We start from the raw sequence: 72089 nt of genomic DNA on the forward strand, positions 1-72089 counted from the left end.
ACGAGAATTCCGTCTTTGCCGAGAGCAGCGGTTACCTCTACCCTACTACAGAATCGTTACTTCCGTTGATAAAGTAGCACATCCCTCTACTTCACCCTTCTAACAAGCATTAGCTAACCGTTTCTCCAGAATTAAGACACATAGTTGGAGACCCAATGCTCCTGAGAAATAAGACCAGAGTTTCACAATTAACCTGAATGCTATTTCATTCATGCACTTTCACACAAGAAAAAGTAGTACATTCACACAGAATCCTGTCTTTCCCGAAAACAGCGAACAGTCTGTCCTACTACAGAATTATGACATACGTTAACAAAGCAGCGCTTACCTCTCCTTTGTCCTTCTGACAAGCTCAGAGAGTACCTATTACCTTTCCAGTGATAAGCGTTATCGGAATGCCAGTTGGATCCCTGGTACCTAAGACCAGAATTTCACAGGTAACCTTTGCTATCATACACACTTCTCTCACACAGAAAATGTCTCTAATGGCAACACAAGGCGATGTCACTGAATCGAACCCAGACAATGCGTCGTGCAACTTCAACCATTATACGTTTTCTCCTGTGTTCCTACAGGATAACAACAATTCCGTCTTTCCCGAGAACAGCGCTTACCTCTGCTCTACTACGGAACCGTTACAAACTTCCGACTTCCTACATCCCAGAAGCTGTGCAAACAACATAAAACTCAACGCAACTCAACATAGAGTGTTAGTACATAAACCAATATCAATAACCAATAATCAATAAGCTATTTACACGCAATAATCACCAACCAAAACAATAAAAACCCTCGTCTTGCTACCAGAAAAACTGATGCAGCGTAGAACATCAAATTCCCCCTTTGTCACAGACCAACTACTTCAACATCAAATTCACTCATATACATGCAGTGGTGGGGACCATAACACCAATACTTACACTCAGTTGATCTGTTTTCCTAGGGAAATAAGCTTCCAAACGCTGACATGAAAGGAATACCTTTACCTTATCCTAAAACACATTGACTTCAAACCTAAGATATCCCTCTCATAAGGAGATGGATCATTTAGTTGTTTGTAGGTTTAGCTTCAAAATCATTTATCTAGTCCTTAAATCCCACTAAATTCTCTTCTTAAAATAATCGACACAACACATTTGTCAATTAATCAAATATTCTTTATCTAAGAAATATTGCAAGAAAAGTTAGAAATCATCATCAGCATTTCAGAGTATCATATTTACCTATTCTGGCTAAAGTCGTCCTCTAAGTCAGTCAGTCAAGAAGAATTTTATTCAGCAAAGTTAGGCCGCAATTCAGTTTCTCAAAGATTCAGGATAACAGCTGTCCAGCAGTGTCACCGTCCTCTCTTTCAGCATAACGTCAGGAAATCGAGTTCGTCAAAGAAGAGCAAGACCCAATAGTTCAATTCCCTACTTTCTTTAATAATGAAAATAATGTCAAAAAGTATCAAGATCGGGGTTCAGAAAGTCCTGATTGGTCAACTTGGGGTCGCGAGGTACAGTTCTCACATAGTCCGCAAAATGAAGTCATCGCACTTGCTGGTTCCGGTTTTTAAATCAAGCATTGTCTTTGGTATTGGCTAGGTTCACGGAGCGTCCTTGAAGGGTACATGTTCTCCCAGGGTCAGGTCCAGGCCACTGCTGCTGGCGGTGACGCCTGCGCACTTCACCCAGAACCTCGTGTTGTCAGGGCAGTCACGTTTAACGTCTCGTTCAGCCATCTTGTTTAGGCCGAAATGGTCAACTTAAGCAAAAGAAACACAAAAACGTAATTAAAACATAGAAATGACTAATAAAATGTTATCCCCTTGCTAATACCCATATGTGTGTGTATTTATCTAGCAGAAGCGGTTCATACTCACTGAATAAAGCACAAATCACAAATACATCACCAACATATAACATGCAATATTCTAATTGTCTACTATTAATATGCGTACTCAAGTTAGTTTACAATTAATATAGCCATGCAAGGTGCAATTCCCAAGTGTAATTCTTTCGTTAGTATGATTGATTAATGTTTTCACTGCAAACCAATTAATATGATTACTATTAGTTAATTATTCAGATTAATATAAACATGCAGAATGGGGGGGTATACAAAATGTTGTACTACCCGCTCCAGCCCTACAACATAGAGGAGAATTCCTTCCAAGCTGACACTGGGGCCTGCATGCTGAATCTTCAACACACAGCGGTCTGACATCCCTTGCGGGGTGTCATCCTCGATGCAGAGATTGGGTCCTTCATTCTCAACCGTCAGGTGAGATGGCTGGTTCATCCCTAGGGGTTTCTTGGCTACAGATACACATAGCTATACACACATACACCTACACACCCAGGCTAGGCTAGGTACATTTATGCAAAGTACTTAGGGTGCGCATTTTAGGCATATGCAAGTGCTACCGTTTCTATCTGAATAGCTTATGTTCATCTTATTAGCCCTGTGGTAAAAAATGTGTCTACTATTTACTATATTGGTACTAGAAATCTCTTTCATATGCTTCTGTCTCCTGATTGTCGCAGCACGTATGTTTTACACAAGACTGTCACTGGACCAATAAATACTTATTGAAACATCCTAATCGCCATCCTTTGTATTTTCTGAGAGAAAGCAAGCACGACGGTGTGAGCGAAACATACTGTACTGTTTTCCACGATCCCTGAGGAATAAGAGTTGTCATGTTCAGTGGTTGCCAGAGACTACCTACCCCACTGTAGAATACAAGGGTGGCGGTAGTGGCAGTGTAGAGCTAGCTGGTCTAACGGCTGCTATATCCTGAAGGGATGTTTGGAAGTGGTTGGTACGCCAAGCCCTCAGTTTAGGTCATTCAAAACGCGCAGGCCGTGGGGGACTCCTAGGAACTACAGGACATGGCGCTGCCAACGATGGTTTGGTTCTTATATTAACAGTGAAAATCTGAATAGTTCGGTCATGCTTTCTCAGAAAGCCCAACTCACCCCTTTTCAGAGACGTCTGAAGTGGGAAGGGGAATCCGCCTTAGCTGAGCAGATATACTCTGTGTATTGGCTGAAGGTTTAGCAAGCTTGAAAGGATAAAGGGTTCCCTACATTGTGCAAAACCCTACCTCTTAACTTACTATTATCTTCTAAAATGACTGACCCTGTGAGTAGCTCGGGGGAAGAAGAAATGGCTAACACTCTTAACATCACAGCGAACTGCAGACATGCAGTAACTATGAAATTGTTAGAATACAGCGTAACCCCAACAGGTGGCTGTGTTACCTTAGTGATTGAGGCACACGAGGTGTTTAGATCAGAGGTATTCTATTCCTGGGTTCAGTTCCCACCTGTAGATCCGGTGACTAATTTGTTTCACACATACATTGTAGTTGAACCACGGGAATAATACATTCCCTACGAAGGCATGTACCAGTAGCACAGAAACTAGTTTAAAGGTGCCCTCCCACACACAACATCTGTCATGAGACTCGGTCCGCTCAGTATAGAAGGAGCGACCTGGCCGGTGTTAGCGACATATACTCAGCATCCCAAGATAGATATACAACCAATGGATGAAGTCCGCGCAATATACAAAGACATAGTCAGGCTATACAGACACATTGCCTAGCTTGGAATGCAAACATTGACAGTTCAAACCTGCGAGAAATGCTCCAGCTGGTCCACATCAGACCACAGCCACCATTAACTCACAGACACTGAAATCAGTAATAAGGACAATTCCTTCTAAACGGGAGCAAATTCAGTTCTGGATGGCAAAAAAAACAGAGCTGGAAGCAGTATTTCCCCATACGGGTCCGCAGGAAAAACATAGAATGCTAATAATTTGCTTGCCAATGAATATGGTTCCCTCGATTGAAGATTGTACCTCTTGGGGAATAATCTTTACTGCCGTTTATGTCAGAGTACACGATACCTCTTCCTTAGCAGTCGTTCCAGAAGTATTGAAACAGATGCAGAATAAGTACGGGGCAGTAACTGCCCTGGACTCGGAAATTAAACGGATGGGTAATTTTCATGCCCGGGCAGAGCTGGCGTAGTTGCACTATGCGTAGTTCCACAGAGTTGGGCAAAAACTTAGTGGAACTCTGCTCTGCGCTTCTACGCCCCCAATAAATATTTTTTAAAATATAAATATAAGATTTAAAAAAAATACACTTATCTTTATACGAGGCATCGCCGGACTGTCCTCCTCCTCCTCGCCGTGGTCTCTGCAAACCCCTATGTCATACGAACGTCAGAGGAGGACTGTGCACAGTTCAAAATGCACACAGTGCCGCATTTATGAATAACATTGTGCGGAAGAAATATATATCTTGAACGGATTCTTCTGCCAGAATATAGCTCCAGAAAGCAGATACTTAACAGCATTTTCTGCGCTCGTCACACAGCAAACTTTTTATCCTTTGCCTCAAGGGTATAAGAACAGCCCGGGGCTATTCTCGGCAAGAGTGTCAGGAATAATCCAAACTTGCGATGAGGCGGTTGTGTCCTATGTATATGACATCTATCTGATGGACGATTAATTACTTGAGCAGGGTGAACAACATAATTGTGGGATTCGCCAACTTGGGCTACAAATTTAATTTCAAGAAATCTAAAATTGCTAATATCAATGTCCTGTTTTTGGGATATGATCTTTCAATTGAAGGCAAAAGCCTGGCAGGAAACTTTTTAGAAAAGTGTGCACTGCTCCAACCTCCAAAGATTCCAAAGGGTGTGCAATCAATTTTAGGATTTCTACATTTTGGCAGAACATATATTCTAGATTACGCAGAAAAAGTAAAACCTTTCTACAACTTAATCAGACCTGATTTTACAACACATCAGTGGACACAACAACATACAGATACTCCACGTTCAATTCAGGCTGACATGATAGCATCTAAACATTTACACACACGTGTGGATACCACTACCTTGGTGATCCGGGTCGGCCTGGGTTTATCAGGGTATATTTACATCACTTTCAATGAAGGTGAGACAGTTCCAATAGCATACAAATCATATTTGTACACAATTGCTGAAATTCGATTTGCAGCAACTGAACAAATATTGACAGCAGTACAGACTGCTATAGTGAGAGAAAGAACATTAGCACAGGTGAAATGCATAATTGTTTTAACCCCAGTACCAACTTTAGAAGCTGTTGCCAAACCGAGCATTCCAAATGCAAAAGCACTACATCCACAATAGATACAATGGGCTACTTCTCTCACTGCAAAAGATGTAGATTACAGATACAATTCTACATTACAAAACGCAAGCATTCCTGCAGTACAAACAAGAATATCCTCTTTCGAATGAAATCTTTCCTCTAGAGAAATATGAACACCTAATTTACACTGATGGATCTACTCAGCCTGCCATAGTAAGTAAACAACTGTATAGCGCTGCATGTGCTAAAGTGAAGGGTCGTATGCAGGATGGCAAGTTCTATCCCAGTAATACCACTACTCAATCTCAAGGAGATTGTACAGCGCAGTTGGCAGAGCTGAAAGCCCTGATATTAGCATACAGTATATGGATCAGGAATTCCCCATACATATAGTCTGCGATTCGTTCTACTGTGTGCAGTCTTACAATGAATATCTTCATTACTGGTGCCAGAATGGGTTTAGAGATTCCAAGGGTTGCACAATTAAACATAAATTGTAATGGGAACAAGTGGCAAAGCTGAAAGCATGCCTGCCACAGGCTCAAGTTATTCACACCTTGAGTCACAAGCATGTTGGCATACACGTTGAAGGGAATTCTCTGGCTGATGAAGCCGCCAAGGCGACAGTGAGAACTGCTGCCGTTGCTGCAATCATTCGTTCTAGCACGAGGATAGACAGAGACATATTGATAGCTGTCAACGCCTCAAAGAACGGCTCTGCCGTTCCAAAGAGATTTCCACTCAAATATTCCTATAAATTAGATGTGCAAAACATACCGTATGCTCAAATTACGAGAGAGGGAGATAGAGTTGTACCAAACACAGATCGCAGATTAGGTTTAATTCTAGGTACACACGAGGGCCTGGCCTCTGCACATGCAGGAGTCACCGCTACAGTTTCGTTACTGAAGCGGCAGTTCTGGTGGCCAAGTTTGTCTAAACAAACAAAGGCTTATATCTTAAAGTGCCACATCTGCCAACAGATGAAAGGTTCCACTGTAGCACGGCCACCACAAACACCATTACTCATTTCAGACAGACATCTCACATGTGTCTATTTGGACAACTGCGGCCCCTTAAATTCAGACGGGGCTTACAAGTACATCTTGGTGGCAGTAGATTCATGCTCTAGATTTCTATGGGTATGGCCTCAGTGCTCGGCTGATGCTCAAACTGTTATAAAGGATTTGCGAGTCTTTATCGGGACATACACAATTGACACGTTACATTCTGTCCATGGCCCTGCGTTTGGCTCTCAGGCTTATAAAGAAGCCATGGAAAGTATGGGCGTGGCCTTGCGGTACTCCTCCCCTACCCATCCCGAGGGAAATTCGGCGGTGGAGAGGAAAAACCAGGACCTAAAGCAATCGTTAACAGCTAGGGTATTAGGTGCGGGTGGTAGTTGGGTCAATCCCCTATATGGGGTCCAGAGGGCACTAAATAATATGCCAAGAAAATCCTTGGGAGGACGTACCCTCTATGAGATCCTGTTTGGGACAAGAATGTGGGAACCTGACCTCGATTGTGCCAGCACAGTGTAAAACCATTTGAATTGAATGATCGTTTGGCTGTTTTACAGGAACTCAATGAATTACGGGCTTTACAAAGCAATGTCCAAGTAAAACGCACTGCCACTGGGGAAGTTAAACCAGTCTCGGCAAGACCTGTCTGGGTCCCAAAGTTTGGGGACCTGGTCAGAGAAAATATCTTGGACAAGAAGGAGTTTGAGCCATCTTACAGAAAACCTGTACCTGTCCTGGCGGTTCAAGGAACAAAAACAGTACTACTTCTGCCTCTTGCTGGCCGAAAAGAAAAAAGATTTGTCTCCATTGATCTGATCAAACCACACTATGTGGCCAATTCTCAACAGCAGGCCACATGGAGTCCTGAGTAGCTGCAGATCTCCTCTTGCTACTATACAGGAACTTCAGAAGGAAAGACTAATAACGTTTCACGACTCCTCTGCGCAAGATGCCGGAGTAGCCAATGGAGTACGAATTACACCTTTTGAAACTGAACAACATCCAAATACAACTGAAACGCAACTTGCAATTCGGCCTAACAATGAACTTTACATTAACACACCTTCACAAGAAGCAACTGCCAGTTCTACAAACACTGCTGAGCTCCCAAAGATAGATCGAACTGCGTCTGGCAACTTCATTAACTTTGATTACTTTTCTTCAGATCCAAGTGAACCTGAGCAAACACCACCCATTTCCAAAAAAAAAAACTTCAATAATTCTATCTCTGGCTGAGAAAGACTTACTTGATGTCCCCTTGGTTGCATCTTTGGTTTGCATTAGGGATCCTGTTCCTATTAATTTGGATTGTATTGTAAATGTATTTTTCCTACTACTGAATGGACATTACCACCCACAATGCTCTGCAGTACAACCTGTGAACTTGGTCTTGAAACCATATATGTCATCACACCGTGAATAAAGTGACTTGTCCCTAGTGAACGTTACAGCAGTTCCAGTACCAGACGGTATCGTTTGGGATCGGGTTTCATATGATGTATTTAGTCCTACAAAAAATCTGAAAATTCCACATCTGTTCAAAATTTCAATTAATGATTTCCTTACCCCGAGTACACTCTCTGATGATTGGGACATTGAGACTGTAAATACAATGCTTTCAGATTTAGAACAATCTGCTGCATGTTCTTACAGGGAATTGTATGAAGACACACTATGGTCATCACTTTTTGCACAGAGCTAGTGTCGCACGCACTGTAAACTCTTACCATCAATGGGAACATTGCCTGACACCACCAAAAGGTAGTTCTGCCACATTTGCAGAGAAATTTGCATATTTGTCACGGTTTAATACATCAGACCCAATGTCATAATACTATAAGTTAGTGCAGACTAATGCAACTGCGAAGAAAATGATACTGACAAATACCAAGCTCATATATTCAGTACCTTTCATCTCCCAACTGTCTATACAAGGTTTTAACTATTGGAAGAACACAATAGATGCAAAATCCATCTGGGGGACAAATGATTGGCAGGTTCAGGAAACAGAGGCCTTATTTAGAGCTTGTCTCACACCGTTACAGATAATATTCCCGAACAGAACAGTGCAACAGACTACCTGCTACGGGTTTGCAAAAATAAAAGACCTAAAAACACCACGCATCCCCTTGCCCATACCTATTAAAGGGATATCGAATTATCGAATGACACACTGATCAGTGGGGAGGTACTGGGAACAATGACACAGAATGGTACATGCAAATCCTCAACTCCCAATTGGAAGGGATGGTTGTTTTGGCCTATCGACAAAAATAGGTGTCAATCAAGATTCAGGGGACCACCAGAGGGTTTAGTATCCATAGGCCCGATCCACGCTATGGACACGTAGATGACACAGGGGTAGTGACTTCGTATAGTGTTGGGAAGTTGCGCCTAGAGCGGCTAAAAACCTCAACACTACAACAGGTGAAACAACACGCCCCCTTCTAGCAGACTGAATGGATCTTAGAGATTTCTTGTTAGGTCCCAAGAAACCGGGTAAGAAATTCTTCTTATGTGCCATCTACAATGAACTATGGAAAGGCTCCCAACAGGATGCTGCTGAGAGATTACATGAAATTGATAGAATTAACCTAGAAAAGGCCCTGGGTGTGGTAGACAATGGTATGAACACACTGTCTTCACCTATTTATTCACTGGACAACATTATGTTCTCAGCAATTGACATAATTGATCAAGATTTGTCTATTCTACAACATGGGCAATCTCAATTGCACTCCATTATGCTTTTAAGCTGGACTCTGCAATCATTGCATTCAATCCACGTGCCATGGTGATACATTGACAGCACAAGTTTGTTCTCGGTTTACAATCTGACCAGACACGGGCGCGATAATTGAAAATATATGCCTCGCAGTGGCGCGCGCACCACTCGCGGGCGTTTTTTTTTTACATTTCACTGCCGCTTGTTTTCTTAGCATGTGCTGCTTCGTATTATGGTACCTGCAGCTCTCTGTATTTGCAATTGGAAACTAAAATTACGTAATAAAAGGCGAAAGCACAGAGTCGCTCTGAGTGAAAGTTTCAAACTGGACACAGGACTCTGGCCATGTTTTTATTTTGTAGCGGAGAAAGCCCAGCTGCCTGTCTTTACTTAAAGTTTTGTATACCGAGGGGCAGCCCTGGTCTGCAGAGAATGTTCCAGAGCTATGTAAGACGAGAGCTCTTCTCTCCACCTTCCCCCTCGGGAGTTACTATGAGCGATGTAGCGGTCGACAGACATCACTTTGTCTTATTACTGACAGATCTGTATTGCAATAGGTTACTCTGCATCTGCCCGGGTTATCAGCACAGTGCTTCACATACTTTACAAGACCCGAGGCGCTTCTTTGTGATAGGGTAAGGTTTGTGCATGCTTACATTACTGAGTTTGGTAGAACTGCAGATACAACAGTGCAGGAAAACGGATGGCTATTTGTGGTGTCTCATTTACAACTGGGGGCTAACACGAGCATTTTTAATATTGAGTGTGCTTTATGATCTTGTAAACTCAAGCGGAGTACTTTTTAATGTTTTAAGGGTTTGTAGCCTTTGTGATTTTTTTATGATTACACATTCCTGAGCAACAGATAAAACAGTGTGTGATGGATCATTCTTGGCCCGGCCTACAAAGGGATGAAGTATGGTTAGGAGATAGCTCGCGGCATTGCACACAATACACACATACTCATGCACACACACACACATACAAATGCACACATGCGCACACACACACCCACACACATACACCCAAGCATGAACACACACACACACTCACGCACACACACACATGTGCGCACACGTGCATGCACATACTCATTCACACACCTACACAGACACACATGCACGCGCACACACACACACACACATGCACAAACACATGCACACACACTCATGCACACACACACAAATGCACAGACACGCGCAAGTGCATGCACATGCATGCACACACACAACTGCGGACACGGACTGCAGAGGAGACTCGTTTATGTGGCATGAAATCTCTCCTCGTGGAGCGACTCTTGGGACCCCAGAGCAGGGGACCTGCATTACTGAGGTTGGTAGAACTGCAGATACAACAGTGCAGGAAAACGGATGGCTATTTGTGGTGTCTCATTTACAACTTGAGGCTAACACGAGCATTTTTAATATTGAGTGTGCTTTATTGCCTTGTAAACTCAAGCGGAGTGCTTTTTAATGATTAAGGGTTCGTAGCCTTTGTGATTTTTTTATGATTACACATTCCTGAGCAACAGATAAAACAGTGTGTGATGGATAATTCTTGGCCCAGCCTACAAAGGGGTGAAGCGTGGTTAGGAGATAGCTCGCGGCACCGCACACAATACACACATACTCACGCACACACACACATACAAATGCACACATACGCACACACACACCCACACACATACACCCAAGCACGAACACACACACACACTCACGCACACACCCACCCGTGCACACACGTGCATGCACATACCCATACACACACCTACACAGACCCACTCGCATGCACACACACACACATGCACACACACACAAGTGCACAGACACACGCAAGTGCATGCACATGCATGCACACACACAAATGCAGACGTGGACTGCAGAGGAGACTCATTTATGTGGCATGAAATCTCTCCTTGTGGAGCGACTCTTGGGACCCCAGAGCAGGGGACCTGAATTACTGAGGTTGGTAGAACTGCAGATACAACAGTGCAGGAAAACGGATGGCTTTTTGTGGTATCTCATTTACTGATGGGGGCTAACACGAGCATTTTTAATATTGAGTGTGTTTTATTGCCTTGTAAACTCAAGCGGAGTACTTTTTAATGATTTATGGGTTCGCAGCCTTTGTGATTTTTTTATGATTGCACATTCCTGAGCAACAGATAAAACAGTGTGTGATGGATCATTCTTGGCCCAGCCGACAAAGGGATGTAGCGTGGTTAGGAGATAGCTCGCAGCATTGCACACAATACACACATGCTCACGCACACACATACAAATGCACACATGCGCACACACCCACCCAATCATGAACACACACACACACACTCACGGACACACACACACACGTGCACACACGTGCATGCACATACTCACACACCTACACAGACACACTTGAACGCACACACACACACATGCATACACACTCATGCACACAAATGCAGACACGCACAAGTGCAGACACATGCATGCACACACACAAATGCGGACGCGGACTGCAGAGGAGACTCGTTTATGTGGCGTGAAATCTCTCCTTGTGGAGCGACTCTTGGGACCCCAGAGTAGGGGACCTGGATGAAACGGGGCACATTTCTGCATCTTAAATGTAGAGTTTTATTAACCCCCCTCTGATTTATACAAGATAAGTGACAGAACACGAGACAGAGGTGGCACGGGTGCTAGCAACTCTGAGGAAGAAGGGGTGGGGAGGTTTGACAGGTGGTGGAAGGGGTGAGGGGTAGACCAAACTATTGCCTAGGTTGGTTTAATGCACTGGGATCCGCCCATCTATCCACAGACTGGAAGCTGCTGGCGCATTCCCGATACGTGGGTTATGTCAAAGGGGGAGGTGAAAGTGCTTATCTCCCGTTTGTCTGCAGTCCATTCAATGACATATGAGGAACAAGCATTTGCAATGCAATAGGGCTCGCATTTGTGAGAGTTTAAGCTATTGGCATTGTAAATAACAATGCATTTTATTTATGTTTTAAAAATCAACAAGTAAATAAAAGGCATTGTCATTTACAATGCCAATAGCTCAAACTCTAGTAAATGCGAGACCTATTGCATTGAAAATGCTTGTTTAAATTGCTTTTGAATGGAAGTTTTTTGGTGCTGAATGTTCAAGGCTGTTGTGGAATGGCGCCAGGCATCGCATATCTAGTCACAGTAAACTTCAGGGTTGTTTGCTGTAAGCAAGTATGGTTTCCCCCGGCTCACACAGTTGGGAAGCACCACTGTGGCCTTCATTGAATGTTTCCAATATATGGTTTGATTCGCTGAGCAGACTGAAAGCCATGTTGTTTCAATAAAATGTGGCCTTAACTTCAGCCCGAGAGACTTTTGATCTCCAGGTTGCAAGGTCTTCTACGGAGATACAAGCCCTGGTCCATACGAACTTCCCGATCCATTTAGGAGAAATGGTTCATCGTATCTTTAACATGTCTGATACGAGTGGGACTGCACACTTATTTAAGCGCCTTGGATCAGGTCTCTTAACCACCTTTCATACCATCTTCGGAGTAATTCCAGCTTTCATACACTCCGTACTTGGAAGCGTTTTTGGAGGGCTTTCTTTGGGCCTGCTTTCGGTAGCGGGCATCCTGATTTTAATCCCTCAAGAAATCTAGAGAACACTGCTGGAACGACATTGTCGTGAGCGCATGGTGTTCTACCTGACTACGGATCGGCTATGAGAGCTGAGTGAGCATTGGTTCCTGTCTTTCAGGCAGGTCTGGCTAGACTGTGTCGTGCCTGTGTTCTCCTGATACTTCCATTGGTTGCGAAGCCGGACATAGCAGCGCCACTGACACCTTTGCAGGTCCACATGTGCAGTTGTCCACAGTGTATTCCCATGTTGATAACAGCATTTTTAGAGACTCCAAGGGATGCTTCTGCTCCTGCTGGAAGGGAAATTGGCTCTGCTCCAGAGGTACAGGCATCGGTATGATGCGTGCAGGCATCTAATTCTTCCCCGGTGGCTGCCGTGGGAACCAGAGATGATCATCTTTGCTCACTGGTAATGATACTGGAAATTCTGGAGGGACTGCCACCTGCGGATATAACGTTCAGCGATGTTAAGGCTTCAGCGCTGGATTCTTAAAACAATCTGGCCTCTCCTGTGCTGGGAACCATTTGGCAACTTTTTAAAACATTTACCAAATTGAAGGTCGAAACAGACTTTGTTTTATTTTTCTTCTCGGCTCTAACTGAGCTTCAAGGCTTTCAAGGTGCTCAGTGCAATAATCACAATAAATACCAGTTTAGAGGACCTTTTGAATGCTCTTTTAGGGAAAAATCACTTTTTTAATGTATATTTTTTCAGGCTTTTTTAAGTGCTTTTAGTATGTTATATTATAAATAATTTGATGCCTTTTTAATAGCCTGAGCTTTATCATTACCTAGATAACCTTGTTGACCTTTTGATGAGGAGTGGCTGTCATGTCTTTTAGGATAGTCCCGTTGTTAGACCTGGTACCATTGGCGTGGGTCTCCCTTCCATTTTTTGCGGTTGCCTCATATGTTTTTGCTGGTGTTAGATGCTTTGGGCACTGTGCCACTGCTAATCAGTGCCACAGTGCAAGTGCTCCCTATTGTAAATTGTATGGATTAGTGACTCCATGATTGGATTATTTGATTTACTGGTCAGTCCCTAGTACAGTGCACCATGGGTGCTCAGGGCTTGTAAATGCTGCTAGTGGGCTTGCAGCACTGGTTGTGCCACCCAAAGAAGTTGCCTGTAAAGTGCGTCTCAGGCCTGCCATTGCAGAGCCTATGTGCAGTCTGGTACTGCCATGTTGACTGGCCAAGTGCACCCACTTGCCAGTCCCTAAACCTTCCCTTTTCTTCATATCAGACACCCATAAGGTAGGCCCAAGGGCAGGGTGCATTGTAAGTAAAAGGTAGGACATGCCCTGATGTGTGTGGCATGTCCTAATAGTGAATAACAGCCATTTTCGTTTTTCACTATTGCAAGGCTACCTCATCCCCATAGACCAGAATGAACAGTTTGATTATAACACCTTATAATCCTAACTGACCCAGGGAACCTGGTAGAAATTCGAGTTTGGTATGCCTGAACTCAGAATGATAAAATACATCTTTTAGTGAAGTTGGTTTTAACATTCTGTGTTTGAAAGTACCACTTTTAGAAAGTAGGTATTTTCTTGCCTAACTAGCCATGCCTGCCTCTGCTAGGTTGTGTATTCCTTGTCTGGAGTTTGAGTGACAGAGGCTGGGGAATTCCAGGAGACAGGGTGAGTCAGCACAAGGCTGAATAGAGAGATCTGCATGTAGAGTGGTGGGACCTGGGACCTGAATAGGGCTGTGCCTGTCTTCCACAATGCTGGCTCCACCTCCTGTGGTGCGTCTGATGTCCCTGGCCCGCACTGTGAAAGAAAAGAAGGAGTCCTATAAACAAAGTGCTCCAAGACTGACCAGAACTGGTTTGGACTAGGCAAATGCCTCTCTGCCTTCAGAGAACAAAGAAAATATGAGTATAAAAAGGGGGACCAGACCCCAGAACCTTAGATCACTTTTGGGAAACAAGAAGAACCTTTGCTGAGGAGAGGAACCAGAGAGAAACTGAAGGAGGAGAATATCCCTAAGCTGAGTGCTGTTTGGGGGATTGGCCTGCAGTGGTTGCCTGACTGCCAAAGAGAGGAGAAAGGAACTTTGTGCTACTTTCATCAACTTGTAAAGGATCCCCAAGGGCTTGAAGATTGAGCTTGCCTCCTGCTGAAGTCTCAGGGATAACAGACTTCACCAACCAGCTCCCCTGAGTTCCCTTGCTGGGAATTTGAAGTGCCTGCTGTTGTGCTGGGCCTTTTGGGAGACTGTGTGTCGCAGGAGCTGGAAGCGCGACTCACGGATAAGAAGCATGTCGCCGCCGCAGTTGCTGTCGTCGCATCACTGAGTAAGGGTGCCGCGGCTGCTGCTGTTGCATCGCATCACCGGAGAAGAGTGTCACTGTTGCAGCCGCTGTTGTTGCATCACTGAGTAAGGGTGTCGCCGCTGAAGCCGTCGCATCACCGGAGAAGCGTGTCGCAGGCCCTGTTGTGGCTCAGAAGATTCTCAGAATTGCCGCATGGCCGTCGGGCGTGCACGCATCACCCCTTTGTTGTCGCATCAAGAAGAAGACACCATTTTTATTGCATTGCACCGGATCGTCATCGCATCGTGGCGCTGGGAGTTGCACCACCACAGAAGCACAGTAAGAAACCGACGCATTACCTCCCCACACGGAGAAGAACCGACACATCACCTCCCCTCTGGTGAGGAACCGACGCATCACCGTCCCCTTCGCAGCAGTAGGGAACCGACGCATCACCTCCTCCAGAGTAAGGAACCGATGCATCCCCATTCTTGCGTGTATGGAACCAACGTATCACCTTCCCTGCATCTCTTTTGTTTGTATAGCGTTACGCATCCAAAGGTACATTGAACGTAAAGTGTCGCATTTACCATCTAAAGAGAACTACCATTCTAAAGTACAGTATTGTGGATTTTTGTTGTTTATGGTCTTATGTTAAGTCTATATAAAAATACTTATTTTTATAATACAACCTGTGTGGAGTCCATCTGTAGTGTTGTCACTGGATTACTGTATGTGTTCACAAATGCTTTACACACTGACTCTGAGATAAGCCTGCCTGCTCGTGCCAAGCTACCAAGGGGGTGAGCAGGGGTTATTTTAGGAGTGTACCCCCTTACCCTGACTAGACACAAGGATCCCTATTTGGTCAAAGATGCCTACCGCTGCCAACTAAAGACTCCCAAATCTAACACCCGTCATATATACCCCATTTTTAAATACATTGTCCCATCCACACTACAATAACAATTCTAAATAGGTGACCTTTTACCTACTAGTTTGCTCCTGTCTCTTCGAGACCACGCTTTAAGTATTCTATCATAATCCTTGTACCTGACATACATAAACATGTCCCCGGGCACAGCAGAATTATTCTGTATAAGGATCACCACTTGTTTTCATCCTTGACCAACAGTCAGCTGTGCATGATCACACTTGTTTAGAAAAGCATTGGTGATTGTTTTCAAAAAGTTTATGCTTGTTTTCAAAACATCCATGATTGTTTTAAAAACATATTGATTCTAGAAAACAACCCTGGAGTGACCACTATAGTCTAAAAGACCCTCACTCCCCCCTACAAGATAAGGCAGAATTCCTTCCAAGATGAGACGGGGGTCCTGCATGCTGAATCTTCGACACGCAGCGGTCTGACATCCTTTGCAGGGTGTCATGCTCGATGAAGAGATGGGGTCGTTCATTCCTAACTATTAGACCTGTCATCATTGGCATGGGTCTCCCTTCCCCTCTCCTCTTCCTATTTTTTATGTTGGCTGGATTTAGATGCTCTAGGCGCCGTGCCACTGCTTATCAGTGCCACAGCGTGAATGCTCCCTGTATATAAATGACTGTATGACTTAGGATAACCATAATGCCTAGATCTGTGTAGCATGTCCAATAGTGAGTTACCCTCCATTTCACTGTCGCTACTGGGACACGATCCGTTCTCATAGGCCAGACTGGGCCAGTTAAGGATTACTCTCTATCATCCTATCTGGCCCCAGGAACCTGATAGGAAATTCGAGTTTGATATGTTTGTGCTCGAGACATTGAGAGACACCTTTTTGTAAGGACCGTTTATATATCCCATGTTTAGAAATGCCTCTTCTGAAAGCGCGGTCGTTTCTTGCCTAAGCTTTACTGCAGGCTTTGTGAGTATGTGTATTGGCCATCTGGTTTTGGAGCAGCAGGGCCAGCTTGGTCAGACCTGGCTGGCGAGAGAGATCGGTATTCAGAGCCTGGGTAGGGCCTGGGGTGGCGTTGCTGCCTTGTTGTACATGGTCATAAATGCTTCACACACTGCCTCTGAGATAGGCCTAACTGCTCGTGCTACGTTACCGCAGGGTTTAGCAGGGGTTGTCAAAGGGGGTAGCCCGCTTGCCCTGACTTAGGAAGAAGGGTCCCTATTTGGACATTGGCGCCCGCCATTGCCAACTGGAGACCCCCATTTCTAACACTAACCATCAGGTGAGGTGGCTGGTTCGTCCCTAGGGGTTTCTTGGCTACAGATACACATAGCTATGCACACATATACCTACACACCCAGGCTAGGCTAGGTACATTTAGGTAAAGTACTAAGGACGCGCATTTTAGGAATATGCGAGTGTTACTGCTTCTATCTGAACTGCTTATGTTCATCTTATTAGGACTGTGGTGGAAATGTATCTAAAATTTACTACATTTGTACTAGCAATCTCTTTTGTATGCTTCTGTCTCCTGATTGTCGCAGCACATATGTTTTCTACAAGGCTGTCGCTGGACCAATAAATTCTTATTGAAACATCCTAATCTCCATCCTTTGTATTTTCTGAAAGAAAGCAAACACAAGTGTCTGAGCGAAACATACTGTACTATTTTCCACAGTCCCTGAGGAATCCGGGTTGTCATGTTCAGTAGTTGCCAGAGACTACCTACACCACTGGAGAATACAGGGGGGGTGGTAGTGGCACTGTGGAGCTAGCTGGTCTAATGGCTGGCATATCCTGTGGGGGTGTCCGGAAGCGGTTGGGACACAAAGCCCTCAGTTTAGGCTATCCAAAATGCGCAGGCCCTGGGAGACTCCTAGGAACTATACACCACCAGGCTGGAGATCTGGCACATTGGCACGTGGATCTAAAAGCCATTATCAATATTGCGGCAGTGGAGGCTGATGATAGATTGAGCCGGTGTTTCTTTCCTCTTTCTCTTGTGGAATCGAAGACTGAGACTGAATGAACTTCTCATCCTAGATTTCTGTACGTGAAAAGGGTACGAGTGGTTTTGGAGCACATTCGATGTAATGTGTGTCTTCCTCCAGCACCTGAACCTCAACTGAAAGATAACAATTTATTTGATAATTCTGCCCAACTTGTGACTGCTCATTTACCCATTCATTGTTCTATGAAAGCTGCCACTCAGTGACAACGAAAAGATCCTGAAAAACTAACCTTGACTAACTTGATGTCCAAGCCACAACCTTTTGAGGAAGAGGTCTTTGGGTTATTGGATAATGTGCTTGTGGATGAACCCTCACTGAATACTTCTGTGAGATTGTCCATGGCAGGGGAGGGTTTGGAAGATTGCAAAGTCAAGAAATCATACTCAACTTCAGTACTTACTCTGCAAGCAGGAGATTACACAGCTTATGTCACAAATTTGTTTTTCATTAAATTAGCTGGTGCTGAATCAATTTGACTGTTCTGAGGCTGTATCTGCTATGAAAAAGCGAGTATAAAAAAATGGTGAGTATTGCAATTAACTTTATCCCTTTATCGACAACATATGCACCGTACTCAACAGAGGAGAATCAGCTGCCCTTATCTCCCTGTACCTCTCCGAAGCTTTCAACACCATCTCCCACCATACACTTATCAATCGACCACGCCAGATTGGAATCGCAGACGATGCGCTCAGATGGATGGAATCCTTTCTCATAGGACGTACCCAGAGAGTTGCCTCCCTCCATTCACCCTGCAACCAAAGCTCACAATCTGTGGTGTACCCCAAGGCTCATCCCTCAGTCCAACCCTCTTCAACATCTACATGACACCACTCGCAGACATCGTCAGAGCACACAACATCAGCATCATCTCCTACACAGATGATACAGAGCTCGTCCTCTCGCTCTCCGTGGACCCCACCTCCACAAAGACCAACTTCCACAACAGTATGAAGAACATAATGGCATGGATAATAGACAACTGTCAGAAACTCAACATCGACAGTTCTGATCTTCGGCAGATGCTCCACCCTCTGGAATAACTCCTGGTGGCCGGCAGTGCTTGGACCAACCCCCACACCTAAAGACCACACCCCCAACCTCAGCATCATCCTGGAGAGGGAACTCTCCATGAAAAGCCAGGTCAAGGGCGTTTCCTCAGCCTGCTTTCACATGATCCGCATGCTCCACAAAGTCTCCAGACGGCTCCCCATCAGCACAAGGAAACCTGTGACACAGGCTCTCATCACCAGCCGACTAGACTATGGCAATGAACTCTATGCCGGCAACACCACCGAACTCATGCAAAGACTCCAGATAATCAGGACCACAGCTGCCAGACTGATCCTCAACCTGCCCAAGAGGACACACATCACCCAGCACCTAAGAGACCTCCACTGGCACCCGGTTCAGAAGAGATGCCAATTTAAGCTCCTGACCTATGCCTGCAAAGCCCTCCAAACCAAGGGCCAGCCTACATGAATCACTGCCTGTTCTTCCACCAACCTACCCTAAATCTCTGCTCTGCACACATCGCTCTTTCACAGACACCATGTATCTGCCTCTGCCACACCGGAGGAGGCTTTTTTCCCCACATCGCCGCCAAAGCCTGGAATACCCTCCCCCTAAACCTCTGCACCCCACCCTCGCTGGCCCACTCAAGAGCTGGCTCTTCAAATAATACCTGCAGCACAGCACCTGGGTACCCTCAGGGGTGATTAGCTGCATTATACAAGTACGACTTGATTGATTCTGGAAGCTCTTATACAGGGGTGCGATGGATTCTTTAGGGTAGAGTTTGGAAAACTATTGCAGCACAAAACAATTATTACTACATATGCCTTTTTATTGTGGTGACAAGTTGATAAATCTTATTAAAGAGACATTTGAAGATCAAAAATATGCCTTTCCTTTCCGGCCCAAGGTCAATCCGGAGTAATGAAAAGGAAAAGAGCGGGATTTTACATTTGGTTCCTCATCCTCATTGTCTACATTCCAAAAACACAGTGAGTTCTACAATCTATGTAAGGGGAGTTCTCGCTTCCGTCCATATTTATGGAGGAAAGCTTCTTTCTGACTTGAGAGTCTTTCATTGGCGACTCAAGCGGGTCAATATCTGCAGCATTTTCAGAAAAAATGGAAATCGTCAGTGCCCAAGACGTTGGTGTTGAAAATTGTCTCTCAAAGTTATCGAAGGGAGTTCATTCAGACTCCAGTGGCTTCAGATTTGAGGACAAACCCCGGCTCCATATTCCCACAAGGAAGGTCTACCCCAGTGAAAGACATTGCAGAACTGTTGTACACGCGTGCTATGTTCCTGCTTCTCCCTGAGACAGGGGTTATGGATTCTACTCTTGAATAGTCATGGAGACGAAAGTATCAGGAGAATATAGGTTGGTGATCAATTGTAAAGATCGGAATGCCTGGATCCCAGCTGCCCATTTCAAAATGATTACACTACAGCGAGTAATCCCATTGGTTCATACAGGAGACCTCCTCTCCTCCTCAGGTCTCCAGGATGTACCTTCATATGCATCTAGATCTGAATTGTTGGAAATATCTCTGGTCCGCAGTGTGCAGTCTGTACCATCAGTCCAGATTCCTGCTCCTTGGACATCAAACATCTCCCAGAGTGTTCTCGTCAGTTATGACTCCCCTGGTAGGTTCTCTGTATGCAGGGGGCCTGCAAAGTTTTCCCCACCTGGACGATTATTTGATCCAAGCCCCTTCACAGAAGAAGTATTTTGAAGCCAGGAATAAAACTTGTCGGATTGTACCAGATTATGGTTGGCTGAACAATCTTCAGAATTCTGTCTGGTCCCCGCGGAAGTGATGGAGTTCATTGGAGCCTTCTTTCAAACATCCAGCGGCGGAGTCCTTCTTCTGGAGCAGAGGGTAGAAGCACTTCAAAGCACTCTGGCCTTTCTGAGTCTGGTAGATTCAGCACCTCAAGTGCTTCCTCTGAAATGGGGATTCAGACTCCGAGAGGACAGTCCTTCCACATCTGTGTCTTTCTGAATCTCTTCCTTGGGCTCTTCAACACTCTGGGAAGCCTTCCACCAACACGTGTGGGAACACCACTGGCTTTCCTTGTAGCCTTGGTGTTCCACTAAAGGTCCAGCATCTTTAACTTGCCCTCCCGCTTCTTATTAAAGTGCTAAGCTGGGGTTGGCAGTGGCCATTTGAAACGTACAGCTGGACGCCATTGAAGCGTTTCGCTCTTGTGGTGAAAAGTTAGAAGAGGATTATCGGATCCTCTTAGGAAAGTATTGATTCCTCCCTGTGACCTGCCTGTGTGTTTGTGTGTTTACAGGATCCTCCGATTGATACGCTGACCCAGATCCTAACTTACAAGGTGAGTGTTTGGTGGCTGTGATGTCTCTTAGAAGGTTGGGGCCCTGGCATCTTTGGTGTGTTTCACTCCTGACAGTGTTAAATCGTTTATCGGGGTTTCTCTATTATAAATTAATAATGATGAATAAAATGTCTTTTACACTTGGGTTTACATACATAGATTGAATTTGCATAGTTGCACTTAAAACGAGTTCAATATGATGTATAGAAATGTGTTTATTAATGTGTTTTAGGCATGCCACATTTGCTATGTGGAGCACCATTTTAGACAAGATGGAAGCCCTCTCTGCCTCCTGTTTCCCCTGCACGCCTCCTCTCCCCACAGGCTTCACAGGATGCACAGTTGAGCTGTTGACATAGTGGTTGTTTCCACTGCTGTGGTTGTCTTGTTGGCGCTGAACTCGCCAGGGTGCGGATATAAGATTGCAACGCATTCTATACAGTTTGTTTTCATACTTGATCCATTCATTGAGAGAAGGCCCTCTTGTTTATGTTTCATATTAGTTAGAACATTTCCGGATGACATTAGCATAGAGGGTGTGAATGCAACTGGGAGGGTTTTTATGTGTTAAGATGATGAGCTTCATTTTCCTTCTGTTCTGATTTGCTATTGAAATGCGACTTCTGCTCTCACCACAGCGCTTGAACAGTTTGCCGTGCTTGTTATGCAAGCATTGTGTCTTAAAGCCTCTTGATTTTGGGGCTGAGCCAGAGATGTTGAGCTTTCCTCGATGCTTTTTGGGATGCTGGCCAATATCTTTCTGATTTGCTGCACATTTGGAACTAACAATAATATTCTGATTTTGTATCCTCTGTATAATTTTGCATCTGAGACCCTTCGTGGCATTGACTTTGTACCGATCGTTTTTCAATTTTGCAATAAAACCCTCTAACTTTGCTTTGAACTACAACCCAGTTGCTGAATGGGCCCCATTACTTCTCTATGGGGCACATGCATCAAGCCCGCATTTTGCGATTTCTAAATAGCGAATTTTACCGATTCGGTATTTTGCATTCGCAAAATGCAATGTATGAAGGATTCGCAAAAAAAATTGTGATTCCTTAAAATCCTTAATTGTGACTCACAAATTGCGAATCGCAATGAAGGAATGCCGTCCCATTCATTTCTATGGGCCTAGAGGCCCATAGGAATGAATGGGAAGCCATTCGCAATTTGCGAGTACCAAATAGGAACTCGCAAATTAAAAATGTAATTTGAAGGGTGCTAGGGGGGCTTAAAGGCCACCCTGATGCACCGCCAAATTTGGCATGTATGCTCATGTGGCTAAGGGCATATGTGTGCGCCACATGGCACTTTGAAAAATCACCTTTGTGCATTTTTTAAAGTTTTTGCAAATTACCACCAACTTGCAGTTGATGGTAATTAGCATTTCCTTAAATGTGAAGTCGCATTTTAGGAAAGGCTTTGATGCATCCCAAATAGGGAATCACAATTTGCAATTCCCAAATAGCATTCGCAATTTAGGTAATCGATATTGCGAATGGGTTTTGGGTTGATGCATCCCAATTGCCTAAATACCAGTCGCAAAGGGGCCGATTCTGCGTTTGCGATCGGTATTTAGGTTGATGCATGTGCCCCTGCCTCTTTTACTCTGCTAACTGATGTTTGGAAGTGCCTTGACGGATAACTCAATCTGTGAGAGAACCCTATGAAGTGACAATTTGGGGTGTTCACATTTTGAGGCGGAGGTGTGGTGTTCAGGGAGGAATTATAGGGGCTTCTGTGACCTGTCTACCAGTGTGTGTCTCCTGGAGACGCTGAATCCTTGTCGCAGTGTGTGCATTTCATGGTTTCTGCCCTTCCACTGAGTACTGTTGATGGAACCTGGAGTTGTCCTGCGAGGTTACCCAGCTGCTACTGGGCTCTGTAATGCACTAATAACTTGTACTGGTGATTTCTTTTCAAATTAAAAACAGCTAAAATAAATAAGGGTTGACCAAATTTTGGGGTGTTTAAAGTTTTGGGGTGCAGATTTGTCCCCACAGTAGTCCTCATCACTTGATCTTACAAACAGACCCCTCTTTTTTCGCTCCGCATTTCACCTTCCCTCCATTTAAATGGGGAAGCTCTTCTCCCTGGAGTTTGGGAGGCAGAGGTGGACTCGGTGGAGCTGGGGGCTCGTGATGCCCTCTTCATCCCCCTGGACAGCCTCCTCCTCCACCGCAGGTTCTGAGTCTGTGTTTGTGACTTGTGTCTTTGGGCCCCAGGGGTTCACCGTCCCTGGTCACACCTGCTCAGTGGATTAGATCAGCTGTGGTGCCAGCGGTGTTTTACTAACCCCTCCCCTCAGTTCATGGTTGATGAACCGGAAGTGCATCTGCCTCCCGGGTTTCTGTCGAAGGTGAACCTCTTGAGATGTCTGGAGGGCGGCCCCTTTCCTCCTTCATGGCCACCTTAGTACTGGCATCTGCAATGCAACAGGTCTCGCATTGTAGAAACTCTGACCCAGTGGTATGTAAATGACAAGGCCTTCTATTATTGCAGGTTTTTTAAATAAAAGGCATCGACATTTACAATGCCAATAGCTCAAAATCTCACATTTGTGAGACCCATTGCATTGCAAATGCTATTACTGCACACGGGGAGGTGGTGAAGTCCCTCTATAAATGTAGTATGTTCTAACAAAAGATAATAAACTAAAGATTTTTAATAATGAGATTCGTTTGATTTACTCTGGCCCAGTAACTGGATGCAGTTTAGTCTAAGTAACACTGGCGGTCTTTGGCCCTACAGACGAAGTGAGAGTGGGCATGCTTCGCTGTGAAGGCCAGGAAACTTGGACGTGGGCTGGGAGTGCTTGGGAAGAAAAGGGAGATAGGACATTTAAAGGACGTTTTTAATAACAACAAAAAAACACAGCAAGCTATTATTAGGGTGACCATATTCCCAAAAGAAAAAAACGTGACAGGTCATAGACATAGAAGTAGGACTACCATTTACACATGTGGCTGGCTGGATCTTGGTGCGGGCAGCGACCTCTGACTCTAGTGAGCAGAGCAGGGTCGAGCTGGCGGTTCGGACACGCGGTTGCCCCGATGGCTGGCATAATGACATTCTTGCTGCATTGTAGAAAGAGAAGGGAAATCCAGAGAGAAAATGACTTTCTTTAAAGAATTTCCCTTCCCACAACAACCTCATCTGGAGTGACGTCACGCCTTCCCCAGTGCGAGAAGTGAGTATGCGCACATCTTTTTAACAACAGTGCGTATGTTCAACTCAGCCACTATCCAAAAATCAGGATATTTATTCAGTTTGGAGGAAAGTGTCGGGACACCGGAACACTTCACAAAACAAGCATTGAAAATGCAATAGGTCTCACCTTTGATTAAGTTAAAGCCATTTGCTTTGCGAATGGTATTATATAGCAAAGCAAATGGCTTTAACTTAATGAAAGGCGAGACCTATTGCATTTTTAATGCTGGTTTTATTTTTTGTGAGGGTAGGGGGCAAGCAAAGTGAGACAGGGCAAGAGGTTTAAATGTCCAGTCCTCGATTCAATGAACCCACCAGGGGCGGACGAGCCTTCTCAGTTTTGACCCCCACCTATGGAACAAGCCACAGGAAAGCCTCTGCAGGGAACCCCCTCTTCTTCCACTCGGGAAAAAGCCTCAGACCCCATTGTTCACGGAGGCCCGGGAACAACACAGGGTCTGACCAGGCGCACTGACAGGTAGCGTTGGTAGGGTTTGGCCACTCTCTCATATGCGACCGTTGGTTAGGCGCTATACAAATATCAATGAACATGACATGACACACTGACCTCAAATGCGGACCTCCATGCTAATAAAAGTCGTGCAGCGGACCTCAAGCTCCAAGGATTGTTTGATTGATGGTTGAGAGTTATAAAACTGCAAACAAGTGTGTAATGTATGAGCTTAGTGCCTTTGAGTTTGGTTGTACGTGATGTGCATGCCTGTGCTTCTTGCTTTTGATATGTTTAATTTGTGACATCATCGCTTTACCAGTGAGCGCTTGTGTGTGACATTCCAAGAAGTCTTTATGTGATGTGTTATTTGATATGTCCTACTAAGTATAAATACTGTGTCATACTTTTCCTTCGGATTTTTGGGCTTTACAGTAAGCGCCAACTCGACCCGAAGGTTTTAGATCTCTTCACATGAGCACCCGTGACGTCACACACAGTAACATTCATGGTATTGTCGGCCTGTGTGTGTGTGAGAGAGTCTCTTGTTTGATGGTGCATGCGTGTGCAGAACATGTTTGTGAAAAGTGCCATGCGTGTAGTCTGGGGCTAGTGAACCCTGTGGGTATGCGGGTTCCTGGGGTAGGCATGCTTGACGGGTATACTGTGCCTAGAAGGATGAGTGTGCCCTGAGCCCCTCTCGGGCCTGTGCTCTGCTTCTACAAGTGAAGAACGTGGCATGTGTGTATAGGGAGGTGTTCACCTCTCCTCGGGTGTTGTGACACCCCTCTTGAATCAGCAGGGGGGGTGCAGATTCCCCCACCCCTCTCTGACGCTGCCTGAGGCCGAAGGAAGCCTCCTCCCTTCCCTCTTTGATAAGAGCGGGACTGAGGGGCCGAGGGAGGGGGTGTTCAGGGGTCGGCGGCCTCGTGACGGGAGTAGACATGCAACACGGATGGAAGTATCCTGCTCACCACTGGTAGTGTAGCCTCCCTCCCCTACTCCTGCCTACCAGCAGGCAACTAGAGTCTGGCGGGTCTGAGAGCCTTAGAATGAGAGCGGGGGTATCAGTCAGGGAGATTCATGGGGGGGCTGCAGGCGGGCATCGAGAGTAGATTGAGGGCAGGAGAGTTACCAGGCTTGGGGTAGAGGGGCTACAGTAGGGAGATCAATGTCCGAAACATTTCATTTGTGTTCCTGAACTATTCTGAAACCTTTTTACAGAAAGAAGAATAACTGTGCAATTACTCTACACCCATAAAAAAAACAAGCCCGGCTTCTAAAGTGGTCCGGACGCGAGCGGCCGCCGTGCGAAAGTGAAAGCAAATTTGTCATATGGCGTGGTGCGCGTGCTTGGCGGGGGAGCGCATTCCAGGTGGGGGATCGGACCCTTTGAAGTATGATGCCGAGGGCGCCAGTGGGCTGAAGCGCTTCCCCAAACGGATTGCATGGCGGCACGATGCACGTGATTGTCCGCGAGCTCGCCATGCAATCCACTTTTGGGAGCACTTTGAAATGCCCCTCTTACTAGAGTCTCGCATTGCGATTGCGTAAATGCAATAGCTAGGCGAGACCTAAAAACCAGGACTGTCCAGGGAAAACCGGGACATCTGGTCACCCTAGTTATTACATATAAAATGTTTGACAGCTCATAAAATTAAAAGACTTTTTTTGTCAACGAAAGGAACGATTCAGTAAATATAATCACACACGCTGCTTACTCGCACTGCTCTGCTTAAATGTGAAGATGGACTGACCACCAGAAGTATGGATATACGAAAGCCCTCCTCCATTTTACAGCCGGCATATTTTCAAGGCCTGCTCCTTAGTTCTGTAAACAATGGCAGGTGTAGACGAGGCCGGCTTCTGACGGCCAGAAAACATCTTCATGGAAGGCCATGGGGTCCACAGGCTCACCAGCGAAACTAGGACCAGTAATCCAGGGAGGGCCAGCACGGTTTCTCAGATGCGGGCGCCGCGCTCATTAAAAAAAAAGATGAAACAGAGCACAGTATTCCTGAAATGGGCCCCGCGCTCAGTATTAAAGTTTAAAAAAATAAAAAATTGCACTGAGCACGGTGTCCCTGAAGCGGGCGCTGCGCTGAGTTTTAAAGTTAAAATAAATAAATAAATAAACAGAGCGCAGTGTCCCTGAAGTGGACGCCGTGCTCAACATCAAAGTTTATTTAAAAACATTTTTTAACTGAACGCGGTGTCCCTAAAGCGGGCGCCGCACTCCGCACACAATTTAGAGCGATATAAGAAAATCGCCCGCCATTGTCTCCAATACTGTCAATAAACAAAATAGTGCTCACCCACAATAATGCAGAACATGTAACAAGCCAAGTAAAAGGTCCAGTCATTTTGGGCAGTAACAAATGCAGACAAGGCAATACCAAGGAGGGAGTAACAAGCCTATTAACGAATCAGAAGCCAGCATTTAAGAAGTACAATGATACAAGCCAATGACAAATATGGGCGGAGAGTGGGCGGGGCTTCCACTGCATACCCTAATACAGCACGCCTCGCAGAGCGAGCAGCGCATGCTCGCTGTCACCAGGCTTGACCTACCAAGGGGATTCCTCTGCTGAGTTGGGACATGCTCTCCTTGGATTAGCTATGATGTGAGAGCTTGTAGAGTTTAGAAGAGATCTTTGATTCATTCATCTGTCTCTTTGACACATTATGAGTAAATTATTTCAGAGTTGTTTTTCAGCCATGTGAGCTTAGCTATACCATGAAATTCATGAGGAAAGCCGCGGGGGAGCAAACTTCCTTTCCGGCTCCTTCAGCTGTGTTCACTCATAGCCAATAGCACTTCCCATTCATGGACGCTGAGTCTCTATAAATATGGACTGGAAAGTTTAATGGAGTTAAAAATTCCGGAGGGCACATGGAAGTCACTCCTTTGAAAACTATCATTTAGCAGAGTTTATGCCCTGCCTGGATGAGCTCGAGCTGTTTTTGAGGTGAAAGTGATGCATATAGCATGAATCCAACTTGCCGGGCCCTTGCTGGTTCTGATGGGTCCGGTCATTCCCGATGGCCAAGAGTTGGTTGGGGGAGGGCACAGGTTTTCCTAGGTGCACCCTGAACGGGGACGGTGGAGAAAGTTACCCTAGGTAAAAGCGGACAGCGCGCCTTCACTTTTCCTGATTTGCCAAAGTGCGTTAAAAATCTCTCACCCGCCTCCTCTATGACTGCTTCCTGTTCAATAATGACCCGCGAGAGGAACCTCCGGCAGCAGGAAGTTGTGTCACTTGCAGCCAGGGCGGGCTTTAGCATTGGCGGCGCCCGGTGCGACAATCTTTGTTGGCGCCCCCTATGACCTTCTTCTCCAAGGATCCCCTCACTGCCACTGCCACTCTCCACCGATGCCCTTATCACTTCCTGGACCCTCTCACACTTTCAGCGCTACTCACTGCAATGTAGGGTGTCAAAGCACTACATCACACACACATAATGTAATATATACTATAAGGAGACAATGAATGGCACAGCTGTGGCAAATCGATTCCCCCATCCTCATTATCTTTATATTAAGAAATGTAAAGAAGGTAACCTGGCAAAATTCTCTACTCACAATGGCATACAGTAAACAGGATAATTACATGTGTACATACATTAAACTGTAATGAAAATCAATGGCCTACGCAAGACCGTACACCAGCACTCTCACCCAGAGGTACAGTCATACACGGAGGCCTATTCTGGCGCACTGGGCCAGTATTTAAGACAGCCAGGCAATATGTATATACTTTACAATCAGCCGTCACCATGTATAACACGGAAGCCTCCAAACAAGCATTCAAGCGCTACAGATTAAAGAGTCACGTCGAATCCCGTAAGGAGAGTCACGTTCTCATAAACACCATCAACTCAGGGTGAGGTTTGTAGGCCTCTGAACAAATGAACTGGCGGTGCACACCGATTTAAAGGAATACAGAGCACTCAGATATAATTTCTACTTACAGACACATATCTCAGAAACATACATAAACACTGATGTGCATAATCATAGAGTCACACACACAAAGAAAGATGGAATACATGTACATGAGGGCACATCATAACACACTCAACCACACAACTTCAAAAGGGATTTCCCTTGATCTAATTAAACAACATAAATAAACAGATGTTCCAAGACCTATAGCGAGGCCTTACAATGATTCGCTCTTCTGCAATGGCCTGCAGTAAGGACTTATTAACGTCACTTCCTTTCGCTCAGGAAACCAACATTCCCAGTAGGTATTACTGAGGAAGATGGCAGCACTGGAAACCCATGCTGGCGCAGTGTGCAGACTGCTGCCCTACAGGGAAATGGGGCGTTTGACAGGTGGGCTGCAGAAGAGTCTGAAAACAAACAAGGTTGCCAATGGCAGTCAACACAGTATTCTCTTAGGGCCCGATTCACAGAATTAATTTAAGACTAAATCCTAAACTTACTACTTTGTGGTATTCACAGAATGCACTTACTACTTATGGTATTCACAGAATGGATTTACGACTACTAACTTTACGTCCACACTTGGGCCAGAGATTCCGGCCCGGAGGCGGAGCTTCCGGCCCGGAGGTGGGGATTCCGGCCGGTGGCAGAGATTTAGCCATGGCCGAAATCTCCACCTCCGGCCCGGAAGCTCCGCCTCCGGGCCGGAATTTCCAGCCCGAGTGCGGGCGTAAAGTTAGTAGTCGTAAACCCATTCTGTGAATACCATAAGTAGTAAGTGCATTCTGTGAATACCACAAAGTAGTAAGTTTAGGATTTAGGGCCATATGTATCAAAGGGTTTTACCCATTCTGTGTCTATGGGAAAATGTGCTCATACATATGGCCCTTAGTCTTAAGTTAATTCTGTGAATCGGGCCCCTGATGTTCATCATTGCGCAACTTCTACATTCCAAAAGACCAAAATGCATGTCGGGACACCAATTTTTTAAGTTGCCACCCTGATCTGTTGCCTATTCTGTAAATTGCAGCGCCAAATAAGTACAACTATACACTGTATGAATGAGTAGTGATGGAGCAAGGTTTCGTAATAAAAGAGACTTGCTCGGACGCAATCCTCTCAAATAACGTGTAACACTATAATCAACCTTTTTTGTGAATACTAATATTGCATTAAACACAACATACAGTATCCAGGGGTAACTTTTCTATGTGTATTACTAACAAGTAACCCGAGTGTCTTAATATGGCCGCCAAAAACGCGGGAACTTTATTGCGCATGCGTCTACTGCATCTATATAGTGCGACGTATTCTGTGGCTTGGTGGGAAAACTTTGCAGCTGCACAATAGCTTTAAATATGGCCGCTTGAAACTCACATGGTTAACGCATATGCTACTGCTTTAACTCAAACCCGTAAGTTCTACTAAACACTAATGCAAAAGATTTAAATAAGTAAATGGGGATAGAGGAGAGATATGTGGTATACAGTGAAATCACTTATTGTCATATTCTAACGTGTATTTTTCTGAGTTTATTATTAGTTCACATTTGGGCCTCGGAGGGTGACTGAAAATCCCTACCCACTTGATGCTCACGCAAGCGCACAGGAACCTGTTGAAAACCCTGTGACAGCACCACTTGAAACCCAGCCAAGGCCACATTGGCCGAAGACGCCTGGGAAAAAAACCCTGAACCGGACGAAAGCAACAATTTTGAATAACATTTATAAATTCAAATTGATCATAATGAAAAATGTGGGTGGGAATAAAGGTATGGGAAAGTAAATTAAGGGGTGGGAACATAGAACAATAGTCCACAGTAAAATTATTACTTTTAATATGGTGTGATGAACTAACCTCCTCGCCCTGACCAATCAGAATAAGGGAAAACACAGAAATTGCAATATTGGGGGGAGGTACATGAATATAGAATAGTATAATTGAGGTAAGTTAGCTAGAGACTTTGTTAGACTTGTCAGATCCACCATTTCCGACTCGTCGCCGACTCAACGTGTATGCTGCTACTCTGTTCGAGACGCTATCTCAGACCCTGCTGCTGCAAGAAACTCTGCTCGAGAAATTGAGATACTGATTGCTAATCTAATCATCTTGAGGGAATTTCAGAAGAGGGACACCCGAGGAGAGTAGTATCAGAGAGGGGTGCGACGCTGGCGTTGCACTTAGAAGCGGTCACCAAATCCTCTGTCTGCATCCTGTCCTGGCAGATTCTATCTGGTTTATCTTCAAAGAGTTGGGTTCAGCTATCACCTTAGGTAAATACAAATCTGAGAAGACTGTCATTGTACCTGCTCTCTCTCTCTCTTTTGCTCTCTCTCGCTCTCTCTCTCTCTCTCTCTCTCCCTCTCTCCCTCTCTCTCTCTCTCCTCCTTTCCAGGTACCGTCTTCATTGATCCTTATTTTGACTATGTTTATTTTGACTTTAATTTTGCCTCTTGTAATAATGTGTTTAAAGCTGTGATTGATTTTGACAAAATTATTAATTTAGATAAAGGTTTTCCAAACTTTCTGAGGTTGTGGTTATTTCGATTATAAGATAAATGTCATTTTCTACCTTAAACTATCTCAGAAACCTGATTCATCGAGAAAGGAATTATTAAGGAGATAAAAGTGGTAAGGCTTGGTAAAGGTGAAATTAAAATTGCAGATAAAACTCATTGATATCAGCTGGGTTTGCTAGCTCATTTGTGTGAAAGGTTTGGGCCCAGGTGAGTATTTAGGTATGTGTGTGTGCTTTAACCCGAGCTGGTGACCCGTGCTCTATCAGTTTTTCTTTGGTAGCAGAGGCATGGTTAGGTTCTAGTTAGTTAGGTAGAAATATTGTGGATTGAAATATTTTGATTTATATATTAACAACCACTATTCGTTAAATGTTATGTTTCATGTTGTCTAGAAATTCCAGGGAATATTGAATAGTGGGTGACGATTGGAAGCCATACCGCAGTGAGGTTACTTGTCTGGATCAGGAAAGTGCTGAAAGTTACGCAGGACTAGAAGCATTTGATTTAGAGATTATTTTCTTTTGCATAAAAGTGAGGGTAATTGACGGCAAAGGGGTCAGCTGGTGAAACTTTGGTCTTATATCACCTAGAAAGGGTAATACTGAAGGAGTAGCAGGTTCTCTGATGCTTGTGTGAAGAGTAAGCAGAAGGGTTTTACTCGTAGTGTATGAAGAGTAAGCGGAAGGGTTTTACTCGTAGTATGTGAAGAGTAAGCGGAAAAGGTTTGCTCGCAGTAAAAAGGTTGACTATTCTTTGAATTTAGAAGATCAGACACAGTAGCGAATGTTTCTATGTTGTTGATTAATGAAAATTATATGTAAAATTGTGCGAAAATTAGTTTTCGTATTACCTTGCAAAGGAGGGGTCAGTAGGGGGTGCTGCACTGACGTCACAGAAGGCCACGCTAGTATTGGTTGAAACAGTTGGCGTGTGACTGTCGTGAAGAATTGTAAAGGAGGGGTCAGTAGTGAGGAGTGATACTGACGTCATAGAGAGCCGCGCTAGTATTGGCTAAACACAAAGCAAAACAGAATCAGATTGGTGAGAAGGAAAAGAAGCCGTGCTGGTATTGGTCAGTTGTTAAAGTAAAAGCGAACATTTGATTAGCTGAAAATAAAAGTCATAATAATAATTGATAGTGGGTCTTACATGTGGAGACACGATCCTACATTAATAGGGAATCGCCCAGACAGAAAGTATTTATGTTTTGCTATGAACAGTACATAAAATGAAGATCATGCAAAACGTATGGAGAAAAAAGATAAATGGCATTTATACAGAGAATTAAGAATTATTTTGAAAAGGATAAACCCATTAAGACTAGAGAAGGAATTCTCATTCCTCCTCTGAAAACTCCTCCATCTTATATGATGGTAGAAAGAGGATATCATACTTGTGTATGGATAGAAAATTGGATATAATATACAAAAGATGATGGAATATTGGCGTTCCCAGAGAACGGGACATTTAATGGAAGAATTTTGCATAACTTACGCACTAGAATGAATGAGTTGGAACCAAGACCCAGATTAACTCAGTCTGAAGCCCTAGAAGAATGGGAAACTGAGGCATTTGAGCGAGATAGACTTAGAAGTGACAGAAATTTGAGCAGATATTATCCAAAGTTTCCACGTGAAACTTGAGATAAGCAGAAGAAACAGTGGAGACAGGCCATGCTAACTGAAGGGTTATATCCTGTACTGGTGACAGAAGAACAAACAGGAGGCAAGTGCACAGAAAAGAAAAAGCATTTAACGTTAACTGGTTGTGGGGAATCAGACAATGATTATTTAGAAGACATTTTGATGAAAAATCCTCCGCCTTATAAAGAAAGACCTAATAGAAACTACCCCGAGTGCTCTGATTTTAGACATACCCTTAGTGCCACAAATAGTACATGAAAGAGCAATGGAAAGGGTACTTCAGGAAAAAGAAAGGGAAGCGATAAATAAGAATAGAGACAAATTAATACAGAAGATAACACAGTTAAACGCACATCCCGAAGCTCTGACTATACCAGTGACTATAGGTCCTGTTGTCCCACTGTACGGGGATAAAACAAACTGTAATAAAAACACCTGTCATGACAACACCTATTATTGATCCAAGAAAAGAAAAGTTAGTGATTGATGACCAATCCAGTCATTGCGAGTCTGTAATGTCATTAATGGACTTACCGATAAGTGGGCAAATAAATGACACACCCAGAAGAGTCACCCCAAGTTGCTCAAAAGCAATACAAATTGAGACAGCCACCGGATCGAAAAATGCCACAATTGTAACCCCAGAAGAAATAGAAAGATGGGCACAAGAAATAGAGAAACCAAATTCACCACCGAAAATATTAGACATATTCAAATTGAAAGTTGAATTGGAAGAAATGATAGCTGGGAATGTAGGACTAGATAGGTTAAATACCTATAACGAGGAAGAATTGCCATTCATTTGCAAAAGCATAACACGAAACACAAAAACATTTCACGAAAAATTGGTAAATGTAGCCTCTGAAATGGGGATATAAATAGGGCGATCCAAAGTATTGCAAAAACGTTATAGAGCAGAATTTTCTGACAAGGATTTAAAAATATGAATGTGTCAGGAAGAAAATTACAGGTTAAAGAATTAATGACGATATTGCAGAAATGGGGAGATTTGGACAGGTGGAGAGTTCGGTGGTCGAAGAAGAAAGAGGAAGCCCAGGCAAATCGGGTCACATCTGAATATTTAGTAAAAGAAACAGAAAAGACAGAAAAGTTGTACCCAATGAGAGAGGTTCCAGGAGGGGGATATGTACATGTCCCATGGACCCGACAGGATATATTATCATTTACAAAAGATTTTCCAAAGTTAAGAGAAAAACCAGTGGAATGGTATAGGCAAGTTGAAAGGTTTGTGAAAGTATCAAAAGTTTTGTTGAAAGATTTAGATGGTCTCTTTGATATAGTGGTGCCTGCTGATTTGTGGACTGAATGTAAAATCACAGTTGATTGGCCTAATGAGGAGTACCCGAGAAACGAGAAAACAGGAGCTCCCTCAGAGGAAGTCATGAAGAAATATAACCAAGTAATAACTTTCTTAAAGGGTAAAATTCCCCAAAAAGGAAACAGATTGGATAAAAATAGAACAACTCAGGAAAAAGATGAGTCTGTACATGCGTATTATGAGCGCCTCCTACAGGTGTTCAAACAGTATAGTGGATTTGAGAGTATTGGGGACAAGGATATGGCACATTTTTTGTATCGATTTGTGTCTGGGTTAAGAAAAGGAATATCTGAAATGATTAAGCAGCATAATTTGTGCTGGCATGCAAAGCCAATAGACGAGATTTTAAAATATGCAAAATATCGTGGGGATGAAATTGACAATAGATGAAAGAATTTAGAAGAAAAAGTGCTGTGGGCTCAAGTGAAATTGGCAGAACAGCAAGAACTCCAGTTACAAAATCAGGCAGGAAATGCAGGAAGAGGGCAAGGTCAAGGGGAAAATAATGGGGGTAAACCGAAAGGACGGTTAAGTAGGGAAGAGGCCAAAAAGAGGTTTCCCTGTCATGGGTGCGGAAAATTGGGGCATTGGAAGAACGAGTGTAAAAGCATACAAAATAATAATGGCCCAAATCAAAATGTAAATCCACAGACGCAGAATGAGGTGCTAATGAATCAACCCCAGCAGGTTGTAAACCTACAGAGTCAATTGCCACCTGCCCCTTTGCTAAATTTTGTTAGTCAAGCCAAGTACAATGCGGACACAGGATTTCAAGAAGGAAGTGGTAAGAAAAACTATGTAACATCACAGTTTTTTTTGCAGGATACATATTTTGGAGCTCAAGATCAATGGCGGTGCCTGAAAAGGGGGGAAGAGGAGTGCGTACTTGACGCATCCTTACCGGTAGATCAGTCAGGTCTGTATATTGACGGAAAGGTAGAAGGAAATTACATTACCTTTTTGTTGGACACTGGTGCTACCCTGTCTACTGTGAGAACAGCAGACATCCCAAACCTACCCCTCTCGGGAGAAGCGATCCAATTAGTGGGCGTTTCTAATAAACAAATTAGGACCCCTATTACAAAACCAATGGAAGTGTGTATTGGAAATTTTAAAGAAATGCACAAGTTTGTAGTGTACGATTCTAGTCCTGTAAATTTATTGGGAAGGGACTTGTTGTGCAAAATTAATTGCAACATATTTTTCACACCGGACAGTGTTGCCATCCAGACCCCTGATGAAGATGGAATATATAAAATCAAGTTAGACAAACAAGGAACAGAAATAGATGAATTATATTCAGTGATGAACAAAGATGACTTACCAGATGAAGTCAAAACTACAGTGAATCCTGAAGTATGGGATTTTACAGGAAAAGAAGTAGGGTTAATGACAGACGTAGACCCTGTTAAAGTGACTGTGAAAGCAGGGGCAGTCTATCCAAATACTCGACAATGCAAGGTAAATCCTGTAGTAAAGGCAGGTGTTGCTGTAGAAATTGATCGAGTGGTCGAACAGGGCATTTTAAAGGAAATCATGAGAAGTCCCTGTAAATCCCCTATAATTGGCATTAAGAAACTAAGCGGAAAATATAGGTTAGTTCAAGATTTAAGAAAGATCAACAAGACTGTTGTGCCATGTTGCCCTATAGTACCGAACCCTGCAGTGATTTTGTACCAAATACCATGGAATGCAAGATGGTTCACTGTAATTGATTTATGCCATGCTTCCTTTGTCCATCCCTTTACATCCTGATAGCCAGTTTTTATTTCCTTTAAATTTGAGGATCGTGTCTATGTTTGGAATCGCGTTCCTCAAGGGTGCACAGAAAGTCTGTAAATTTTTAACCGCATTTTGAAAAAATGCCTTGAGACATCGGTGCTGCCTCTGGAATCAGTTTTGGTGCAGTATATTGATGACCTATTGGTCACGTCTAAAACAAGAAGTGATTGTGTAACTGATTCCATTGCTTTATTGAACCATCTAGCAAAGGGTGGACATAAAGTGTCCCCTGAAAAATTGCAATTCTACGAAGCGAAGTAAAATATTTAGTACATCAAATAGAACGAGGATCTAGAAGAGTGACCACTGAGAGAATACAAATGATAAAGCAAATGAAGCTACCACAGTCACAAAAAGAAATAAGACTGATTCTTGGTGTTGTGGGATATTGCAGGCAATGGATTGTGGGGTTTTCTCTACTGGCAAAACCCTTCATACAAATGACAAAGAAACGAGCAAAAGACCCAGTAGAGTGGGATGATCAGAGCTTGCAATCTTTCGCAAAATTGTGAAATTGTTTATGTGAAGCACCTGCTCTAGGTATGCCACATTATTCAAAAGAATTTGCATTGTTCTGTTGTGAGAGAGAAAACTGTGCCCTCTCAGTTTTAACACAGAGACATGGTCTAATGCGACGTCCAGTGGCATATTTTTCTGCTACCTTAGATCCGGTAGCATCTGCATTGCCAGGATGCCTAAAAGCTGTGGATGCAACGTGTGTAAGTATAGAACAAAGTAAGTCAATTGTAATGGTACATCCTGTTAAGGTATGAGTCCCTCATGCAGTTAAAATTCTGCTAACAAGAACACAAACTCAGTATCTCACTCCGAGCAGATTAACCAAATATGAAAGGATCATATTGGGAGCAGGAAATGTGACCATAATCTGATGTACAATTCTTAACCCAGCTTACCTTGTTGCCAGACCCATACAATGAGGAAGTGAAAGATGAAGCTGAACACGAATGTCTTGATGTAACAGAACTCAGTACCAAACCCCGACCAGACATACAGGATGAACCTTTAAAAGATGCTGAGCATGAACTGTTTGTAGATGGCTCGTGTATGCGCCATGAGGAAGGAGGGTTAAGTGTTGCTTATGCTGTATATACATTGGCTGGAATAGTCAAAGTATCCTACTTACCAGGAGTCAAGTCTGCACAAGTATCTGAATTTATAGCTTTAATTAAAGCTTGCAAAAATGGGAAAAATTGGAGAGTAACCATTTACACTGATAGTCAGTATGGTTACGGGGTTGTGCATGACTTTAGCCAGCTTTGGATGCAGCGGGACTTCCTGACTTCTTCAGGGTCACCCATTAAAACAGAAATTTTATTAAAGAGTTGCTTGAAGCAATACAATTACCAAAAGAGGTGGCAGTGGTCAAATGTACTGCACACAAGTCAGGAAATGACCGTGTGACTGCAGGCAATCGATATGCTGACCAGGTTGCCCAACACTGTGCTAATTTTCAAATGGCAGTAAACAGGAAAGTTGAAAATTGTGGAATCAGCTGCCAACTTATGCAATTGTCAGGATTACAAACATGGAGAGAGATAAGAGAACTCCAAGATGAAGCAGAGACAAAAGAAAGAGAAGAGTGGGAAAAAATTGCTTGTCAGAGAAGGGCAGAAGATGGTGTATGGGTTTACTTAAATGACAGACCTGTATTGCAAGACTGTATGCTTGCACCCATGGCTAGAATGTATCAGGGAGACACCCACATAGGTAGAGACGCAATGATTAGACTCTTTAGACGGGATTGGTTTAATCCACGGGTACTCATAGTACGGCCCGCGGGCCGCCAGCGGCCCGGCAACCCTTCCTTGGTGGCCCGCAGACCTTGCAGACATCGTACCTGTGCTTTTTTTTCTTTAAAAGAGTGTCCGCAAACACCGCCGGTTGCAGCAGCGCGGAGCTATGGGGGCCGGGCAATTCTTTTAAAGACCATTCACTTGTTAATGAGGCTTTGTTGTATATCACCTCTTCTTAGCGCCCCTGCATCTCCCCTCAATCAGAGGGGAGATGCAGGGGCGCTAAGAAGAGGTGAAATACAACAAAGCCTCATTAACATGTGAATGGTCTTTTAAAGACCTGTGAAGTACTCGGGTGCAGCTGTGTGTGTGCCCAGGAAGCTGTCTCAGCCCGGGGTGACACACGCGGGGTGAGGTGACAGAGGGTGACGAGGACAGCAGGGTGTGAGAGAAGCGGGTGAGGTGACAGAGGACAGCAGGGAGTGAAAGCAGCGGGTGAGGTGACAGAGGGAGACAGACAGAGGGAGACAGATGGGGACAGAGAAAGGGAGATGGAGGGAGGGAGACAGTGGGAGGGAGACAGAGACAGACAGAGGGATGGAGACAGAGAGGGGGACAGAGAGAGAGGGGGACAGAGAGAGAGAGAGGGAGAGAGAGAGAGGGAGAGAGGGAGACAGAGAGAGGGGGAGACAGAGAGAGAGTGAGACAGAGAGAGGGAGGCAGAGGGAGGGAGACTGAGGGAGGGAGACAGACTGAGGGAGGGAGGAAGACAGAGGGAGGGAGGAAGACAGAGGGAGGGAGATAGAGGGAGGAAGACAGAGGGAGGGAGACTGAGGAAGGGAGGGAGACAGAGGGAGGGAGACAGAGGGAGAGAGAGGGAGACTGAGGGAGGGAGACAGAGGGAGAGAGAGGGAGACAGAGAGGGAGGGAGACAGACAGCGGGAGACAGAGGGCAGAGGGTGAGAGACAGAGGGAGGGAGACAGAGACAGACAGAGGGAGACAGAGGTAGGGAGACAGAGGGAGAGAGAGGGAGGGAGACAGAGAGAGGGAGACAGAGAGAGAGGGACAGAGCGAGAGGGAGGGAGACAGAGAGGGAGGGAGAGAGGGAGAGAGAGAGTGATAGGGAGAGGGAGGGAGACGGAGAGAGGGAGGGAGAGATAGAGAGAGGGAGGGAGAGATAGAGGGAGTGAGAGAGCGAGGGAGACAGAGGGAGAGAGAGGGAGGGAGACAGAGAGAGGGAGACAGAAAGGGAGGGAGAGAGGGAGGGAGAGAGGGAGAGAGAGAGTGATAGAGAGAGGGAGGGAGACAGAGCGAGCGAGAGAGAGCATAGTTTTATTTTTCTCTATCCCCCCCTCCCCCACTGCCCCCGCCCCCCCCGGTGCGGCCCTTGGCCATAAACCACACTGTAAATTTGGCCCCCGAGAGAAAGTTTGTGAGTACCCATGGTTTAATCCAAGGTTCAGGAACATGGCAGAGAGTCTTTGCCAAAGATGCTCAACATGTCAGCAAATTAATCCTGGCAAAAGAACAATGGTCTATACAGGGAAAATTGGAAAAGCTGAATGTCCTTTTATAAGACTTCAAATTGATTTCATTCAGTTGCCTGTTTGTCGAGGATTAAAATATGTACTTGTCATCGTTTGTCTATTTTCAAAGTGGGCGGAGGCATACCCCACTAGAAGAATGGACAGCTTGACAGTGGCCAAACTCCTATTAAGAGAGTTAATACCTTGTTTGTTTTCCAGTAACTATTGAATCAGACCTTGGGTCTCATTTTAATAATGAAATAATTCGATTAATTTGTGATGCCTTCAAAATTGAACAAAAGCTGCACTGTGCTTACCGCCCAGAGGCATCCGGATTGGTAGTGCTGGAGCAGAGTTTTCTGTTGAAAATGTATCGAGTTTTAAGCTCCAGTTTTGTCTATATGTTGTGATTAAAATAACTAATTTAAAAACATTAATTAATAGTTTGTTTTGTTTAAAGTCCAAACTAATCAACATTACTAATGAGAGAAATTACACGTGGGTTGCATATATGTTGCTTAATAATTATGTGCGGTTTTTACTAAATAAGTGTTGCAAAGGTACTATTTGTTTTGTGTTTATGCTTTTGAAATAACATGTGCTAATGCTTCTTCGTGTTGCAGACGGCTAGATAATTACATACACATAAGGGTGTTAGTGGGGAATAACACTGTATAATCATTATGATGTGGTAACGTTGTTTTGTGTTTCTTTAAATTAAGATGGTCCGTTTTGGCCTAAAACAAGATGGCTGCTATTTACAGCCTGCGCTCGAGTGATTGAATTTTGACGAGAGGCCTTGCTGAACATGGTCGAGAGTCACCTGACCACAGCCTTTGCCTGAATAGAAAGTTTTCCGTGAGGACATCAGCTTTGGGAATGGATCCAACTGCCCTTAAAGAGGGATAAAACCAAAACCAAAACAAAACAACGTTACCACATCATAATGATTATACAGTGTTATTCCCCACTAACACCCTTATGTGTATGTAATTATCTAGCCGTCTGCAACACAAAGAAGCATTAGCACACGTTATTTCAAAAGATAAGATATCACCAGTTAGTTTAGATAACTGGGCTAAGTATACTAAGGACGATGGTGTCTTAGCGTTCCCGGAACATGGTTCATTTAATTTGGCCGTGTTGAGAAATTTACGGGAAAAGATGATGTGTCTAGAGCCTAGACCAAGGCCGACACAGTTCGAGGCGTTGATGGAATGGGAAGATGAGGTGCATGAGCGAGAAAAGCAGAGGAGTGGAGGCAATTACAGGCAGTTTTTTGGGAGGAAATATGATCGTGAAACACATCATGATCGAATGAAGAGATGGCGAGATGCTAGTATGTCAGAGGGATTATATCCTATGAGGACAGCTGAAGAAACAGAAGGAAGGAAGGGTACAGAAAAGGTACCTAATGCCGAATTAACCAGGTATAGGGCTAACGATTATGAGGATGAGGTTTTGGATGACATGCTCTATAAGAGACCGCCTCCATATAGACCTGAACCAGAAGAGAGCACGCCAGTTGCTACTCCAATAAGAGATACTTTGCGAATTGTTAAAACTGAGGTTGTGACACCTGATCTGAAAAGTGGTAGCTCTTTCACGGAAAGGGAAAAAGAGAAAGAACAGGAGAGAGGGAATCAGATCAGTGATGAGAGAACAAGAGAATTAGCTAGAACGACATCTGAGCTGACTGAGAGAATTAGAGAGCTGACGAAAAATCTAGAGGCTGTTACAGTGCCTGTAACAATAGGTCCGGTTGTGCCTATTTTTGATAAACAAAGAATGGGTGAAAATGGTTTGACAGTTCCTTATGTTGGAAATGGTTTGGTTGGTTCTTGCACTTTGGGGAATCAAGAATGAGGACTGGCGAAAATAATTTGAGACAGTCAAGACATGACACATGTGGTGGAGGAATAGAGGTGCAGTCTAATTCAGGATTGAATACTGGTTGTTTGGGAGGATCGATTCTGGAACCACAGAGGGTTACAGAGCAAGCGAGTACAGTGAAAAAGTCTACAGAAATAACAGCTGAGGATTTGAATGATTGGTTGAAGGTTCTTCAAAAGAAGGATAAAGATTCACAGGCAATTGATGTAGCTAGGTTGCGCATAGAATTGGAGGAGCTTATTGCAGGAACAATTCCTACAGATATACTAAAAAATCATCATGATGGAGAGTTGTTATTCATGTGCAAGAGTATCACCTGGAGGGCTAAAAGTACACATGACAGGTTAAGAGCCATAGCGAGTGAACAAGGAGTTGACATGGATAAGGTGAAAGCTTTGCAGAAGTCTTACAGGATGGATTTCACTGACAAGGATATTGAGAATCTAAATGGTGCTGGTAGGACAGGACAGATTAAGGAAATTATTGCCTTATTGCGAAAATGGGGTGATGTAGAAAAATGGAAGGATAGGTGGTACAAGAAAAGGGAAGATTCAGTGGATAGGACTTACTCAGCTTTTCCCATGAGAGAAAAGGAAAAAACAGTGGATGCTTATCCTATGAGAGAGATTCCTGGAGGAGGATATGTACATGTCCCATGGACTAGACAGGATATTTTATCATTTACGAATGATTTCCCTCGACTGAGAGAAAAGCCCGTCGAGTGGTATAGGCAGGTAGACAGGTTTGTGAAATTGTCAAAAGTGCTGTGGATTGACCTGAATAGTCTGTTTGATATAATTGTCCCAGCAGACTTGTGGGCAGAGTATAAGATAGTTGTAGATTGGCCTGCAAAAGAGTATCCAAGAGATCTGAAAACAGGAGCACCAGATCCAGAGGTAATGAAGAAATATGAACAGGTCATAGTGTTTCTGAAAAATAAGGTACCTCCGAAAGAGACAGACTGGGTTAAAATAGATCGAACACATCAGGAAGCAAAAGAATCAGTTCATGCTTTTTATGAAAGGCTGATACTGGCTTTTAAACAGTTTAGTGGAGATGAACATCTAGGTGACAAGGATTTAAGCCATTTTGTATACAGATTTGTATATGGCCTGAGACCTGAAATTAGTGAAAGAATACGAGAGCATACGGTTGATTGGCAGAGTAAAAAGATTGATGAAATATTGAGACATGCAAAGTACTTCAGTGATGAAATTGAAGCAAAACAGAGAAAGCTGAAAGAGAAGGCAATGTGGGCACAGGCGAAGGTTGCTGAAAGACAATAAGCACAGTTGGTGGAACAAGCTAATAATCCAGGAAATAGGCCCAGATATGGTGCAGGAAAAGGAAAGGGAAATTTAGAGGAAGCGAAAAAAAAAGTTTCCTTGTCACAACTGTGGACAATTGGGGCATTGGAGATCCGAGTGTACCAATCCACCATTAGTTAGTAATGATAACAAATCATTAAATCAACAGGTGCAGAACGAGGGGTGTAATCAACAGCAGCAACAACAGAAGGTTGCCAGACAGCAGAGCCAAGAGCCGAAACCGCCCTTGCCGCAGAATAGAGGGTCCCAAAAGTATAACCAGGACTCAGGATTCTACAATGATGAGCAGGTAAACAAATCGAGACGTACTAACCCGGTACAGCAGTACTGGTTAAAGAATGAGGGGAGTGAGTCTGAAGGGGACTATTGACGGTGCCGAAGAGAGGAGGAAGAGTGCATACATGGTGCAACTCTGGAAATAGACCAGACAGGACCATTTGTAGATGGGAAAATAAATGGGGAGAGTGTTACTTTTTTGGTAGACACAGGAGCGACGAGATCAACTGTCAGGTCAGCAGATGTTAGAAATCTTCCTCTCTCGGAAGAAGCAATCCAAGTGGTTGGTGTAGCCAATACGCAGATTAAGACTCGTCTTACTGAACCAGTAAGGTTAAAAATAGGAACATTTTCAGACATGCACAGGTTCATAATTTGTGACACTAGTCCAGTGAACTTGTTAGGTAGGGACCTATTGTGCAAAATGAATTGTACAATTTTCTGTACTCCAGATGGAATAGCTTTTGAGACACCAGATGAGGATGTTTTGTACCGGATGACTCTAGATAATAGAGAGAGTGAAAATGTTGGTACATATGCTGTGTTTAATCCAGATGATTTGCCTCAAGAGTTGAGACACACAGTAAAAACAGCGGTTTGGGATTTTACTGGAGAAGATGTGGGATTGATGAATAATGTTGATCCAGTAAAAATTTCAGTGAAAGAGGGAATTGCATATCCTAATAACCCACAGTACAGATTGACACCAGAAATAATTGAAGGAATAACTCCTATAATTGACAAAATGATTCAGCAGGGTGTTTTGAGAGAGTTATTGAGTAGCCCGTGTAATTCACCGATAATGGGGCTGAAAAAACCTAATGGAAAATTCAGGATTGTGCAAGATTTGAGAAAGGTTAACAAAATTGTGGTGGCGTGTTGTCCCATTGTGCCAAATCCTTCAGTGATTTTGTATCAGATTCCTCATGATGCTGAGTGGTACACAGTGATTGATTTGTGTCATGCTTTCTTTTCAATTCCATTGCATCATGACAGCCAGCCGATTTTTGCATTTCGGTTTGGCCAGCGTATTTTAGCATGGTGTCGTATCCCACAGGGGTATACAGAGAGTCCATCGATATTCAATCAGTTATTGAAGAAATCATTAGAGAGTTTGATCATGCCTGAAAGCTCAGTACTGGTACAGTACATTGATGACCTACTTGTGGCATCGAAGACACGTGAAGCTTGTGAAGTAGATACCATAGCTTTACTAAATCATCTGGCAGATGGAGGGTTAAAGGTATCTCCAGCCAAATTGCAATTTTGCAAGAAAGAGGTGCATTATCTTGGACACAATATTGAAAAGGGTCTGAGAAAGGTGACCGATGACAGGATCAAAATTATCAGAGGAATGAGAGCCCCAATGACCCAGAGAGAAGTGAGAATGTTTCTGGGGATGGTGGGTTATTGTCGTCAGTGGATAAGTAATTTCTCCCTGATAGCAAAGCCATTGATTAAACTGACTAAAAGTGAGGTGAGAGATCCATTGGAACTGGACGCAGAACAAATGGCTGCATTTGAAGAGTTAAAAAGCAGAATGTGTGAAGCACCTGCTTTGGGAATGCCAGACTATGAGAAAGAGTTTGAGTTGTACTGCAGTGAGAGAAATGGATGTGCACTTTCAGTGTTAATCCAGAAACATGGACAACTGAGAAGGCCCATTGCGTACTTCTCATCAACACTTGACCCCGTAGCTGTGGGTTTGCCAGGTTGCCTGAAAGCAGTAGCTGCTACATGCAGAAGTTTGGAACAGAGTGAAGGTATAATAATGGGATATCCTGTAAGGGTATTCATACCTCATGATGTGGCAATTCTTTTGACGAGAAGCAGGACTCAATATGTCACATAGTCGGTTGACTAAATATGAGAAAATCATTCTGGGAGCATCAAATGTGACTCTTGAGAGATGTGTGAATGTGAATCCAGCAACACTGTTGCTGTTACGAAAATCTGAACGTAGCGGAATGCAATCCCTGTTCACGTTGGTATTGCATTCAGACTATAAAAACCCTCAAGTATATAACTGTGCTTATTTCTGAGATTAATCTTTGTTGATTGATTTAAGATAAACTTGTTTATTGCACTTCTTTACTATTATTAGTGGCATGTTGCAATTGTAGGTATCAATGTTTGTTTCTGAACCATAATGGCGAAGTACCATTCGTTTCACGAGTTATGGCACATGTTGCACACGTGTAACACGTTTAGTTATACTGAAATATGCTTGGCACGTGTCAACTGTAGATCGCTCCGTGCGTATGCTAATTGCGAAGGCACACCCAGGACACGTTTTGAGAAGCCTTCGCAAAGGTATTTAAACCCCCACCCACTATTTCCCGATGCTTCGCTTCCTGCTGGCAGAACTCACCTGACTCTGTTCACCGCATGCAGCTTCAGTCTGGTTTCGGTCCTGATCCTTCAACTTCTTCCAAGCTGGGTCCGGGACTGCAACACTTCCTGATTCCTCAAGGGCGCTTCGGAAGGAAAGGTCCGGCTGGATCGTCTTCCGCTGTCACGGCGCTCTTCAGTTCCTTCGACGCTCCGCTTCCGGTGACCTAAGAGATGAAAGAAAAAACAACAGGGTAAATAAACCGGCGCCTAGCAACCCTCACAAGTCCGGGTAATTCTTAACGAACGGTAAGAATCTTCATTCTGTTTGACACTTAAAGCACCGAGGCGCGTAATTAAGACAACAGCTGTTTCTCCAAGCCTAAAGGAGCCGTTTTCAAGATAACTTTAAGTTATTCACAGAATTGTAGTGTCGCGGTCTAGTGGACGCGCGCACTACGTAATGATGTAGATGTGCGTAGCGACCGTTTGGACGCTACTGCGCATGCGCGAAGTATAGCGCGCGAGCGAGAGACGCGATCGGAGCGTGTTGCCCGGCGCTCTCTCTGTAGGTGACTTATATAGTGTAATAAAGGTTCCTTTTTGCAGCAGAACGTTTCCTGAGAGTCTGTGGGGGAAAGTAACATACAGCCTGGCACCCTACAACATTACAGTGGCGACGAGACTGGGACAAGAAGAACCCTAGGTGCAACAGGTGGAAGGTGCCCCCCAACCTGCAGCAGAGAAGAAGCCCACCAGGGAAGATACCACCCTACGCGGTAAGAAGACCGGAAGGACCAAGGGCAGACACCTACAAACCGGGAGAGCGCGGCAGAGGCAGATAGAAGCCGGGGAGTGGCACGTGGGCAACGGAGGAGCCAGCCACGAGGTAGAGGATATCGCAGGCGGACAGCGGAACCGCAGAGGAGATCCTGGCGGAGTCAGGGGACGACGGAGCAGCCAGCTCGAACGCGGTCCCAGGTACCCGAAGCAGGGGAGCGGGGACGGACGCACCAGGTAGCCCAAGGAAGCAAGTGGACGCCAAAATGAGTGCACAGTCATCGACTCTGACGACGCCGATACCTTTCCTACCACGCCCGGGAGAACCCATAATGAAGTGGGAAGACTGGAGGGAGTACTTCAAAAACTACCTGGAAGCGCTAGAAGATGAGAACGAGGAGGCGTTCTCTAGTGCCAGGAGGAAGAGGATACTCCTACACAACCTAGGACCAGAAGGGATACGAGTGTTTCAAAATCTCACACCAACCACCAGACCTGTAGGGGACACAGATGTGTTCACCCATGCCATAGAAGATTTGGACAACCACTATCGACCGGCAGTGTGCACCTCCATCGACCGCTATAACTTCCAGCAGAGGAAGCAAGAAGCGGGGGAATCCGTAGATGACTACGTGGCGGCGCTGCGGAAGCTGGCGATGACGTGCAGGTATGGCGGACTGCAGGACGAATTCATCAAGGACCAGATCGTCATGCACACGACAAGCAAGTCAGTACAGGACAAACTATGGGCGAATGGCGATGCGACGCTGAACGAAGTGATCGCCATAGTGAAGAGAGCGGAGCTAACAAAACGATGTGCGGAAGCAGCCAAGAGAGAACCGGCCCCCAGACTCACAGTCAACAAGGTAGACGACGCGGACCACCAGACGCGGGGGAAACAAACGACGGGGGAGTACAGAGGAGCGGCCACAGGGAAACCAAGACCCGGACCGACATGGAAACAAGGGAAAGGCGATGCCATGAAATGCTACAGGTGCGGCAGCTCGAACCATGCAGCGCACGACAAACGGTGCCCCGCGTTCAGAGCCAAGTGTGCGTTCTGCGGCCTAGTTGGCCATTACGAAAAGGTATGCCGCAGAAAAGGAAGACAGCAGGCGGTGAAGTTCGTGGCACAGGACGAGGGGGAAGACGCAGAAGACCGCGAAGAAGACGAAGAAGTCCTGTGTATTGAAGACCAGGTACTGGGCATAGAGGGGAGAAGAACGCGCAAACCCCAGTGCGACATGATCATAGGAGGCATACCCATCACCATCGTGGCGGACTCAGGATCTCCTTACACGATCATTCAACGTTCAGTATGGAACGAGAGGTTCAGACCCACGTGGGGCGCGCGACTAGAACCCCCCGACATTCGACCTGTTACTTACACAGGGGACCCAATCCCGATGGTAGGGTTCAAGACTATGAAGTTCCAGTTCAAGGAGCGGAGTGCGCTCTGCAAGCTGTACGTCGCGGAGAAGGGACCGTCAGTCCTGGGCTGGATGGACCAAGGAGTGTTGGGAATACAGCTGAACCCAGGAGGGGACACCCAGGTGATGGTGACTCTGGACGGAGAGGAGTCGACGGCAGAAAAATGGCGGAGCGGGCACCCGAAGGTCTTCGGCGGGAAAATCGGGAGACTGGAGAAGTTCTCCCACAAAATCGTCCTCAAAGAAAACGCCCGGCCGGTAGCGCACAAGGTACGGAACATCCCGATTGCGGTAAGGGAGGCGGTGCAACAGGAGCTCCTCCGACTGGAAGAAGGGGGAATCATTGAGCCCATTGACAGCGCGGAGTGGTTGGCACCATTGGTGGTGGCCATGAAACCGTCAGGCAAAGTGCGCCTCTGTGTGGACCTCAGGGAGTTGAACAAGTGCATAGTGGTGGAAAGGTTCCCCTTGCCACGCATAGAGGAAATGTTGGCCCGCACGAAAGGAGTGAAATGGTTCTCCACCATAGACTTGCAATCGGCATACCACCAGGTAGCACTACATCCGACAAGCAAAAAATTGACATCGTTCATCACGCCGTTCGGCTGCTACCAATTCTGCCGCATGCCCTTTGGTCTCGCCTCAGCAGCGGCGGTGTTCCAGAAGCTAATGGCCCGCCTATTCAAAGACATTGAGGGAGTGCAGTACTTTCAGGACGACATCCTAGTGATGGGGACGGAGCTGGAGGACCATGACAGGAAACTGTCGGCAGTATTGAAGATCCTGGAAGAGAAGGGCCTAACAGCAGAGTGGGAGAAGTGTCATTTTGGAATGACATCAGTCACCTACCTGGGACACGAGATCGGGGCGCAAGGAATAACGCCGAAGAGAGGGAACGTAAAAGCCATCTGCGAAGCACCGCCGCCCACCTCCAAGGAAGAAGTACGGTCGTTTCTGGGGATGGCAGAGTACTACAGTAAATTCGTCCACCACTTTGCCACAAAAACCCACCACATGAGGCAACTCACGAGGGACAAGACGGCGTTCATATGGACGGAGGAGACGCAAGAGGAGTTCGACACAGTGAAACGGGAAATTGGCGGAGCGGTCCCGTTGCAAGGATTCGATCCCCAGGGGCGGTCAATATTGATGACGGATGCGAGTGAAAAGGGGCTGGGAGCGGTGCTCATGCAGGAGAGACCAGAAGGCGGCACGGAGACGATCAGCTTCGCGTCCCGGACGCTGACAGCATCGGAACAAAAGTTCAGCGTGATAGAGAAAGAGATGCTAGCGGTAGTGTGGGCCATGGCGAAGTATCGTCAGTTCCTGTGGGGAACCAGATTCCAGGTGAAGACAGATCACAAGCCTCTCGTGAAAGTACTGACATCAGATGGCCATGCCAGTGCCACGCCCCGGATTGCGAAAATGACACTGAAACTCCTGGAGTACAGGTACGACGTGGAGTACATCCCGGGCTCCAGAAACAAAATAGCGGACTACCTCAGCAGGGCATCTGCGATGGACAGCGCCTCCGACGACAGGGAAGACGACGACGAAATGGTGGCTCTGACGGACGATCCGGAAAAAGCCATCAGCAGGCAGGAATGGAAGAACGCGTATGAGGCGGATGAGGACATGGAGGACGTCAAGACGTACATCGTGCGGGGATGGCCGGACAGAAGGAGACAAAGGTCAAAAATCAGGCAGTTTTACGAAGTCAGAGAAGTGCTGTCGGTGGGCAACGACGGAGTGTTTGTCTACAGGGGTGACAGGGTGGTGCCACCGGAGAACATCGTACCCACCCTGCTAGCCATACTTCACGAAGGCCACCTGGGAATCGTGAAGACAAAGGCCAGGACAAAACAAACTTACTGGTGGCCAGGGATGGACACGCATGTAGAGAGGCACGTGAAGGACTGTGCGCAGTGCCTAGGGGCGGACAAGACACTCAAACCAATGAGACCACCCTTAGGGAAATTCACAAACCCCAGCAACCCGTGGGAAGAGGTAGCAGTGGACATCCTGGGACCGATACTGGACGACCAGGGGATCCCCAAATATCTATGTGTACTAGTGGATAAATACTCGAAATGGCCAGAAGTGCACATCAACGAGATCATGGACACGGACGAGATACTACGCTTCCTCAAGGCGTTGTTCCTCCGGGAAGGCATACCCAGGAGTGTTATCAGCGACAATGGCCCCCAGTTCATCTCCGACAAGTGGGTCACGTTTGCGAACAGGAACGGCATAATACTCAAACACACCTCAATATACCACCCATCCAGCAATGGACAAGTAGAGAGGTTCAACAGGGTGCTGATGGGCTCCATACAGGCGGCCATCACAAGAGGCAAAGACTGGGAGAAAGAGGTGCTCAGCACGGTATGGGCCTACCGCATCACCCCCACGGGTACGGGGTATAGTCCCTTCCAGATCTTACGGGGACGACAACCCTTTACCAGAGACAATGTGGCGTGGCAGGAGAAGACCATCACCAGCAAATGGTCTCCAGCGGTGGTGCAGCACAACCTGCAGAAGGCACAGCGCATCTATACGGAACACTACAACAGCCACAAGAGGACAAAAGAAACAGCGTTGGAAAAAGGGGAGTGGGTCAGAGTGAAGCTGGCAGTCCTTAAGCGGAAAGGTGAAAGCAAGTACTCCCCACCCCTCAGAGTAGAAGAAGTGTATGACCGGGCGGCACTACTCAGTGACGGTAACGTGTGGTCACACGAGCGCATGGCCAAATGCAATAAGATCTTACAGTGGCCCCGAGAGTGCATGGAAGGGGAAACCCCGGCAGAAGGGCCGATAATGGACACAGAGTCATCCGAGGGAGGCCATGGAGAGGACACGAGCGGTGAGCAAGAGAGAGAGAGAGACAACTCAGGGAGAAGACCATTGGGGGAGACCACTAGAGAAGAGGGCGAGGTAAAAGAGAGGGAGAGCCAGGGCTCTCCGAAAGGTACCGACGGAGGCCCGGTCGCAGAGGGAAGCCGAGAAGGACATTCCACTCCGGTAAGACACACCCGGGGGGGAAGAGCAGTGGTGAGACCATCCAGGTTCAGAGACTTTGAAATGGACTGACCTCCGGGTCGAGGACTTTGTGTGTGTGATATGAAAAGGGGGAGATATGTAGTGTCGCGGTCTAGTGGACGCGCGCACTACGTAATGATGTAGATGTGCGTAGCGACAGTTTGGACGCTACTGCGCATGCGCGAAGTATAGCGCGCGAGCGAGAGACGCGATCGGAGCGTGTTGCCCGGCGCTCTCTCTGTAGGTGACTTATATAGTGTAATAAAGTTTCCTTTTTGCAGCAGAACGTTTCCTGAGAGTCTGTGGGGGAAAGTAACATACAGCCTGGCACCCTACAACATTACAAGAATCTTCATTATTTATGACTCAAAGTTCAACAGCAACCTTTACGAACATTTAAACATTGAACTGAAAGGAAAAGACTTTAACTTTGGAACAGTGTGTGCAATTATTCACGTGAAAAAGAACTCTCTTTTAGTTAGTTTACCTTTTTATTTTGCAAACTGCAGCATGATTGATATGTTGTAATTAGAATATTGTTTTGAATTACAAAAGACCTTGCATTGTTAAAGCCACCCAGAAGAAGGCACTTTTCCTGCAAAAGAGAATAACCTCAGAAAAGGCTTAAATGGTATGTGAAGGAAATAGACAAACACATAAATCCAGTGGTAAAATTGTTTACGTTAATTTGGTTTATGTTTACATGTATCTCTGATTCTCCCCAATAGATTTACCCCGCAAGTTGCGTAGTTAACAAGAACCAGCAAAGTTCCAAGTGACGCAATTAGAGAGAACAAAGATTCCGACCATTCCCCTGTCCCTGAAGAATACCCTGAAGAGTATCCTGACACGAATCCAGTGTTTGTCTTCTTTCTCTCTCTCTTCCAATTCCCCCCTTCCCCCCCGGGGGTCCATTCTGAGTGACAAGTGCCATAATCTTGTTGCCTCGGTGGGCTTCAGAGGGAGTTGGGATCAAGCAGCATCGGAGAAGGAACAAACCGGAGCTCAGGTGGGTGACTTTGTAACAGAAAGCGAAGCCTCCAAACACTTGTTCCTTCTCCGATCTTGCGATATGGATTTCGAGGATGATGCAATGGACCCGTCCCAATTAACTGCATTGGTTCGTAGATTAGTAGGCGAAATGCAGGAGTTAAGGCAGGAGAACCAGGCCCTTAGGCAGGAGTTAGATAGGACTAAAACAGGTTTTACTAGCTGGAGGGACCCACATTCAGAAGTTAGCAAACCTATTATCGCTCCATCTAAATTTAACCCACATGTTAGCAACACTGCCCAAACTTTGGGAGCCAATTCCGACCAAAACCTCCAAGTTACCGTGGTTTCACCCAGCCCTGTTCCTTTGGCCAATCCTGAACGTTTCACAGGGGATAGTAGCCGCTTCTCTACTTTCATGAGTCAATGCCAATTACACTTCTTATGTAAGCCACAGATTTTCACTTCAGACACTTCTAAGGTGGCGTTCATTATTTCATATTTGGGAGGAGTGGCAGCTAGCTGGGCTATGCCTTTGGTTGATGTTAATGATCCCTTGCTGCATGACTTAAATGCTTTCAAAACTGCTATGTCTGGATTATTCGCCAAAGATGTATTTATACATGCTTCTGATAATGAGTTATTGAATCTTCGCCAGGGTTCTAAAGACCTCATTACTTATGTCACCACCTTTAATAGGTTACTATCTGAGACGCATTGGCCAGATGATAAAAGGGTATCACTGTTCTATCGAGGTCTTAGGGATGACCTAGAGGACTCCTTGGCACACATTGTCGATCTTCCCCAAGATTACACTGACTTCTTAGATTTAGTGGTTAAATTAGATCACCGATTGGGAGAGCGAAAAAGTGAAAAACCCAGAGGAGATTTCAGACCCTTACATTTTAAGGTAGAAAAGAAAGAGTCAGAAGACAAAAGTATTCATGTAGAACCGATGCAGATTGGGGGTCTAAAAGGACCGCTTTCCTCAGAGGAAAAAGAACGCAGACGAAAAGGGAACCTTTGCATTTATTGTGGCAAAGCTGGGCACTATGCCAAAGACTGTCCAGTTAAACCAACCAAAAAGAAAGGGATTGCAGTATTAGATTCAGTGCATCAAGAGTCGGAAAACTAGGGTTCTCGAAGAAAGACGAGATCGATTCTTCGAGATCACTCATGTCACAGGTCTCCCATTACGCTACAAACGTTTTTACTCGCACACCCAAACATCTGACTATTAGACTAACTTTCATCCTAACTACCCAACATAGACACTGTTTAGCTGTCATGATTGACTCAGGAGCTACCGGGAACTTTTTTGATCTGGAATTAGCTAATAAATTAGGAGTAGCTCGAATTCCTAAGGCTGAACCAGAAATTGTTAGGGCAGTCGACGGATCAGCCTTATCTTCCGGTTTAATCAAGTTCCACACAAAACCACTAACGTTAATTGCCGAAAATGGACACACAGAGGAAACTGTTTTTGACCTCATTGATACTCCGACTTTTGGCGTTATCTTAGGTATTCCATGGTTAGAACAACACAATCCTCACATAGATTGGGTGAAACGGACTGTAACCCTAGATTCAGTTCACCGTAGAACTCATTGTTACCAAGAATTGCAAGATCCAATATCTCCGTTATTTTGCTCAGTAGTTGAATCAGAGGTTCCCCAGATACCCAGTGAGTACCAAGACTTCTCAGACGTCTTTGACCCAGTCCAGGCAACACAGTTACCACCACACAGAGTTTACGACTGCAGGATAGATTTAGTTCCTGGAGCAGCCCTACCCTGCAGTAGAATTTATGCCCTGACTGAACCCGAAAATGAATATCTCAAAACATATCTGGAAGAACTTTTAGATAAAGGGTTCATCCGACACTCCACGTCACCAGTCTCTTCGCCGCTCTTTTTCGTGTCTAAAAAATCTGGCGATTTAAGAGCATGTATTGACTATCGCGCGGTCAACAAGGCTACGATTAAAAATCGTTATCCTCTTCCTTTGATTCCTGTACTGTTGAATCAAGTGAAAGGATCAAGCATATATACCAAATTGGATTTACGCGGTGCTTACCACCTGGTCCGTGTAAAGGAGGGCGACGAGTGGAAGACCGCATTTCGCACGAAATACGGTCTTTTTGAATATACAGTGATGCCTTTTGGGCTTTGCAACGCCCCGGCTGCGTTTCAGTACTTTATAAATGAAGTACTACACGATTTATTGGACGTATGTGTCATCGTATATATAGATGACATATTGATTTTTTCCAAAACTGATGAAGAACATGTCCATCATGTTCGTTCAGTGCTTCAAAGGTTAAAGGAGAATTCTTTGTATGTCAAATTTGAAAAATGCGTTTTTCATACCAAAAAGGTTGAATTTCTTGGATACTGGCTTTCTCCAAAAGGCATAACGATGGATAAAAAAAAAGTCGAAGCCATCTTAAATTGGCCCACACCGTCCTCGGTAAAAGAGATTCAACGAGTTTTAGGCTTCGCTAATTTTTATCGGCATTTTATTTCAAACTTTTCTAACATAGTAACTCTGATTACACAACTACTGCGAAAAGGCACAAAATTCCAATGGAATTCAGATGCTGACAAGGCCTTTTCAACATTAAAGCAAGCCTTTACTTCCGCCCCTCTACTAATCCACCCCGATCCCGATAGACCGTTTTTTGTGGAAGCAGATGCTTCCCAAACAGCTTTGGGAGGGGTCTTGATGCAAAAAAACTCTACAACTGGACGTTTGCATCCCATTGCCTTTTATTCTCGTAAACTCTTTCCAGCAGAGCAAAATTACACAATTGCTGAAAGAGAATTATTGGCAATCAAGGCGGTTTTTCTGGAATGGAGACACCACTTACTGGGAGCTAAACATACCATCACAATATTTTCGGACCATAAAAATTTACAATTTTTTACCACTGTTAAGGCTTTAACTCCCAGACAAATGCGCTGGTTGTTATTTTTTAGCGAATTTGATTTTATTATCACATATCGCCCAGGACAAAAACAACTGTTGTCTGATACACTTTCTAGATTAGTTTGTGATGGACAATCTGAAAAAAAGTTAAAAGTTCAAACTATTATACCATCAGAAAAGGTAGTAGCATTCACACATACAGACACCTTTCTAACCCAACTAAAACAGAGCTTTCAGACGCTAAATCAACAAGACTGGCTTTCACACAAACTAAACTCCATACACGAAGGATACTTTCTGCATAACAAACGATTGTTCGTTCCCCCGGGGGACTTAAGACAACAGGTAATAAACTGGAATCATGATTCCTGTTTTGCAGGGCATCCTGGAATACATAAAACTTTAGAGTTGTGTCAGAGACATTTTTGGTGGAACAACATTAGTAAGGATATTCAGCACTACGTTAAGTCATGTCCAGTATGTGCTAGGCAGAAATCACAACATCAGTTACCCGCAGGGCCCTTGCAACCATTGCCGATACCTCCTTCTCCCTGGCACACCATTAGTCTTGATTTCATCACTGACTTACCTTCCTCACATACTTACACTACTATTTTGGTAGTTGTGGATCAACTATCAAAAATGGGACATTTCATTCCTTTGACTAAACTACCTAACGCAAGTGAATTCAGTAACCTTTTTATCAATCACATTGTAAAACTACATGGCCTGCCCAGTAAAATTGTGACCGACAGAGGCCCCCAATTCGTTTCCAAATTTTGGGGGCAATTGTGTAAAAATTTGGGAATTGACATTGCATTGCCCTCAGCGTTCCATCCACAGACGGATGGTCAGACAGAGAAATTAAATCAGTACCTGGAGCAAACTCTACGCTGTTTAACATCCACAGTATCTGCAAGCTGGGATGAGGTCATACCCTTAGCTGAATTCTCGTACAACAATAGCCATCATGCAGCTTTAGGTTGTTCTCCTTTTTTTTTTCTTACTGGCACGCATCCACGATCTCTCCCAACATTGTCCCCGGGTTTAGAAGATACTGTACCAGCAGTCACAGAGCGTTTACACCAACTAAAGAGATTACAAAATCTGGCTACACAAAGTTTAACAAGACACAAACAAAAAATGAAATTGACTGTGGATAAACATAGGAACCCAACTCCGCCTTATCAGGTAGGGGATCTAGTCTGGCTTTCAACTAAGAATATTCAAATGGATAGTCCAAGAAAGTTAAAGCCAAGATACATTGGGCCTTATCCGATTGAGAAAGTCTTGAACCCAGTTTCTGTAAGATTGACTTTACCAAAAGAATTTGCTATCCATCCTGTCTTTCATGTCTCTTTACTAAAACCACATGATCCCTCTACTCAACAGGATAATCCACCACCACCAGTGATTGTGGGTGATCACGTAGAATATGAGGTAAATCGCATTTTGGATTCTAAACGCATATGTGGTCGTTTACATTATCTGATTGATTGGAAGGGTTATGATGCCTCCGAAAGATCGTGGGAACCCGAAAAGAATGTTAACGCCCCACGCCTCATTCGGTCCTTTCATGCTTTACATCCTGATAAACCTCGCCCGATTAGAAGACCTTTGGGGGGAGGAACTGTTACGAAAATCTGAACGTAGCGGAATGCAATCCCTGTTCACGTTGGTATTGCATTCAGACTATAAAAACCCTCAAGTATATAACTGCTTATTTCTGAGATTAATCTTTGTTGATTGATTTAAGATAAACTTGTTTATTGCACTTCTTTACTATTATTAGTGTCATGTTGCAATTGTAGGTATCAATGTTTGTTTCTGAACCATAATGGCGAAGTACCATTCGTTTCACGAGTTATGGCACATGTTGCACACGTGTAACACGTTTAGTTATACTGAAATATGCTTGGCACTGTAGATCGCTCCGTGCGTATGCTAATTGCGAAGGCACACCCAGGACACGTTTTGAGAAGCCTTCGCAAAGGTATTTAAACCCCCACCCACTATTTCCCGATGCTTCGCTTCCTGCTGGCAGAACTCACCTGACTCCGTTCACCGCATGCAGCTTCAGTCTGGTTTCGGTCCTGATCCTTCAACTTCTTCCAAGCTGGGTCCGGGACTGCAACACTTCCTGATTCCTCAAGGGCGCTTCGGAAGGAAAGTTCCGGCTGGATCGTCTTCCGCTGTCACGGCGCTCTTCAGTTCCTTCGACGCTCCGCTTCCGGTGACCTAAGAGATGAAAGAAAAAACAACAGGGTAAATAAACCGGCGCCTAGCAACCCTCACAAGTCCGGGTAATTCTTAACGAACGGTAAGAATCTTCATTCTGTTTGACACTTAAAGCACCGAGGCGCGTAATTGAGACAACAGCTGTTTCTCCAAGCCTAAAGGAGCCGTTTTCAAGATAACTTTAAGTTATTCACAGAATCTTCATTATTTATGACTCAAAGTTCAACAGCAACCTTTACGAACATTTAAACATTGAACTGAAAGGAAAAGACTTTAACTTTGGAACAGTGTGTGCAATTATTCACGTGAAAAAGAACTCTCTTTTAGTTAGTTTACCTTTTTATTTTGCAAACTGCAGCATGATTGATATGTTGTAATTAGAATATTGTTTTGAATTACAAAAGACCTTGCATTGCTAAAGCCACCCAGAAGAAGGCACTTTTCCTGCAAAAGAGAATAACCTCAGAAAAGGCTTAAATGGTATGTGAAGGAAATAGGCAAACACATAAATCCAGTGGTAAAATTGTTTATGTTAATTTGGTTTATGTTTACATGTATCTCTGATTCTCCCCAATAGATTTACCCCGCAAGTTGCGTAGTTAACAAGAACCAGCAAAGTTCCAAGTGACGCAATTAGAGAGAACAAAGATTCCGACCATTCCCCTGTCCCTGAAGAATACCCTGAAGAGTATCCTGACACGAATTCAGTGTTTGTCTTCTTTCTCTCTCTCTTCCAATTCCCCCCTTCCCCCCCGGGGGTCCATTCTGAGTGACAAGTGCCATAATCTTGTTGCCTCGGTGGGCTTCAGAGGGAGTTGGGATCAAGCAGCATCGGAGAAGGAACAAACCGGAGCTCAGGTGGGTGACTTTGTAACAGTTGCCAGATGCAGACAATGTGAATGTTGGAGATGATGTTGATCATGATTGTTTGGATGTGCTGGATTATTGCACAAAACCTAGACCAGACATAAAAGATCTGCCATTACCTGAGAGTGATCATGTGTTGTTTGTGGATGGATCATGTCTGAGAACTGATGATGGTGTGCTAAGTGCAGCATATGCAGTGTGCAAGGTTTCAGAAGTTATGGAAGCTTCGCCTTTGAAAGGAGTAAGATCTGCTCAAGTGGCTGAATTGGTGGCATTGACAAAAGCTTGCAAAATTGGGAAGAATCTGAGAGTGACTGTGATGACTGATAGACAGTACGGATTTGGAGTCGTTCATGACTTTGGCCAGCTTTGGCTACAGAGAGGTTTCTTGACGTCGAGTGGGACTCCAATAAAGAATGCTGAAGTGATTGGAAAGTTGCTTGAGGCGATACAGCTGCCTAAAGAGTTAGCAGTTGTGAAGTGTGCTGCTCATGGACAAGGAGATGATTTTGTTACTCTTGGTAATAGATTTGCCAATGACATAGCACAGTATTGTGCGAAAAACAATCATTCGATCAATAGGGCACGAGAAAGGGAAATGTCCTTTTGTTCTGTGATGTTTACTAATGTCCTAGAAACGTGGGATGAAGTGAAACAGTTGCAGGATGAAGCAGGTGATGAGGAAATGAGAGATTGGATCAAGGCAGGTTGTGCCCCAAGAGAGACAGATCATGTTTGGATCTATAGAGATGGTAGACCAGTCATGCCCAATTCCATGTTGTCGACAATGGCAAGAAAGTATCATGGCCAGGGACATCTGGGGAGGGATGCGATGATTAGGTCATTCAAGCAAACCTGGTACAATGCAAAGTTCAGGTTAATTGCGGAGAGCATCTGTCAGAGATGTTTGATTTGTCAGCAGTTCAATACTGGAAAGAAAACAGTGGTGAGCCTAGGAACAATAGGCAGAGAAGGAGGTCCTTTTACCAGAATGCAAATAGATTTTATTGAAATGCCCCAAGTGAACAGGTTGAGGTATGTTCTAGTGGTAGTCTGTTTGTTCTCAAGATGGGTGGAGGCCTATCCGACTAGGAGAAATGATGGAATAACAGTTGCAAAATTGCTGTTAAGAGAATTGATTCCTAGATATGGGTTCCCAGTGACCATTGAGTCTGACAGAGGTGGACACTTTTACAATGAGCTCATGGGTTTAATTTGTGAAGCATTGAGCATACAGCAGAAGCTACATTGTGCATACAGACCAGAGGCTTCTGGAGTCGTTGAGCAGATGAATGGCACAATTAAAAACCGAATTGGTAAGATGTGTTTAGCCACTGGAATGAAATGGCCTGATGTCTTGCCTCTAGTGCTTATGACTATTAGGTCTACTCCAGATAGAACAACAGGTTTAAGTCCGCACGAAATCTTAATGGGACGTGCGATGAGACATGCTTTTGTACCTGTCAACAAGTTGATGACAATAACTGATGACATGATTTTGGATTACTGTAAAGGCCTGGCTGACGCAGTTCATTCTGTGTTTCACCAGGTTGGAGGAGACGCTACCCCACTTGAGAAGAAGCAAGCCCATGATCTAAGTCCAGGGGACTGGGTGAGGATTAAGGTGCACAGAAGAAGAAATTGCTTGGTTCCAAGGTGGGGAAGGCCAAGACAAGTCATTCTGACTACGACAACTGCAGTAAAGTGTGCTGGTGTGAAAAACTGGGTTCATGCGAGTCATACTCTGAGAGTTCCAAATCCAAAGGAAGGGACTGGTAAGGAGTATTTTGAAGAGTCAGATTCCAGTGATGATCCAGACACTGAACCAGTGAGAAGAGGAAAGAATCCTGAAAGGGGTGAAGGAGGAAGAGAGTCAGGAGATTCTTTTTTCTTTCCAAGAGAGGCTTCAAGAGAACCATTGAGAGTCTCAGAAGAGAGATCAGATTCTGTAAGAGTGCCTGAAGTTCCAACGAGTAGTGGTGAAGAAAGAGCTGAAAGGAGCAATTCCACAGAGACTACACCGGAGTCAAATGAAGAGGTTGAAAATCCACTTGAGATTACGCCTGAAGAAGCAGGGTCAGTAGAAGATAGAGAGGGACAGATTGCGGAAGACCCCCGAGGAGGTGTAGGGAACACTTCTGATGAGCTAGGTGAAGGGACAAGTAGACAGCAAGAAGATTGCGTGTCGGAGACCCGAGGAGGGACAGAATTAGGGAAATCTCAATCAGTGGTGGAAAAGACTGTGGAGAGAAAGAAAATTGTTGAAGAACAAGAGGCAAATGAGACAGAATCAGATGAAAGTGAGAATGAGAAATCAGAGGGTCGAGTTCTGAGAAAGAGAACTTGGATCGGAGAAAGAAATAATAAAGAAGTGAGACCAAAAAGGAGTGCAAGAGGAGACCTTTGGCCTAACAGGATAAAGAGGCTAAGGTATAGACTGACACGAGTAAATTCATCAAAAGCTGAACAAGTGAACGAGGTGTCAAGTCAAAATCAAGCAAAGGAAGAAGAACAAAAGAAATCAAAAGAACCAGAGGAGATCAAAAGAATTAGAAAACCCAACCAAAAGTACAGGTCACCGGAATGGACTTATGTAGCATTGCCTGAAGAAGAAGAGGCAGAGAATCAAGTCAATCCGGAGGGGATCTTGAGAAAAGTGGTTGAGGAGCAATCTGTTGGAATCCTGAAAGTTATTCTGACTGATATTGGAGAAGAGTCGGATGCACAGGATGTTGTTGAAGATCTGATACAATTTGATGTTGCTGAAGAAGAAGTGAGAAGTGATAAAAATCCAAACTGAGTGAACTGAAGAAGTCACTTGGAGATAAGTGAAAGAGAATAATCTGAAATTAACTGTGTGAGATAATATAGAGTTCCAAAACTCAGTAGTGGAGTAGAAAAGGCTAAGTCAAAAGACACTGCCAAAGTAGTAAAATGGCTAACACAGAAAATAATCAAAGTAGATGTGCCTTCTTGAAAAGATGGTGTAAAATGTGCTGCTGCTGTACTGGATTATTAATGCTATTATGGGGTGTATTAGCTTTATTAGTTACCTTTAGGGTTACAGTAGACATCTTTGGAATACATCCTGAGAATGTGACTAATGTAGAGAAGAGTGCACAAAAAGTAGTTCCAACTAGAATTAGTAACATTTACATACATAAAGATAGGTCGATTAATGATTTTTCTAGCACTGTTTTTTCAAAGTTGTACGAATACGTAAAGACAATGGAAGTCAGGGACTGCTACGTCTGTATGCAGTTACCTGCATCCGTTTCAGAGGGTGTTACTTATCACCACTTACCAGCTACGTATGGAATTTCCTGTAGTGTGTTAAGTAGTGTTTTTTATTTGTTAGGGAAAATAGATTATGAAATGTCTAATAAAGATAACATTTTTGGACAATTACCTATGAATGAAAAGCTGAATCCAGCTAAAGAAGCTAACATTTTTGGTGAGCTTTTTATTGAGAAAGAAGAATTAACACTAGATGACATTTTTAGAAACAATTTAACTTGTAGTTTAAAAGAAGAGGAGAAGGCTTTCCTAAACATGGTAGAGGAAAGGAGAATGAGTATGCATGAGAAGGCAGGGAAATATAAAGTGAGTGAGACGATTTGGGACATCGAGATGGGAAAGGTGTTGAAGAATGGGGCTAGTCCAACTTTAGCTTTAGATGCACCACAGAAGGGTAAACTATGCACTACTAGACAGAGATCCCAATATAATACTTATTTTGTTGGGACTAGTGAGTGCCATGATACATACTTCATTGCAACAGGATGGGGTTTTAAAGGTGGAGAAGATCCAATTTTTCCGGGAGTGTATTACGTGTGTGGAAACAAGGCTTATTACAAGTTGCCTGATCATTGGTATGGCACGTGTTATGTGGGCCTGGTCTTTCCAAAGATTTTTCATACAGATAGGATAGAAGATGTAGAACACATTAATCTACTAACACGTTTTAAGAGAGAAACTTGGTCAGAAATTGTGGGTGATATTTTCGGAGCTTTAATTCCAGCAGTGGGAATTTCTTTAAATGCATATGGAATTCGGAAATTGTCAACAGTGGTGGATCGCTTATCGACAAGTACCGCTGGAGGGTTTCTTTTGGTAAATATGGAAATGATTGCCGTACGTGCCATGTCTATGCAAAATCGACTTGCCCTTGATATTCTATTGGCCAAAGAGGGTGGAGTCTGTGGAATGCTGAAAGTTCAACATTGTTGCACTTACATTCCTGACAAAAGCAAAGATCTAAAGGTCTATATCAAAAATATTACTGATTTGCATGAAGAATTAGTACCACTGGAAGCTGAAAGTATCTGGACTAAAATAGCAAATAAGATGGTTGCTGTTAAGAGTTTTATTACTAAAATAGGTAGTACCTTTATTGGTAAAATATTATTTCCTTTGACATGTGTGATTGTTGCTTTATTGATACTAAGATTGTTGTGTTTGTGTTGTAAAAACAGGGGAGGGAATAGGAGGAAAATTGGACAAAATACTACAAAGAAACAAAAGAGGTCAAAGAGAGACCCACAAGAAATAGAATTAGAAGAAATGAGGGAGAGTGTTTATTTGGAGACGAAGAGAGATGATGAGAGAGAGTCTGGTGTTTAATGTTGTGTTATGAAAGACATTTTCAATTTCTCCTAAATTGGGACTAAAATTTTGACTAGTTTTTTTTGGGTTGGTTTTTGTGGTGATAAGATATCACCAAAGGGGGGATTGCTGGAGCAGAGTTTTCTGTTGAAAATTTATCGAGTTTTAAGCTCCAGTTTTGTCTATATGTTGTGATTAAAATAACTAATTTAAAAACATTAATTAATAGTTTGTTTTGTTTAAAGTCCAAACTAATCAACATTACTAATGAGAGAAATTACACGTGGGTTGCATATATGTTGCTTAATAATTATGTGCGGTTTTTACTAAATAAGTGTTGCAAAGGTACTATTTGTTTTGTGTTTATGCTTTTGAAATAACGTGTGCTAATGCTTCTTTGTGTTGCAGACGGCTAGATAATTACATACACATAAGGGTGTTAGTGGGGAATAACACTGTATAATCATTATGATGTGGTAACGTTGTTTTGTGTTTCTTTAAATTAAGATGGTCCGTTTTGGCCTAAAACAAGATGGCTGCTATTTACAGCCTGCGCTCGAGTGATTGAATTTTGACGAGAGGCCTTGCTGAACATGGTCGAGAGTCACCTGACCACAGCCTTTGCCTGAATAGAAAGTTTTCCGTGAGGACAGCAGCTTTGGGAATGGATCCAACTGTCCTTGGAGAGGGATAAAGCCACAATGAACAATGAATAGTCCGTGGTGGCTTTGCTATGATATCAAGGAAGAGCATTTATGAAAGTAACATTTGCAAACTCGAGTTTCCTTCTTCCGTATTTTTTATTTTTGTGATTTTTCCTGAGCGGAGGTTTTCTAAATGTAACCGACTGGCATCCTTTCCTGCTCGCTCTGCTCAGCGGCTCAACGGATATTCAACATTTGTTTGTAACTTTTTATTTGTTATTTTTTTTGTTATTTTCTCTATAAATATGTTAGACTAGACATTCGCGCTCATTACATCCGTGGTGTTCCTTGCGGTTCATCGTGTTTTGGACTTCTTCCTGAACCTATGCTGAGGACGGCAGCTCGAGAGACTTTACCGAGAGACCTGTCCTGACCCATTTAGCTAGAATAGGTAACTATGAGAATAATGATTTTGCTATTGATTGACTTTCATTTGAACTAATTTAGATAAACAACCATTTGTTTGAATTCCAGTGTCGGGTGGTTATTTCTTTGTCATTTATTTGAGTTACAGATGTATTTCCTATGTTTAAAATCAAGACTCAGGACAATGTCTTATGGTCGCATTGACCTCGTTTAGATGCAGATTGGTTTTGGTTTCTCTCCTATATTCAGTGTGGATAGAGTAATAGTGTGAATTTCAGTGTGATGGGCCCTAGCGTATGATGAGTGTATGTGCGTGCGACTGTAGGTTTACTCTGTCCGTGGAGGCAGGGAGATTTTATATGCACCGATCTACAGCAGTAGAACAATTGAATGGCACAATTAAGTCAAGGCTGGGAAAGGTGTGTGCATCCACTCCACTGGATTAGCCTGATGCTTTACCTCTTGTTCTGATGGGACTTAGAGGTATTCCAGACAAGAATACCGGATTGAGTCCCCATGAAATAATCATGGGAAGAACAATGAGGCAGGCATGTATACCAGGACACAAGCTGTTAAATATAACTGATGATTTGGTACTGGAGTATTGCGAAGAGTTGGCTGACCAAGCGCGTTCTATATCTCACCAGGTTGGAGAAGACGCAGTCCCCAAGCAGCCGAACCCAGCGCATGATGTGAATCCCGGTGACTGGGTTGTAGTGAAGAATCATACTCGAGAATCGTGCCTAGCACCAAGGTGGTAAAAACCACATCAGGTTATATTAATTACAACAACAGCAGTAAAATGTGCAGGTTTGCCTAATGGGATTCATGCAAACCATACTAAAAGAGTACCAGCACCAGACGAAGAAGAATCTCAACAGACTCAAGCAGGAGAAGGGGCGGAAGGTTGTACAGCTGAAGGATCACGAATAATAAATCCTTAAGTAGCTGAGAAGGAACAACCAAGCACCAGTCAAGATGTTTGGATCCCAATAGTTGAGATACCTGAAGAAATTATAAGGACAAGGAGCCAAACTAGAATAGCTAGTCAGGAAAAGAGCAGGAACCAGGTAGGAACAGAAGAACACGCTCAGGTAAGTGAAACCACGATTGATAGGGAATCTGAGCAGGACCAGCTAAGGAAAGAGCAATCTACTCAGACAGACGAAGTTGAAATTACAGCCCCAGTGTCTGAGGAGGGACAGATAGGTCTTAGAAAAAACGTTTAGGCAGAAGAAAATCAAGAAACAGAAAGACCTGAGCAGGACCAGACTGGCGAAGTCAAACAAGTTCAGGTAAAGAAAGAAGAAAAGCCAATTAAAACTGAACCTGAACTGGGTCAGATTACGGAAGAAGAACGCATCCAGGCAGAAGACATCAAATTAAGAAGCCCTGGACAAGGTCAGGTAGAGAGGAATTCTGAGAACGAAAATAACCAAGTTGTGCCACAACATAGTGAAAATAAAAGAATACTTGAAGAAGGTGAAAACACAGTGCAAGCTAAAAGAATCAAGAGAGGTGATAATTGGCCTAGTGTCATCAAGAGAGTGAAGTACCGTTTTAAACCCATAACAGAGGAACTAGAACAAGTAGACGAAGTATCCAGTCAATCTGGACCGTCATCGGAAGAGCCAAAACGAAGAAGTCCAAGATTGAAAATAATAAATAACAAATTCAAGGGACCAGAATGGACATATGTTATTCTTGAAGATTTTGAAAGTTTGGAGATAATTGGAGAAGATGATGAAAGTTTAAACGCAGAACCAATTGATGAAGAAGTGAGACCAACCTGAAAAGAATTTCCCTTTATGTTCAGTGATGAAATTAAATACCAAAGTAAAGAAGAGAAATCTTCTTATCCCAATTGATAAATGGCTGACAATAGAGCTGCTGGAAAACCAAATTGTGTGAAGAAATGTTGTAGAATATGTATAGGTAGTATATTTTTAGTACTCATAATATGGTTGGTACTAACTGTGGCCATTCCTTATTTGATGGTTACAAATGTAAGAAATAGCACTAATACACATGGAAAGGTAGATACCATAAAAAGGGACAAAGTAGAATTAGAAGCAGCAGATGAGTTAGATTTACATCACACTGTGAAGAAAAATGATACAGACATGAATGTTTTTACCAACTTCTTAGTACAATAAGTAGAAACCATGGAGGTTCGTGATTGTTATGTATGTATGAAATTGCCCGCATCTGTAGCAGAAGAAGTAACATATCATCATTTTCCATTGACATATGGTATTTTGTGTACTGTTTTAGCTAGTTTATTTTATAGAACAGGGAAATTGCAGTATTATTATTCTAATGTAGATGTAATTTATTCTGAGGTTCCTATGCAAAAAAGTATGAACCCTGTCCTTAGTACGAAAGACTCACAATTTATGGGTGAATATTTTCTAACAATGAAAGCAATAGATTTAGCCAAAGCACACAAGCAGAATTTAACTTGTAAATTGCATGAAGAAGAAAAAATATTTTTTAATTTAGTTGAGGGAAGGAGACAGGATTTTCAAAAGAGAGCTGCTGAACCTAAACCTCAGATACCTAAATGGGCTGAGGAGGAAGAACATCATGCAAATGGAAATACTCATGCTGCAATGTCTTTGGATCTTGAAAAGAAGGGAAAAAATCTGTCTCCATAGGTTAAAGACTGAATATAACCGTATGTTTATTGGTTCCAGTGAATGTGAACATAATTTCTTAGTAATTGAGGGATGGGGACTAAAAGGAGGGACAGATCCAGTATTTCCTGGAATCTATTTTGTGTGTGGCAATAAAGCCTATTTTAGGCTGCCTGATCACTGGTATGGGAGTTGCTGTTTTGGAATAGTATTCCCTAAAGTTTATCATGTAAAGAGAATTGCTGGAAGCAATGAAGGCAATAATGAACTAACACGTGTAAAAAGAGCTAGTCTTTCAGAAATAGTAGGTGACATTTTTGGTGCATTGATACCTACAGTGGGAGTTCTTCTAAATTCACGGAAAATTGGTCAGTTGTCTACGGTAGTTGATCGGTTTTCCACTGACACTGCTGGAGGATTCTTGATGATTAACACTGAATTAGTTGCGGTCAGATCTATGGTTATGCAAAATCGACTTGCTATTGACATACTATTGGCAAAAAAGGGTGGAGTCTGTAAATTATTGAAAGCACAACATTGTTGCACGTATATTCCAGACAAAAGTGTTGAAATTGGGAAATACATTAAGAATATTACGAAATTAGAAGAAGAGTTGAAACCATTGGAAGTTGAAAATGTTTGGATAAAATTGACAAATAGCATTACTAGTGTAGGTAGTTGGTTTTCTATCATAGGTAATGGTATTCTAGGCCATATAATACTGCCCAAAATGGGAATAACACTCTTAGTATTAGCAATATTATTCTTGCATAAATGCTGCGAAGGGAGAAAGAAATATGAATTGAATGAAAGAGGTAAGAAAAGAAAATTCGAAGTAATACTACCAGAAGAATTAAAAGGAGATTTTTATAAATGAATGAGAGGATTACAGTGTAAGAAGGAAAAAGAAAGGAATGAAAAGGTTGAAGAAGAAATTGAAATGTGCTAAAGTTGGCATCTGATTTAGTAGAAATTATTGATGGCATTAAATGCCATCAGAGAGGGGATTGATGGAACAAGGTTTCGTAATAAAAGAGACTTGCTCGGACGCAATCCTCTCAAATAACGTGTAACACTATAATCAACCTGTTTTGTGAATACTAATATTGCATTAAACACGACATACAGTAACCAGGGGAAGCTTTTCTATGTGTATTACTAACAAGTAACCGAGTGTCCTAATATGGCTGCCAAAAAAACCGCGGGAACTTCATTGCGCATGCGTCTACTGCATCTATATAGTGCGACGTATTCTGTGGCTTGGTGGGAAAACTTTGCAGCTGCACAATTGCTTTAAATATGGCCGCTTGAAACTCACATGATTAACGCGTATGCTACTGCTTGAACTAAAACTCGTAAGTTCTACTAAACACTAATGCAAAGGATTTAAATAAGTAAATGGGGATAGAGTAGAGATAAGTGGTATACAGTGAAATCATTTATTGTCACATTCTAACGTGTATTTTTCTGACTTTATTATTAGTTCACGTTTGGGCTTCGGAGGGTGACTGAAAATCCCTACCCACTTGATGCTCACTCAGGCGCACAAGAACCTGCTGAAAACCCTGTGACAGCACCACTTGAAACCCAGCCAAGGCCACATTGGTCGAAGACGCCTGGGAAAAAAACCCTGAACTGGACGAAAGCAACAATTTTGAATAAAATGTGTAAACTCAAATTGATCATAATGAAAAATGCGGGTGGGAATAAAGCTATGGGAAAGTAAATTAAGGGGCGGAAACATAGCATAGTCCACAGTAAAATTATTACTTTTAATATGGTGTGATGAACTCACCTCCTCGCCCTGACCAATCAGAATAAGGGAAAACACAGAAATTGCAATATTGGGGGGAGGTACACGAATACAGAATAGTATAATTGAGGTAAGTTAGCTAGAGACTTTGTCAGACTTGTCAGATCCACCATTCCGACTCGTCACCGACCCAACGTGTATGCTGCTACTCTGTTTGAGATGCTGTCTCAGACCCTGCTGCTGCCAGAAACTCTGCTCGAGAAATTGGATACTGATCGCTAATCTAATCATCTAGAGGGAATTTCGGAAAAGGGACACCCGAGGAGAGTAGCATCAGAGAGGGGTGCGACGCTGGCGTTGCACTTAGAAGAGGTTACCTTCGCAGAGCCAAATCTGTCCAAATCCTCTGTCTGCATCCTGTCCTGGCAGATTCTATCTGGCCTATCTACAAAGAGTTGGGTTCATCTATCACTTTAGGTAAATTTAAATCTGAGAAGACTGTCATTGTACCTGCTCACTCTCTCTTTTCTTTTTTCAGGTACCGTCTTCATTGATCATTATTATGACTATGTTTATTTTGACTTTAACTTTGCCTCTTGTAATAATGTGTTTAACGCTGTGATTGATTTTGACTCACAAAATCATTAATTTAGATGAAGGTTTTCCAAACTTTCTGAGATTGTGGTTATTTTGAGTATAAGATAAATGCCATTTTCTACCTTAAACTATCTCATAAACCTGATTCATCGAGAAAGGAAATATTAAGGAGATAAAAGTGGCAAGACTTGGTAAAGGTGACATTAAAACTGCAGGTAAAACTCAAAAATGTATATTAGCGGGGTTTGCTAGCTCATTTGTGTGAATGAATTGGGCCCAGGTGAGTATTAGGTATGTGTGTTTAACCCGAGCTGGTGACCCGCGCTCCATCAGTTGTGCATTTGGATCTGTGCTTCTGGTTCTTTGGCTAATTCACTCTGCCAGTGCCGGACAGGCGTATACCAACACTCTCATGCATTTCACTTGTGCCATAAATTCTACCAGGGTGATATCAAAGGGCAGAAGACTTGTACGAGCAGCAGTGTACTCCGCACTAGTCATGAAATAAACGTACGTCCTGCACCTCACCCACAGTTGCCTCGCCTGCTCTAGTGCCAATATCTGCAACACTCCTCAGTTCTCATACAGCAACATACATAAATAAACCACACAACACCTTGTTAGTGGAGAAAATTGCTGTAGGTTTATTTGTATAACAAATATGCCAACATGGTGGCTTATCTTACGGGTGATCCAAGGGCAGGCCAGCCCCTATGCCGCCTGCCCGCCTGATGAGCCAAATTACACCTTGGCCGTCGCCAATCGGTGGTTACCAATTTTGGGAGTGGCCACCCCTCCCATCAGTGGACCGCCAGTCCACGCCTTTACTCACGCCCCCCAAAAGGTGGGCGGAGCGTTCCAGGCAGCCCCTGGTTGCTCAGACCCACAACCGCCTGTAGGACTAACAGGGCACCGTTGTTCTTCCAGGGGACAAGGCTGAGACATCCCTGGGTATCCTTGGCTTAGCACCCTTGTTGTGCTGCTGCATATAGTACCCTTCTGTACCTTGCAGACTCTGGATCGCCCTGTAACTCCTCCACAGCTCTGGGGGTGGCCACCGTCACAACCAGGGCCCCCCACCAAGGTAGGCATCTTACCTACATCCTGCTGATGCCTGGGACTCTCCCAGGACCAGCCAAAACAAGTCCAAGCCCCTACTGGACCGGAGGACAGCTGGTGCCTCCATCCTTTCTCAACTCCCTGTGGATTTCAGACTGATAAAACCACAACCCCTCTGCTCAGGGATGGATGCATAACTTACACCAGTGGGAATTTAATTCTGGTAGTAGGACCCTCCTACCCTAGAAAGTCAAATCCTTGCCTCCCAGCTTTCAGACCCCAGTGATGAGAGGGGAGACACACCCACCCCTGCTCTGGCCGCTACTTCTACAGAAGCTGTTCCAGTGCCTGCACAGTTACACCACCCCTCCCAGGGTGGCTTACGGTCGGCTGGCCCTTAAAATGCCTTGGGATTCCCATCGCCCCACCTGTTAGCATGTCCTGCTGAGTCTGCAACTCTAAGGGGGACCCAGTATCCGTGGTACCCACCTCGCCCAGTGCTTCATGTATATGCACCCAGGATGACCTAAAACAATTAGTTTGGTGTTGGTTCAATGTTAACATTGCCTGGCTGAAGAGCAATACCTTTGACAAGCCACTCCTGACAAGAAGTGCCAATGCGGGTGGAAGTAAGAGTAATCAAGCCCGCCTTCATTCTTCTCACCCAGTTATTTGTGTATAGCACTTGTCGGAGTATGTCCATCACATTACGCCAGTCACCACCCCAGGTGACGCCTTGCCCTCCCAAACTTCTGTTAGTATACCGGGGAGCAGACAGGACAGTATGGATCGGAGGAGAACCAAATGTATAGATACCTGCTCTTTCTCGAGTACTGGGAATGCCAAGTGTCCTTCAATACTTTGTAGCCTATTTGTGCTCAACCCAGGGGATTCCCCAAAAATTGGCCCATAGCACACTCGTTGGATGACAACTTCCACAACCTGCATTGCTGCCAGCCAAGGCTAAAGGCTAAAGGGTGGGAGAAAATGCCCATGTTATCGTTACTCAACTCAATGGTACCCGTTTCATCGACCTCAGAAGGACGAGATACTAAGTAGACCTACCAGGATCTGAACCTGTAACCAGAGGTCGAACCCAAGCCCCTTTCAGTTCTGCCGCTCCACATGCTTCTGAACATGTATCCCAGGGCAGACTTCAGGCACCTAACCCATACTTGGCCATGCCTGAGCTAAAAACACACATCTAAAAGGCCTGACAACAGGCTAACCACCAACATTGCAGTCCGAATGTTCGCTGACAACTGCCAAGGAAAATTCGCTTAACTGAAGCAGCTGGTAACATGCCATCAACTAATGAATTTAACCTTCTATGACAGCAAAATGCGCTCTTGTGGTTGTTCGTATTAGTGCTCCCTCCCATCCATATCAGCCCTAACCAGGCAACCCGCACCCTCTTGGCACTGGCACACTTCTGCCCCAGCAGACAGAAAGTGCCTATTCGTGTGTAGTCCCTAACCTTACGTTTATCACTGACGTTATACCAGGGTATGATGACACTCAGCTAACTCTACTGCTGAGTGCACGTTGCACCATCACAGGTATGTCTTTGCCTATTCCGTGTCTGGCTTCAAAGTTTGATGACATTGCCAGCCCCAATCCCGGGTGAAATAGAAGGAAGCTTTACAGCTGCCCCTGTGAGCCGCTGTTGGTGCTGATGATGGTACAAATAGCCTGTTGAAACTAAATGTAATTCCCTTACTACTGTTGTGCAAGAACCCACAACCATTGGCTCTCCATGGTTCAATACCTTCCTGCTTATGTTCTGCAATGGAGGGACTGCAAGATCTAATGAGTTTCTTGTAAGGTACACCTAGTTCAACACCCACACAATTACCACTTTATCGCCGTGTTGCATGAGTAAGGGCAACTTGTCAAAGTATCCAAACGCAACCAAGAATTCGAACCTTACCCTGAACAGTAACCATGACTGGCCCTGAAGCGAGGCAAACAATGCTAGGGCAACTCAGCAGCCTCCCTCCCACTTTCATGCTGGTTATATGCTCAAAAGACTGGCCGTTGATAGCTCGGTCCCCCGTGTGACCCCTGCTTGCCATCCTTGCAAGGGGGGTGGGCCTTCAGGAATACTTAGCATGCACCATTCTACCAGTGCCTAAAAGACCTTTGTCGTGCTGCAGTTGCCTAATGATTCTGGCCCTGCACTAGAGGCTCTCACTTCGGCCTTGGGTCAAAACAATTCGCCAGGAACATTGCTCAGCAGAGTGTGCTGCAAGGTTCTGCCTCCTCAGCCCTCGCACCCAGTTATGTAATCAACACGCATCATTCTACCTACAGCAAGCAGGACTATGGACTCCAAGAGTCACATCAGAGTCACAGCCACTACGCCCTGAACGGACGTGCTCACCCCAACCTACTGATGCTCAGACCGCTTGCTTAATGCTCACATACTCACAGTCTGGCAGAGACAAGAGAGGCTGTAAATTCAAAGCCCTTTGAGATGATCATTAGACAGACCCGACAGGGAGAATCATGTGAAATGAGGTAGGGACCCCCAGCACCACACCCCGCCTGTGAATCAGCCCAGGTGTTTTTTGTCATGCCCCCTACTAAGCCCTTAGAGATCACAATCAACAACCTGTAGTGGCCAGGTGGCAGGCCCCCAGCGGGACCTTCAAGTCCTATTTCCTCACCAACTCCTTGCCGCCTGGCGGCACTCCCTGCTGCAGGTGTCTTGTTGCCACCACAACTCGCCCCTCTTGACCCGTAAGAATTTACATCGCTGAAGGTGTGTGGTTACCTCTCATCGGGGTCGGTGGAACGTAGAACATGTGTCCTGAATGTACAATATATGTGATGATGTGCAGGCGTATAGGAATCCGAACCTAATAGTAACTGTGCATAGGACCTTAGTATCCAAAACTGTGACCTACAGATTATGCACAGTGCTTTGCAGCACATTTTGGCCCATCTGATCGACTTTACAAACCCAGGAAGCAAGCCTTTGCTGGTTACCCTCAGATCCTTGCCGTGCATGCCTTACCCAAGGAGCTCTCTTACTAACGGAGCATTTGTCCAAACAGA

General features: G+C 44.3%; 1 long non-coding RNA gene across 1 annotated transcript; it reads right to left on the reverse strand.

The window, feature by feature from the left end:
* Window positions 1-1184: 1184 nt before the first annotated feature.
* Window positions 1185-56381, reverse strand: LOC146808779 (uncharacterized). The gene is made up of 3 exons (XR_014966259.1): window positions 56256-56381; window positions 45078-45264; window positions 1185-1746 (listed from the first exon to the last, which is right to left on the reverse strand). It is a non-coding gene; the product is annotated as an uncharacterized LOC146808779 (long non-coding RNA).
* Between the last annotated feature and the right edge of the window lie 15708 nt (window positions 56382-72089).

Source organism: Triturus cristatus, chromosome 7 (assembly GCF_964204655.1).
Source record: "Triturus cristatus chromosome 7, aTriCri1.1, whole genome shotgun sequence".
NCBI lineage: Eukaryota > Metazoa > Chordata > Amphibia > Caudata > Salamandridae > Triturus > Triturus cristatus.